At 40.7% G+C, this 72,089-nt stretch overlaps 2 protein-coding genes across 4 annotated transcripts; one reads left to right on the top strand and one right to left on the bottom strand.

The window, feature by feature from the left end:
* Positions 1-11,991: 11,991 nt before the first annotated feature.
* Positions 11,992-14,938, top strand: cfap300 (cilia and flagella associated protein 300). Of its 2 annotated transcripts, XM_022209674.2 has the most exons (7): positions 12,104-12,255; positions 12,332-12,413; positions 13,396-13,465; positions 13,571-13,728; positions 13,814-13,986; positions 14,105-14,171; positions 14,565-14,938. In XM_022209674.2, exons 1-7 carry the CDS (start codon positions 12,146-12,148, stop codon positions 14,691-14,693), a joined length of 789 nt encoding a protein of 262 aa, XP_022065366.1. In that variant the 5' UTR covers positions 12,104-12,145; the 3' UTR covers positions 14,694-14,938. The 2 variants fall into 2 exon arrangements, with proteins under 2 accessions (XP_051811613.1, XP_022065366.1); XM_051955653.1 differs by lacking the exon at positions 14,105-14,171 and having other exon boundaries at positions 11,992-12,255.
* Positions 14,939-15,641: 703 nt separating this feature from the next.
* Positions 15,642-70,109, bottom strand: LOC110961883 (potassium voltage-gated channel subfamily KQT member 4). 2 transcript variants are annotated; one of them, XM_051955813.1, is made up of 14 exons: positions 68,889-70,109; positions 37,257-37,347; positions 35,164-35,290; positions 34,868-35,043; positions 34,137-34,262; positions 32,835-32,945; positions 32,643-32,738; positions 32,466-32,554; positions 30,623-30,679; positions 28,651-28,880; positions 28,474-28,573; positions 21,042-21,173; positions 19,968-20,106; positions 15,642-19,080 (listed from the first exon to the last, which is right to left on the bottom strand). In XM_051955813.1, exons 1-14 carry the CDS (start codon positions 69,188-69,190, stop codon positions 18,877-18,879), a joined length of 1,980 nt encoding a protein of 659 aa, XP_051811773.1. In that variant the 5' UTR covers positions 69,191-70,109; the 3' UTR covers positions 15,642-18,876. The 2 variants fall into 2 exon arrangements, with proteins under 2 accessions (XP_051811773.1, XP_051811774.1); XM_051955814.1 differs by lacking the exon at positions 30,623-30,679 and having other exon boundaries at positions 68,889-70,108.
* Between the last annotated feature and the right edge of the window lie 1,980 nt (positions 70,110-72,089).

Here is a 72,089-nt window from a genome sequence, read left to right as displayed (position 1 = left end):
GAGCTTATGCTCTGTCTCAGCAGCTGCCCTTTCACAAAAGAGAAGTGATCTGCAGAGCTATGAGACAGGAATCAAAGGTACAAATACAGTACATCTTTTCAAAAAAACTGCACAAACTTGCTGTGAGCTGAAGTAATGAATACATCGAGAGTTTCTTTAATTAGTAGATTTTTAGTAAATTTCCATTTGTATCTTACGACACTCTAAAATATAAAGGATTTTTGTCAAATCGATTTATTGTTTCTTTTATAAATATATGAGTGTTGCTCACTTGTATTTTTTTACCTTAAAATGTGCAATTTTTTTTAGTTTTTTTGTAATTCAGTTCAATTCAAAGCACTTTATATGTGCTGATACAAAGAATAAAAAGCAAAATATTGCATTGCTTTAAACTCCAGAGACTTTATTCTGTTGTTGAAGAAAACAGATGTGATTGAAACTTGCTGTGTGTCTTTAATATGTGTTTAAATTACAATTTTTTTTTTTACAACATAACAGTTCTAACCATGACAAAGGCTCGTGTTGAATTCCCTCGCTACACCAGATTTAATTGATCTTTGTATCCAGGAGCTGAAAGAAGCTAAATGAAGAAGAAACATTTTAAACTTAGAAAATATTAAAGGAAAACAAATCTGTTTTTAATCATGGTCCAAGAGACTGTAGTTGATTCAACTTCATATCTTGCGTTCATTGACCTTGTTCGGTTAATTTAACTCATCTAATTCTACACTTTCACAGCTTTTACAACCAAAACAGCAGTATGTTAGCCTAGCCGCGCTAGACCCATGTTCTGAAGATGCAAGGGTCTAGGCACGCTTGACAGGGAGGGAGGCGGGCTAAAAGGTCGTTTATCAAATCACTCTGCAGCAATTGGGTAGGTATACAACCAATCAGCGCAACGAATAGGCTCCTAGAGCGCCGGAAATCAGAGGATGCGGGAGTTCGGTGAAGCCTTATTTATTCAGTCAATGGGTGAAGCTCAAGTATATTACAGACATGTTAACAGAAAGATTATTCAGAGTTGGTGCTAATGGAGCTCAACGACTGTTGTCGTTTTTGTTGTCGACCCTGGCAGAGAATTAAATTCATTGCCGTGGGTTGTCTAGCACCGCTAGGCTATCAGTATGTGTGAGTAAATAGTACAAAACAGAAAATTAGAAAATGCTATATTACGAGCTTTAATATATTTCTGGCTCACTTAGATCTTCCGTCCTACTTTAGCACATCAACCCAACATCACCAAATCTCTAGCAGCACCATGACAGATCAAAAATCAGTCAAAAATTCACCAAATGCCATCAAGAGTTCATGCATGTTGCTGAATCACTTTGTAAATACACAGTTTATTCTATAAATATTTGTCTAAGTCACTGCAGAATGACACGTGTACAGCTAGAATTCCTCACAACTATCTTTTCCACTAATAAAGTGGAGGTAGGTCGGCCCTGAGGAAGAGTTGTATTTTATTTGGAGCAGAGTGGAGATAAGAGGGCCTCGGAGCAGCAGCATCAGCTCTGTTGTGTTCATCTGTTTATCCAATCTCACTCCCACGAATGAAACACAAGCGATCCACTCATTTCCACAGGGACTTGAGACTGAAGAAACATCCCCTGGCTTGGAGCAAATTGGTTTCTGTATTTGTGCTGGTAAATTAAGATTCATAAATGGCCCTTTCGGGGTCATTCGGGGCCGATATTAGACATTCTCTGGTAATTTCATCTCTGCTTCTGCCTCCTCTGGTTTCTCCCACTCCTCTCTCAGAGTTTAACTGTTTGCATTGAAGCACAGAGGGACAGTTGTGGCTTTTAGGAAGCACATAAAAAAGCAGAGAGATAATAAGAGCATAAGCAGGGCAGAGAGGATTGTTGCTAACAGTCAGGGTCACAGGAGCAAGATTATGTCTGTCAGAGGCTCCGAAAAGCTGGCAAAGACGACACTGAATTCCTGGACGCCTGCGGAAACATCCAGCGTCGTGGTCCCTGTCAGGCGACTGTACATGGGCAGTAACCATGGCGACGGGGACAGAAACGGGCCAAACACTCGGAGGAAGAGAGTGTTTGGGTTGTCTGACTAATGTCAAGAGGCTGAGAGAGGAGCAAGTTCCCGATGAGCAAGTTTAGTCATCAACATGGAGCCCAGATGATAGAAATGGAAAATACTGTTAATATGAAATAGTTTAAAACACTCCTAAAATGGAATTTAATGACAGAATTATTAAACGAATGAGAGTAAAGTGATGTTCTCACTTGATCTGGGGTAAGGAACTTGACATTTCCGGCCAAAGTGACACAGATGCTCATGAGTAACTTTATTAGGTTCACTTGTGAGCTGTAATGTAACCAATACTGCAGCTCCACATATATTTTACTTTTACAGAGCTGCTACATTTTCAATTCTTGTTTATGTTGTGAGTAAGATAATAATTCTACTTTGAGGTCATAGTGCACAGTGGTGGCTGCATTTCAATGTTTTATAATATTTTATCCACTAACACTGGGCAAAATATTAGGAAATGCATCATTAAAGAGTCCTAAACAAATTAAATTACTTGTCATTCCTAAATATTTAATTACTTTTTCTTCTGTGTCAGCATCAGGTCTCTCCCTCTTTTAAAAAAAAAAGCTCTCCAGAGATGTTTGTTTTTTATTAATTTTGGCTGATTGACCGCTTCATTTAACATCAAGTATGGGAAACGAGCACAGATGAAAGCGACGGGAAGACAATCTAGTCATTTTTTAAAATAAAACACCCTGCAGACTCCGCCAGAAGTAAAATATTAAATAAACTATTTGAATTCTCTCTGTACCAGTCCACAGCCTGGTGGTTGGGGACCACTGGCCTAGAGGATCCAGTCATTTATCTACGATTAATGCCTGACCTTTGAACTTCAAATACACCCAAAAGTATGCGGACACCCACAAAAAGTACAGTTCTTAAGTTAAGAGACGTCTGCTGTCAAACCCTCTGTCGATAAGTCAAACCATCCATCCATCATCTATGCACCGCTTAATCCTCATTAGGGTCACAGGAGGGCTGGAATCTATCTCAGCTGACTTAGAGTGAAGGCAGAAGACACCCTGGACAGGTCACCAGTCTGCTGCAGGGCTACATACACAAACAATCACACTCTCAGTCACACCTAAGTGCAATTTAGAATAATCAAATAACCTCAGCATGTTTTTGGACTGTGGGAGGAAGTCAGAGAACCCGGAGAAAACCCAGCATGCACAAGGAGAACATGCAAACTCCATGCACAAAGATCCCAGGTCCAGGCCGGGATAGAAACTGGGAATCTTCTTGCTGTGAAGCAACAATGTTAACCGCCATGTCAAACCAGAAGCTATGATAAAGGTGTTGAAGTAGTTGAAATCCATCTAGTCCCGAATAGAAAACAGAAAAACATCCTCATGTGGAAGCTTTTTTTTGTCTTTTTCCTTTTGTGTTGATCTGAGGAGCTGACAGCAAATAATGCTTTGAGCAAGAAAGCATTCCAGGTGGGAGAAAAATGTTTCTTTTAACCAACATATGATGCATCAGACATGAAACATAATGACTCTGACTTCTGCCCCTTGTGGAGCTGAAACCTCTCTGTCTGTAAAACCACCACACTGATGCTGGGACCATCAACACGGCTCCACTATCAATAACTCTTACCTCAAACTTTAAGTCAGACAGTGGTGGTGTGGCGGCAGCCTGAGAGCATACCGACCCACAGATACTATCAGACTCATAAAAGGACAAACCACATCAGTGCAGGTCTTATCTGAGCAGGATTCTTCTGCCTGTGGCCCCTTATTCCCCCACCTCCGTCCCTCTCCTCCTCTTTGACGTGTCCCTACAAGGCTCCTCCGGGATTCCCAGAATATCTTAGATACACTATCACACAGCGCAGGGGGAAATTAATAAACAAGGGAAAATAAAAGAGGCGAGTGCGCTCAGAGGGACGAGGTAGCTCTGGAGTGAATAGACTGGCATTGTATGTTTTCAGAAGCAGAACAATAAAACATTAGAGTTGGAGCTGAGAATATGCTGGTATATTACAACAGCTTTTCATGTGCTACATGCTCCTCTGCATAAATGCACACTGATTGAAACACAGATTTTCAGGGCTTCGTTTGGGATCTGACAACAAATCTGTGGGATCAAACAATGAAAATAACACGACTGATATTCTAATTTTCTTTTCAAATTCTATCTCTATATTACTCTTTAAAATCCTCAAATAATATTATATGTGATGGGAAAATGGCTTTGCTTAAATACAAGGATGTGCCAAAACTGGACATTTTGCCATTCTGAAAGGACTGCAACCCAAACATGTAGTAAAAATCTCATTGAAACATCAAGCAGGTCAATTTACACTCTGATAATTTGGAATATGGATTTAAATCCTCTTCAAATTACTAAAAAGCTCTTTATTTAAACAAAAAAAAATCTCTATTTATAGTGCATTATAAGAGGTAAACCAGACTAAAATAAGAATTAGTAATAAGAAATTAAAAAGAAACCTTTAATCACTCCCATGGTTTCTCATACCATAGGCTGATGATACCCAGCTCTTTCTCTCATTATGCCTTGCAGATATCTCAACATGGATGAAAAAAAACACGTGACTTTCAACTCAATCGCTCCAAGACTGAGCTCTGTCATCCCAGTCAGTCCCTCTATTCAACAAGAAATCAACATCAAACTTGAATGAACCCAACTCAGACCCACAAAGTCTGCCCGAAACTTGGGCGTCATGATCAATGACCAGCGAACTTTCAAGGTTCATGTGGCCTCAGTTGCTCAGTCGTGTCAATTTGCCCTGGACAACATCAGGAAGATCAGACCGTTCCTGTCTGCACAAGCAGCTGAACTCCTGGCCCAGGCTCTCATTATATCATGGATCAACTACTGCAACTCCTTACTGACAGGCCTCTCCTCATGCATGGTCAAACCTCTGCAGATGATCCAGGATGCAGCAGCACCAGCCAAAACAGCACGTCACCCCGCTGTTCAGATCACTTCACTGGCTTCCAGTTGCTGCCCGCATAAAATTCAAAACTGACAAAACTACAATGAAAACAGCTGCCTTTTACCTGAACTCTCACATTCAGGTCTATACTCCCTCCTGCTTACTACACTTGGCCAACAAAAGCCGATTCATACAACCACCACAACAGAGCCGGTCCACAGCTGGACTCTTCTCTTCTGTGGATCCTCAGTGGTGGAACAAGTTGTCAGACCTATTTGATCTGCAGTTTCTCTCAGGCTTTAACCCTCCTGTTGTCCTCATTTATGGGCACCAAAAAATATCATTTCTTTGTTTGAATAAAATCCAAAAATTCAGCAAAACAATTCCCCAAATTTCTGAAAATTTGCAAAAGAAGAAAAATTCCAATAATTCCTTAAACATTTCCTTTTAAAGTTTTACTTCTTTGGATAAAAGTCTCTGCTAAATGAAATCGTAGAATTGTAAAATACAAAATTAAACCAAGCTATGAAACAGTAAAACTATATCAAATGTACACGACATGTTAAATAAGCATTATGTCATCCCTAAATTGACTAACTGTGTGAGTAATCTCAGTGTTTGAGTCCAGTCACTGCTGTCAGGGTTACCATGAACCACGCTGCTCCAAAGTATTCCAATATGTCATCCAAACACAGTAGCTGGTACAGAGTGACTGAGAATAACCAAAGCCCTGTTAGGACTCAAAGGCAGCTCTGACTGACCCTGAACAGAATAAAAGGAGCTCAGCAGCAAAGCATGACATCATTAGGAAACGCTTCAGATACTGATTCATTCATTATCAAAATAATCCAGCGAGATTTTTCCATCGTTCTCCAAGTCTGGGCACAACTCTTTTCTTCTGTTTCTCTGTCGCAATAGCAGAGACAAATTGTTTCATCAGTGCAGGCTTTTTTCCCCACCAAACTAACAACTGTTCAGTCCTTTTTCCATCAGTCTTTCCATCTCAATGAATCTTTAATTAGCCCTTTTATGTCAAGAGGTGTAAAATACTAAGACAATGTTTTAACTCTCTGAACGCTGAGGTGTTTTCTGCTCCTCTCACTTTTTTACTCTCTCATTTTTTACTGCACTATAAAATCCTGCACCTCTGTGGAAACGGCACAGCCATGACTCGTAGTGGAGAACTCAAAATTGGGTGTTCTTTGATTTATTTATTTTACATTACATTTTTTTCCCTAGTGTCCACAGGTGTTCACAATACCGGGGAAAAAAGCAGCAGCTCTACTTTCTATGGATGTTTTACCGCTTACATTTTTACAACATCTATAAAAACAACATTTTTCACGCCTGCACCTGAACTCTTAAAAGATGTTTCGCCATGCTTAACATATCTTCCGACTGTACACCATGCTCCTCTGTATACCGTTTTAGAGCCATGCTGCTTTTATTTTATTGATCAAGTTTGTTTTATTTCCTCTCAGTGTCTCCTGTCACATCCTCTCTGCTCAAACACAGCCGGCAGTTCACCTGAAAACTCTCAGTTTTTGTTGTTCTTTTTCTTTTCTCACACGCTGAGGCTGAGAGTTCTGCTGCTACTGCAGATGTTTGTCTCTCAGAGCACCTTATCGCTCTCTGGTTGTGTCTATCTTCCTCTGCATTATCTCGCCGATGTGCAAAACCGTCGCAGCCCAACAACACATTTGTCCTGCCCGGGCTCAGGTGAGTGCGGATACAATCTGGAGAATAAACAGCTGTGACCGTGGTCTGTTGTGCTGCTCTGAGTGCAGTGATGCAGACAAAGGAAAAGAGGTTTCAGTCTGGCCGCTTAGTCGTGCAGTTTTGCTGATGAGAAAAAAATACTAGAGAAGGAATTTGGAGCAAGTCGTTTAAAGTAAATTCAAAGTTTTGCCAGTTTGATTCTTCTTTTACTTTCTATTCTGTCCAAGAGGCCCCCCAAAGAACAGCAATTGTCTCCAGAAGGCCTCGAGGCATGAAAAGTAACTACACTGTGCATTATCTTCTTCCTTTACCAGGAATATTTGGAAAGAAACAAGTGAAAGCTTCTCCTGTCGTGCAATCATTATTATTTACCAAGTCTAACAGAGCCTTTGGCAAAAGTTTCTTATCTGCAACTGAATCTGTGAAGCGCTAATGGAAAGATATGATCACAGGCTGCACTCACCTCCCAACATTTCTCAGCTCTTACGTCTTCTCACCTGCCTGCCAGGTTTCACTTTTAGGTCCCGACGCATCAAATGAACAGGACTCGGATGTAATTACCACCAAGCAATCAGCACACAATGAGAAGAACTCTCATGTTTTAATGGCAGGACTCAGTCGTGTCGTGTTTTACTCCAGCTGCACGGTGTCAAAACATCAATTTGGTGTAATTTTCTTCTGCTATTCACTTTTATTTTGCGATGTAATAGCTGCATTTGGCTCCATTCTGGACCCATCATACATCCTCAGCTGTCACCGTCTAGACACAATGAATTATCTCCGGCTGTCTGTTTTCATTATGAGAGCATGATATTTAAATACGGGCCGATTTAACACTCCAATTATCATCAGAGCTGCAAGGATGGTCTAATAGTAGTCTGGAGGCTGATGAGGTTACACTGTTATCAGTCTTACATCATGACTAGTTTTTATTCATGTTGTCACAATGCTGTCGGCAAAAAACAGAAATAGATTTAACGTATCTGTCATACAGTATGCCCAGAAATGTATATTTTAGTTCTTTGTTGTTAGAGATGTGAAAGATGTGTAGATTAAAGCAGGTAAATAATTAACAGAAAATGCACAATAGTATCCTATTTTTCACAATAGACATTGTTCGATAATAGCAAATGTCTAGTTTTTATTAGAGATGTATCATTAAAAAGCAGAAAATAAAATAATGTATTTCCTGTTCTTCTTTTCCAATAAATATACCACATAAAATCAGAAACTGTCCTTGTTTTTAATATTTTTTCTAACAGATACACCATTAAAAGCAGGATTTTATAAATTTGTACCGCCAAAAATCAGAAAATGTCCTGTGTTGGTTGGCTGATTTCTTTCTTTCTTTCTTTCTTATACAATTTCTGGATTTTGAGACAAAGTCCTAAGCTGCCAGATGTTTTACAGATACATTTTTTAAAGCTTAGTATTATTTTCTCACTTCAAAATGATGCAACCCTCCAGTATGATATAAAACAACATGCTGTTACAGACAATCTGATCATATCATTTCACTTTATGTATTTTAATTACATTAGTCATCTGTGTTCCCTCACAGCCATAAATCTGACTTGTGTTGTCTGAAGTGCAGCTCGCTGCAGGATTCTTGACTTTTATGAGACCAAAGCCAATCATGGCTTCAGGGTGTCCCCATCCCGGATATTCTTGGCTCCCCTCTTGGGGAATATCAGGGTCTGGGTGTCCTAAAGTGGAATGTGGATCAAAAGGATCCCACATCCTCGTCCATCGTGGAATGTTGGGAATGAGAGGAATGAAATGAGTATTTGAGCCAGGATGAATAAAAATGTTTGAGGGGGACTGTAAGAACTTCGAAGAAAAATCCTGAGTAGGTTGTGCAACAGTGAACTCATGCACAAGAACAAGCACAGCAGCATGCGATGCAGAGAACTGTATGAATGTAAGGCTGATTGGAAAGGGGGCCTTTTACTTGTTGCGCCTCAGGTATTGATGCCGGATTGAAAAATTTACAAGAGAACATTTTGTCATTTCAGGTTTCACAGCTTCACTAAGACACAGAGACAACGGACACAATGATGTGCTGAAAGATTATTCATGGGGTTTGCCAGTTAGAAGTGAGAAGAGAAAAAAGGATGTGAGAAAACAAAGGTTAACAAGGAGAAAGGTGTATATTATATATGGGAGGGGGAAAAACAGGAAAAAGCTTAGAAAGTTACAGATTTAGGATGCTTTTCATAAAAATAATCTCTTCATACCTCAGTTTGGCATAGATGTGACTCTAAACCATTTTTTATAATCTAGAATGCACAGATCTATGCAATCTCTGCCTGTCCTCCTCTCTCACTGCAACTCAAGCACACCAGCTTACCTATAACTCATGTTCTCATTCTAGATAAAAGAGACGACATTCAAGATAGCGTCTGATTCAAAAGTTAAGGGAAAACTTAAGGGAAAGGTTAAGAGATATTTTAAGTGAAAAATTAAGAGAAAACTTAATAGAAACCTTAGGGGAAAATCTGAGGGTTCTGCCCTGAATAAAGTGGAGCAAATCTGCTAAACATTTGATTTCAAATGATGTGGTTAAGAACATTATCTGTCTGGTTAACACAGTAGTCTTCATTCTTCACCAGTGTACACATAAATTGCATACAAATTTCTGTCTTTTCATTGTTTTTATTGAATTACATCTTACTCTAAGCAGTGATTATGAGGTGCCAGATGATAAGTATCAAGATTAGATTGATTACGCATTGAATGTGGATGTCTGCACTCCTATTTTTAGGATGCGTAGTATGACAAAAATGACAGGAAAAGTACAGCAAAGCTTGGATAATTTTGCTCGCTTTGAGAAGCTTACGAACAAAATGCATGCTTTTTATTTTCATGCCTCGTTTCCTCTGTCTTGCCGTTTACTTTTACAGAGTGAGCACATTTTGTTACTGCAAATTAATCCAAACATTATGGAATACTGCCCTTAACAAGAGTGGAACAAATCTGCTGTCTGATAACTTTATCAATAAAACCATAAAATGCATTTTAAATGTTACTGGGCTATCTGTTACTTTAATGATCTGATATGACAAAGTTAAAGGGGGAAGTTGAGGGAAAAGATAAGGAAGCCACACTCCACAACCTCTACCTCCTCTTGTTGTAGCTCAAGCACACCAGCTCACCTTTAACTCTGCTCAAACACTGTAAAACTGCTCTACATTACACAATGGCAGGTTGTTTATTGGACTAATTCAGGCAAACAAGAAACTGATTTTGCTTGTGATGTGTTTTCTAGTAAATAAAAAACATCAGAACGAGGTTTTTAAACACCAGCTGCTGTCTTCAGGAATTAATAGGTTTTTTTCAAAAAAAAAAAAAAAAAAGGCATACCATGAATTTACATTTCGTTTTGGCAAAACACTGATAGTTTCATTTTTTTGTCCTTAAATTTAATCAAAACCAGTAAATTGGCCGCTGGTTCAAGTCTGGCATTAAGGTTGAGTTTTTCATATAGCGATTTAGATGTAGCTGATGGTCATATTAAACCACTGTAACATTTAGTGTTTGCAAATCAAAGATGTAAACACAACATCTACACATCAGGATTGCAGCCTTTGTTTGGCCTCATGAGTTTGTCATAAATGACCCACATTTTAAAGACATCCAGACTGATGCAGGCCGATGCTTGTCCAGTTCAAGTTCCTTTAATGTTCAGTCTTCTGCTGAGATATTTCATAAATGCAGAAACGGTTTTGTTTGTTTGTGACAATGTGGGTGAAAATTCTCTTTTCTCCTCACCATTTGTCCTGTTGTTTGTGTTCATATTGTGTTTATATCGACCATGTGGAGAACTGGGTGAAGACACGCAGCAGCTGATTAGTTTCATTTGTCCTTTAGTGAGTTGCAGGTCAGTCTGTTTTTGGTCGTTCATTCTTACCTTTCTTTCTTCCTTTGTTCATGCTCACCATGCAGGACTGGTGGTCAGGAGGGGGCTGGCCCAGCACTTCCTGTATTTAAAGTGTTGGTGATGTCACAGTGACATCACTGAGCCAGAACAAGTGGAGTTTTTTTTTTTTTTTTACTTTTGAGAATTTTTATTTATTTATTTATTTTTTTAATATTAAAAGGCACCAGTCAGAATTGATTTCACATGTTTAGCTTTGAGGGAGACATTCAGAAATGCCAATGAGAGTCTGGTGTGTACAATGAAAATGTTTACAGAGTTATTGGTGTCTGGGTTGTAAAACAGATCACCTTGCTGTATGATGGTAGAGCTGAAGTGAGCAGGTGTGAATTGAGCACCATATATAAGGGTAGAGAGTTGGTTCCCTGCTGAGAAAGATGGAGCTGTGCTGCCACAGTCTGACTTTTTAAAAAAAAAAAAAAAATTTATTTTTAGGGTAGAGTAGCTATGTTAGCTAGTAGCTAGTTATTTTTCCTTGTAAATTATTTTTGTGTTGTTTTGTAACTTGTGTCTCATCAATATAGAAGCATTATAAAACACAACTTTCACCTCTTTTGCACACAAGAAGTCTGCCTGCCTATCACCTTACTTGACCTTTTAGTTTAGGAAAAGCCCAAAACAAATTTCTAAATTTCTTTCCTAAATTTTAGGTTTAGGGCTTTGTCATACTGCAAAAAGTTGTTTTTGAATTCTTCATAGAGGCGCAAGACTTTATGTTGCAGTGAAAAAACATGGCTTACAGTGATCAAAAACATGTTTGGGGTTCAGCGGGTTATCTTGGATGAGAATAAGTAGGACTAAAGTGATCTAAAAATCAGCTTCAGACAGCATTAAGGGTCTCTACAGAATGATTAACATAAAGTGTGGAAAAAATATCTCAATTCCCCTTGGAACATGCAAATCTAAAGCCAACTTCAACATGAAAAATGAGAGCAAGAACCTTGATAGGACTGTAATGCAGGAGCACTAAAGTTTGAAAGATGGATGAAGATTACAAACACAACAGAATATTAGTAAATTAAACAATTTCAGGCTGCATTCAGCTAAATTAATGTTTCTAAAGCAGGACAAAGTCTCCCTCTGGTGGCTGCTACGACAGTTTTCCAGCTAAACCGTCGTTCACTTTGCTTCTTGATAGACTTCAATAAATGAAAAAAATAGATAAAATAAAAAAAATCGTGAATGATATGTTAAAGACAAAAACATAAAGTTAAATGACAATAAAACTTTGAACAAGTCGCTATATTAGCATTAGCTTTTAGCAAAAGAAGGTTCTAGTCCCAAATCGGGACGTCCGTTGCCACAGCAACAGGTACACTAAATACGTCAGAGATGGATATAAAGATAAGACGTATCACTTCGTTTTTATTTCATGAAACCGGAACAAAAAGCCAAAATTCGACGCTGATTGGCTGTTAATGAGCGCACATGTCGCTGATTGGTCCTTTAAACACCACGAACCTGCTTCTTATTTACGGACAGAAGTGAGTCTTCCTCTTTCTGTTTCTGCTAACACGGATAAAACTGTAAACATGGCGGCAGAGAGATGTCCATTTGAGCAGACTTATTCTTTTAGTCCTCTTCCTACTAAGAAGTTTTCTTTCCTGCAGGACAAAGACACGTTGGCTCTGTTAATGAAATGGTGAGAGGTTCATCTGAGCTGAGTTATTTTTTGGCTGTTAGTTGTGTACCTCCTAACTGATGTGTGTTAAACTCAGGTCCATGCTGGGGAGGATTTCCACTCAGTGCTACAGTTTTGACCACAGCTTCTCCTCCTACAACAGTGACAAGTTTGCACTGGTAAGACACACCAGGAGATGATAGATTACTATTAACCACCAGCTAGTATTATTTATGTGTCATTCCAGCTAAAAACATCACGTTTTTTAGAAAAACTTCTGATTTGCCTGAATTTTTCATAGCATAAAATATGGATATATTTTTTTTAAATTGTTAAATTTTTTGCTAGATCTCACTTTCTGACACAAATACATATATAAATTAAAAAAATAAAATTGCCCTTCATATCTTTCTATGGTACATTAAATTTTGAGGCTATGTTTTCATGACAGTATAATAGCAATTATATAATATTGGCTCAATGAATTTACATTTGGAGAACAATTTTGAAACGCCAAAACTTTGCTCTAGTTGGGTTGCTTTAAAGGTTTAGTTTTATATTATTGTGACATTTTTATATATATATATATATATATATATATATATATATATATATATATATATTGATAATATGTGCTCATGTACTCAGACTTTTCATGACGACTTAAATTATTATTTTTTGTTTGTTTCATATTTCAACTCACCCACAATCAGAGACTATTTGATCTACTTGTCCAATCTTGCAGATTCTGAATCAGTCACAAAATGAGAAATAACTGTGAAAATTTCAGGCTTTTATCTTAATAGTTGTAGAGATATTATAATCCAAAGATAGCTTCAGATTTTAAGGTGGAAAAAAAATATACAAAAAAGATGAAAATGGCTCAACAGGCAATTTTAAAAATAAAACATCTTAGAAAGTATTTGATATATCCATGAAAAACAAATAACATATTTAATATCTATAATAATAGCAAAAATTAGTTTAAAGCACATTGAGATTCTTGTTTAATTTTGTTTCTTACACTTGAAAAGCAGACTTTGTTCATCTTTTATGTAAGTGATTTTGAAATGGGCTGCTGAGAAAACATGTACTGGCTGTTTGTTTTGATAAAGTGTCGTCTTATGTTCAACCATGTTTGAGTGTTCTTGGTGTCACTAGAGTTTCTTCAGAGATCCTGACGTCGTCTCCAGTCTGAGGAAGATGAAAGTCGGAGGCCAGGTGCCTCTTGGTATGTCGACTCCCCCAGAAAGCGGCTTTTCATCACTGATAGTCGGAAATTGATCTCATCTGCTGTAGCCGGATCATGTGTGGAATGTTTTCCTGTGTGTTGCAGAGAAGCCGGTGGTGTCGGTCAGCGTGGAGTCTGTTCCCTGCACTCAGGTCTCCATGGAGCTGTTTGATCCAATCTACTCCTGCGGCGTCGTGAGGCCCTCTGGACAAGTAGTTAAATGCTTTCATGATGTTCACCCCGACTATGACGAACTCAGACAGGTAACTCTCTGTTCCGTCTGTCTACCTGTCTGCTTCCATCTTTTCTGACGTGGAGTCTGCTCACGGCTTCTTCGGCCTCCTCCAGATGTTACAGGAGGAGGACTCGGAGCACTACTACGTGTTCGGGAGAGAGCAGCGAGCAGAGTTTCTGTTCAGGGTCTTCAAGCACCTGTGTGTTGGTGGAGAACTCTGTCAGCATGAAGACACCATCGATCCGTACATCAGCACCACCAAGCAGATGTACAAAGATCTGATCAGGTGAGCAGAATTCAGCGGGACAGAAGTGATACATGCTTTAAAAATCATCTCACATCTCAGTTATATGCAGGAATCAGTCATCATTAAGTAATAAAATTGAAATCAATTCAATTTGTAGCGTGCAGAAGGATCCAGAGACCAAGAAGATCAGTGTTGTCTCCACAGTGCTCAAAGTCTGTGCCTATGTAAGTGTCTGTAATAAGAATGAATGAATGCCATTTGTGGAAATCCTGTCTTTTGAGCAACCTACAGTCACTACTTGCATTGACCTGTAATGACTTCAACATATACAATAATCCACAAACACTAAAAAAGTTAGTTACTTCCAGATGTTTTAACATCATGCAGATCAAAAAACAAACCCTCTTAAGTTATTTTTTTGTTTCTGTGACTTTTAAAGAGCCAAAAACTACTTTCCTAACTAACCTCAGTCTCTCCTATAATTCTCTGGGACTGTTTTTCTTTGTAGACTCCTTTTAGGACAAGACTGTACATTTTTCAGTTTAATTATTAGACTCTTCCTCCAGTTTAACAGTTTCACATTGCTGAGAATCATGTCTGTTATTTATCCACTGCAGGATGAATCTGGGCCTTGTTACCCGACACGAGAGGAGGATCAGACATTCGCCTATTTGATTGTGGACCCTTTCAGGCGACACGTGACTTTGTTCTCCCACTTCTACGGCGTCGGGAACTTTGCATTTTGAACTTTGCCTCATAAGAACAGGCCAGCTGGACAGAAGAGGATCCTGAACTTAATGAATGAGCTCATACTACAGCGAGTTGTTCTCCATCGTCAGATTTTGTTTCACGAGTGGAGACCAGTCAGCTGTAGTGAACACGAGAACACAGTGCAGCTCACATCCCAGATTTGGTTCACAAAGTAGAAGAAATGTGAATTTTGTCTTGTCGAAGTATGTCAGTAAAATGTTTTGAAGCTGTCTGAAAAATATTGACGACGAGCATCTTATTGACACCTTACTGACTCTAGCTCAGAGTTGGGAATAAAAATAAGAAGACATTAGACTGTTAAATATTAAAGTTAGGATTTTAGTCCAACAAGCACTTTTTTGATTGATCTAGATCGTCTTTTGCATATTATTTTATTCATAATAAACTGTTACCGAGTGCTTCCTCAAAGGGAATCACCGGGTTTCTCTTTAAACTTTCTAAGTTAACGCTTCTGCTGCTTGTATTTCCAAAAAATGAGCAAAAATATTTTTTTAAAAATCCTAAAGATATCTAAAGTGATTACATATAACTTCTGATATTTTCTTTAAGAACATTCACATAAAATCAACCAAAATCCAGCGAAATTCGCTGGATTTTGGTTGATTTTTATGTGAATGTTCTTAAGAAACATTTTCAACATTTCTTTTTTTCGACCAAAAATGTTCAAAGATTCCCCTAAAATGTTGAAAATGAGGACATCAGAAGTTTCACTGTGAAAATATTTTTTTTTCCCCACATTTTCAAACGGGTCAATTTTGACCCGCAGGACGACACGAGGGCTAAGCACCTTTAGATATATTATGTTGTAAATTGGTGCAAATTGTGTGTTTACAGTTGTTGACTTCAGCAATCGAAATCTGTTAATCTGTAAACTGGAAACATTATTGCGTGAGACAGTATAAAACAGGAGACAGAAAGCAGCATACAGTCCAAATAGCTTTATTGAAACAAATAAATTAATAAGTTAGTCAAGTGATCTAATTTTATCCTCAGCAGATACACATTTTTTTTTGTACCTCTTTAAAATATCAAAGAGAGGTGTGCATTAGATTAGAAAATAAATCAGCGCCATGTTTTATTCAACCAGTAGCGACATCAATTAGAATCGGAAGACTTTGATAGGTTAGCTTGCGCCTTATTGCTTGATTGTTTCATTTTTAACAACAGTTCCGACACCTAAGAGAGCAGTTAAAGAGCAATGAGCTGGAATGTCAAATGGCAGCAAGTCAGTGAACGATGGATGGATGGATGGATGGTAGGACGTCATGAAGAACAAGAAGAAGAAGAAGAAGAAGAAGTGAAAAAGAGAACGTGCAGATTGAGTCATGCATAGCATTCAGTCAGTTAGACAATCAGTTACCATTTCTCATACTTGGTTTTCCTAAACTAGCGCCCCCTAGTGGCCTCAGAGGTAGTTGTGTGGAAGCCATTTGGATCTATGTGACATGCTTATGAAAGGACACATGCCTGCAGACTTTCCTGTGACGACAAAACGCCCATGCCTCCCGCCTCCAGATCTGACAGGTGTTATAATAGAGTGAGGGCGTCGATGCGAGGAGGTCCAGGCAGAGGTACGTCGATGTGCTGAACATACAGTAGTAATACTCTCAGAAAGTATCAAAGTTTGCAGCAGTCGTAAAAGACTAAATCTTTTCGATAGTACGTCTTTAGTTAGTTCGAGGTTTTGCACAAAAAAAAAGATAAAAGAAGCAAGGCTATCTTCACGTGATATTCCTACGAAATACTTGAAAGCAGGTTTAATATTTACGTTTAAAATAGAAAGCTGTACCATATCAGTTACAGAAGGAGGGCATAGAAGGCACAGGTCATTTCCTTTCATGTCTTGACTCAAGATTTGACAGGAGACATCCTTAAGTTGTTTTTTTTTCTCTTCTAATACTGGGGCCACCACGAAACAACAACATGCAATACAGTGGTCTCACGTACATTTTCATGAAGCTCAACATTCCACGTGACGAAGTGACAGCACTGCCGACGCCTCTAATAAACAGGCGTCTCTGCTAGAATCTAGATCAAAGAATTAAGCTATCTTACATTTCTCCATGAAATGAATGCAAAGGTCTAACAGCGAGCTCTTGTCGCTGTCCTGGCAGCAAGAAAAACAGACCAGAAATAGATCTAAAAACACCGAGCAATTAAGTACATTCACTGTTTAAAAGTCGGGGCTTGGCTTAGATGGAAAAGTGGAGCACCTGAGTCAACTGGCTTGACTGGACCAAATAAATGAGGGGACAGAAGAAATGTTTACACTGGCTTAATGCAGTATGACGAATGTTTCTTACTCGAAGCTGGCAGCAATTATTGGAAGACGTTTCTTACAAAAGAAAAGAAACTCGAGCTCTGCAAGTCGTGTGCGTGAACCTGATCAGCTGTGTGTGGTTACAGTCCATAATTTAACTTGAGAAAAAAAATGCTACATTTATTTAAAGATCATTTCTAGCTGAATTAAACATATTAAATTAAACCCTACTTTCACTTTCAACAACCAAAATCATTTTTAAAAAACACATTTTTCTGCTCTACATTGCATAAAATCAACTGTATGAACACAATTACAGTAAAGGAATCAAAAACAAATGAAAGATACAGTTAGACATGATAAAAACACGTGTTATATTTGTCAAGTGCCAAGTTGTTGTTTTTTTTAAGTAAAGGAATTGCTTTCATCGTCTGTTTGCAGGTGTGCACTCTCCAGTTTTGTCCATCAGCACAGAGCGTTTAGAGAGCAGAAACGAGAAAGAAACGACAGAAGAGAGTAAAGTGCACTGGCAAAGACAGTCAGTAACACCTTTGGGCACCCTGCACACTGTCTTTGTGTTGAAGCTGTAAGGCTGGAACCGTTTTCTAAGACACGTGCATTCATGAGGATTAAGGTCTGGAATTCATGCAGTAGACCTGACAGAGTTGGGGTTTTTTAAACTACGTCAAACTGGCCAAAAAGTTCCTGCACCAAGTGCAAGTGACATCTGATGATTTACCCTCGTGTAGGAAGAAGAATTACTGACTGTCTGAACCGGCTGAAATGGTAAAAAACCTAACCTGAGGCTACATGTGAGCAATGAGAAGCGAGTGCAGGAAGTGAGGTTTTATCTACAGGACGTCATGCAGGTCGGGAGTGTGGGCTGCAAGACAGAGAGGTTTAAAGGGCACGTTAAGTTTACGATGCTGAAATAGTCGAGTCTGAACCCGTGGAAGAACATTTTGGCTTGATTAAATCCTAAAGAAGTAGGAACATTCCTCATTTGAATGCCAGCCAAACGGACTATTGCGTTGTTTTTTTTTTGCATGTGGGCTTGTTAAAGATCGAACTTCGAAGAAAGGGAATGGAGGTCAAAACAAACAAACATCAATCACTCCAACGCGTTCTTGTAGCTCTGTTGGTTCTACTAAAGCAGGATTTAAAACTCCCTCATCTGGGTGAGACAGTGTACCGTGGGTGCTTTGGCGAGGTCAGCTGAGTCTGCCCATCCCGGCACAAGCAAGCACTTCATGACCGGCTCCTTCAGTGCTCGTCGGTTCGTCTGGTGAGAATGCAAAACCGCAGGTGGGACCCATTGCATTCATCACGGTATGAAGAAATGCGATGCCCTCCAAAGTACTGGACAAATGACCGGCATGGCACTTGCAGAGCTGTCTGTGTCAGTAGAGTCAGAAAACTCTCAGGAAGTTGCAGCCAAGAAAAAAAAAAGAAGAAATGATGATGGGGAGAAAAGATAAGATTCCTCCAAAGATTTATAGAACTTCAGCACACAGTCTGATTATCTGCAGCCGAAGCTTTAAAGTAGGCATAGATAGACAGCATGAGGTGAGCGGGTGAGAGTGGTTCAGTAGTCAAGTAATAGTTCATGTATCAGTTCCTCGTCTCCGTCCTCATCTAGTGGGTTGAGAGGCGTGCGCGGTGAGCAGCTTTGGCTGAGGCTCCTTGTCAGGTGGAGCCATCTGGTGGCCTCTGTCTGGTATCGGGTCTGGAAACATTCACTAAGGTGGAGGATGCAGGTTTGAGACGGGGCGAGACGAATCGCTGCAGAGTGTGGATGAAATGAAGTGAAGACAAGACGTTTAGGCAGAGGGAGGGCTCGGCCTGAGGAAGACGTACTGTAAAGGGTTTGTGTCTGTGCTCGGACAGTCAGCTCACTGTCATTCCAAGTTGCCGCTATCAGACTGGGAGATGTTGAGCGTGTTAGCGGAGGGGAAGAGGTCTCTTTGGTCCGTGGGGCTCTGGTAGTCAGAAGTCAGGTCGGGCTCCAGGAAGGAGGACAGGGTGAAGTGGGACGAGCCTTTCTTTAAGCACTGGGAGTAGAAGTTGAGCAGGAGGTCCAGCTTGTTCTCTATGGATTGAACCTGAACAAAAGCACACAGAGAGTGAAATGTGTTGTGCTTCTCTGGCATCTTTCACCCCTTAACAAGACAGCTTATTGTCGGCAGTTCAACTAGATCGGACTAAGTAACATTTCCATATCACTTTATGGATTAACACGCACAGGATTATGATGTACTTTGAGTTGTGTGAGGTGATTTAAGGAGCCTTTATCCACATTTCAGAAGCATCAAAGAGAGGGCCAAAGACACAGCTTGTGGCCAAAATTACAAGACACTTTTGTCATTCATTTTGCTCTACAATTTCACATCCATCACAAACTGAAACATCTATAACAAAAATAAAAAATTCACTAGGATGAAAACAGAGACTTACAGATTGGATTAATGGTATTCACCAGTAACTAATGTAATCAGTTGTTTTTTTTGGACAAAACATTAACAGAAGCTGTAGTTTAGTTTGTTGCCTCCAGCTGTTTGCTGGAGTCGTTCCTCTGAGCTTCAGCAGCTTCAAACAGCAGCAGGGTTTTTACGAGCATCTCCAAAATAAGAGAGTTGCTGCATTTATGCAATCACTACTGCTATAATACTAATCATAAATGATCAGAGACTACAAAGAGTCACAGATTATAAACTGTGCCATTTTTACTTTACTGTTGGTTTTACTGTGATAAAGAAGCAGTCAGAATATGATCACAGATGGATAAAAGTTTCAGTCCAATCTTAAACAAATGTAGATCAACAAAACTAGAGAACAGAAAGACTGATGAAAGAAAACTCACAGAGTAAGTGGAACTTTTGTAGTCTATTACACTTGCTTCATTTTTTTGTTTTAGCAGCAACTTGTTTTTACAGAGGCCAGAAAACACAGTTCCACAAATACTTGATACGACAAACTATTTGTCTGTTACCTGTTTCTCCACTTTAACTACACGTCCCATCATGCTTAGCTCATCCAGTGGGTCCAGTTCTGGCGGTGTCTTCTCTCCCTTTTCGGGTCGCGCCTTCTTATCTGGCTGAACAGTTCCTCGCCCAATTATCTGGTCCACCCTTTAAACAAAAAGAACAGATGAAAATATTTTTTCGGTAAGCTCTGTTGATTTAGGAGGAGCCTAAATTTCTGTGAAACATCTTTATTTAATTTGTTAGTGAAAGATGAGATAACTGCTACTTATCTCATATGCTTTTCTTTAATATGAGGCTGCAGCCAGCAGCCAGTTAGGTTAGTTTACATAAACGGCAACAGAATCTGTTCTACCAACACTTCTGAAGATTGGCTGTCCGAGACCAGACTATTTCCTGGTCAGCAGCAGAGTCTGTACCAGCTGTTACAAAGCCTGGCCATCACATTGTATAAAAACGGACATAGCGTCTGGATCTGAGAAATCAAACCAATGCAGAAGTGATGCAATGATACAGAAATCTTTAACAAATCTGTGGATCCAGACTATATCATACATCACTGCCAAAGTCTAACCAGTTTGTCTTTGCGTCATTTCTGACCTTCCCTGAAAATTTCATCCAAATCCGTTAGTCTGTTTTTGACTAATGTTGCTAACAGACTGACAAATGTACCCCGATCGTCACACAACTCTGTTGCTCCTTGGCGGAGTACAAATCTCATATTTATTACCTCCACCAGGATCACCGTCTGGATCCAGGATTTTTTTTGACGGTCAAAGGACAATTCAGAGATGGCTGCCAATTGTACAGAGACCTTCAAAAAAATCCTGGATCCAGACGGTGATCCGGATCACCTCCAAAATCTAATCGATTGTTACTTTTGCTCTTCCGGACATCCTGTAAAAATTTGGTGAAGATCCGTCCATGACTTTTTGAGTTATGCTGTTAACAGACAAACAAACAGACAGACAAACAGATGGCATGGCGGAGGTCTGCGCTCTCCGAGTGCTTCTCTAGTTTTATTCTGTTGTCCTCTTTACCATGCAGATTTCAGGTGTTCACAATATCTGCAGGGAACTTACCTCATCTGCAGGCTCTTGATGCGGCCCAGCATGTCCAGGTGTCCAGCTGAATACTGCTCTATGACATCTTTCACATCATACGGACGCAGCGTCTCCTTAAACTTCCTCTTGGCCACAAGGAACTTCAAGATCCTGCACAGAAACACATCGCTGTTTTCAGCCCCTCTAGGCACCTTCAAAGAACTTCACATATGAATGTACAGTAATCCGTTATAAAAGCGCTGGGGCAGGAGGCTGTCAAATGATACGGCCCACCCTGAGAATAGCAAGATTAATTAAATTCAGCGTGACCTTATCATTCACAAACAGCCCCATAAAGAAAGCAGTCACAAACCCACTAAATCGTGTCTCCCGGAGACATTTATTATCAGCATTTGCTGTTTCAGCAATTAGCACATTTTCACAGATAAAAGCGGCTAACACACACGCCTCTATCCCCCTTGTTTCTGCTCTTTTGTCGCTGGACCACAGCTGCTCGAGCTCCCAGTGCATACATCATCACCACCCACATCCCAGTGTGGGGGAGTCACACTGAGGAATGTTGACCCAGCACTACTGTACCCGGAGAACACATCACTGACAACATCCTCTGCTGGTCTGGACATCATGCTGGAGGGAGTTGAGGGTGAGCAGGAGATAATGGGGAGGGAGTGGAGGAAAGTTTAAGGATGTGTGCGTGCCTGGCTTGGGTCGATGACCGTGGGTCATTCAATTCCCTCCTCATCACTTACTCTCAGAGATGCTGGCTGCACAAAAAGACCGGAAACACCACGTGGAAGCAAGACCGAATACATACACAATCAAGCCGTCATCTCATGCTGTGATAGATTGGTTGTAGATTGTCCTACAAATCATGCCGGGAGAGACGGAGGTGTGAGAGAATGAGAGAGGAATGCAACGTAGAAGAGGAAGGAAGGAAGTAACATAAGGGGTATTTTTTCTTTATTTTATTTTATCTCTCACACCCAGATGACTAAGTCCACTATAATAAGCCGTAGATCAGAAACGCTCAGCTGTTTGGAGGAAAGTGTGACCCAAGCACACATCTGTGTACACAACAACGCACACACGAAAATATACAGCCACAGACGCATACACGAGACCTACAGACTCAGACGTACACACCAACACACACATGCATGAGCAGTGAAATCTGAACTTGCGAGAGGGGTCATTTTGTCAAATAACCACCGTAACCTTTGTTGAGGCTGTCTGCAGCGCTTGCATTTACAGCAGCCACATGCGTCACAGTGTTATGTTGTTCCCGGCGCTCCAACAAAGAAGAGGAAGAAGGTGCAAGCGAAGGAGAAGAGCAGCGAGAGGAGGAGGAGGAGGAGGAGGAGTGGTGGTCTACAGCTGGTCCTGTAGCAGCCGTCAGCGAACTCCTCCCCCCTCACGCAGCACTCTGTTTCTTGATGACTTCTGCGTTTGGGGCATTTTTTGCAGGCGGTCTTTTCTTATTTTGCAGGTAGATGCAGATTTTTTTGCCAGGGTGGGTCTCAGGTGTGGGTAAAAGAAAAGATTGAAACGGGGAGGGGAGGAGGGGCTTTAGATTTGGATCCTCTGAGGGTTTCTTCAGAATGCTGACTCTCCTTACTGGTCATTGAAATGGCTTTTATAGCACACAGTCAGGTCTAAGTGGGGCCCCCTCTCCTCCCAGAAAACTTCGACTCACAGTGCAACAGTCACTGGCAGTGGTACAGTACAGCTGGCATGGCTGAGTGAAAGATATTATCCCTTCCCAGTGCTAGGAGGTAGCAACACATCGACGTTTGGTGTGACGGGAAATGTCAGCTGAGCCCCGAAATGCTTGCAAAGCCAGTGCGAGTATTTTTGAAAATTCAGCAAAGGTGGATTCCTGATAGTCTCCAATGGCAAGGGTTTTATCTGGGAATTAAAAATGACTGTTCTGCTGACACGAATCCTAGGTGGGCTGAAACACTGCAGGGGCCGGTCTGATTCTCTACCGACCAGCCAAGTGAACAAAACGTAACCCACAAGCTACAGAGCGCGTTTGCACTTACGCTCACAGATAAATATAGAGTGTAAACGAGTTTAAAAATATTACAGCTGAAATGCGACAAAACCTGATGACTCAAGATCAAACGGTTATAAATAGCGAGCATGTCCAAACTATATATTTAACAAAGTGGCCGCTTCATTCGAGACTGCAAAGGTGCAGAAATTTTGTGTTTTGTGCAGTATTGGATTTGTGCACTAGGAGAGTTATGGTAGAGAGAGCACACAAAGATATCAGACCCTGTTCTCTCGCCCTCCTCCTCTTGCTTTCCCGTACCAATCCCTCCACACATAAACAGAACGCCATACGCATTTATTCAGCTCGCCGGGCACTGATAAACCACATGCATCTAAAGTGAAGTCTCAGCACTAAGGCCTGCTGCAAAATTCCGCGCTTCACCGACATCAATCATGAGCCTCGCAAAGACGCTGTACACCAACGTGTGTGAAGCACCTGCTGTTTACACACCTGCACTATCTACAGGAAGTCCCTCTCTCCTATTGTATGCAGCACAGAGCAGCTGAGGTCAGAGCTATCTGCTGAGTCAAGTAGAAACCTGAGGAGAGATCATATAATGTCCTATCAGTGGATTACACCATCAAACAATAATATATCATCCCTGGAATGGTAAGCATCTGCTGTACATCTACCAGGAAGAAGCCTCCAGTGTGAGTGTTAACTCAGCACCGCGTTCAGACATGTGAGCCCCATAATAAATGAGAAACAGATTTACAAATTATATTCAAACCCTGTGTTCAGGTTAGTCTGACTGACCAAACATAGACTGCGGGTGTAAGTATGCCATTGGCCGATCATTTCAATGTATCAGTGTGTTAGCATTTTTTTTTGCAACCTCTGAAAATTTCAAGTTTTGCGGACAATTTTGAACATGCAGGAAAGTGGCCATGTTTTATTTTTCACTGTGAATTGTCCATTTTTAAACCCTTTTTCATCTCTCTGCATGCAAATGTTCCACCAAAACACTTCCGCCCGTCACTATTTTGAGTCAACACCAAAGTTGCGTCATTTGTTTAGCCCCGCCCACAGCAACTGTGATTCGTTTACAGAAGTATAAACAAACCAGAGAGTTTTTCCTTCTTTAGAGGAACCATACTGTGTTACAGTATGCCAGTTTTAAATCTGTGGATCTTCTCATGTCTCCTGCCTGTGACCCCAAGTTTAATCTCAACGCGCCATCTTGAAGGATGTTTTAATTCCATTTTTATCAGCAGCAATGACGAATAAAAGAGGTAAGACAGAGCTGGGATATACACACCAAAGCATGACTCTAAAATGTAAGTGTTTCTTATGTATTCATGAGGTTTGAGTGTGTGTATGTGTGCTAAAAATAGTATATCATCTGTGCATTGAATAGAATAAAAAGTAAACATATAAGTTATTATGAACTTTTTTATGCCCGTCTGCAGTGGACTGGAACAAGGCAATGGACAGATGGTGTAGGTGTGCCACACATCATATTTAATTGACATCGCTTTAAAAGTATAGCTTTAAAGCAAAGATATTTCATTTTGTTAAATGTCTCTTGCCTCGTTTCCTCTCTCCTTGTGTCTCTTTTTTTGCCTCCTCTCATTGCATCTCAGGTGGGAGGGATGAGAAGAGGAGTCAAGGAGAGGAATCGAAGATGTACAAACTAAGAGATGAGAATTATTTCAAGAAGAGCGGCATCGTAACACACAAGAAGCGATGTATTCTACATCAGCCAGCGCTGATTGGAGCTAAAGAGGGAAGCAACTGTCTCAACAGAGAGACAGTGGGCTACAACAACTAGGGGTTGGTGGAGCCTACGGTGGAAATACCTACGAAGTGTCCATTAAGAGTTTCTGATGAATCTGGATAAAAAAGCGAAGGATTGCAGTCCAAAAAAATAAAGTGATCGACAGCAATGACCAACACTCACTACCAGAGGTCACACTGCAGGTTTAAGTCTCACTGAATTACTTAAGTGAGGGCAATTCAGCTCCAAAATCAAGTGGCTTCTTCTGAGAGATCAGATCTTTCTGAAATATTTTATTGACAGACTGAATTTCAGAGTCCCTAATGTTGCACAGACAGACACAATTTCTTATGCACATACTTCCTTCAGGCGCATCACAGAGCGCGTATGGAACCACATGCAGAGCTAGCATAAGAAATGCTGTGAGGGCACAGTGCTGGCATCAGGGACCAGAAACAGAGTCATTATAATTGGCTTTCATGAAACCCCCCCTCTGGAGACCAGGCTGGCCCCAGCACCAGATGTTTGCTAGCAATTGTAGTTTTTCTGCCACCATCAGTGAAAAACTGATTCTGCGTATGTTTGTGCAGTATGGGAATAGCGCACAGATGTCCACATGTGTCTCCATAGGGCTGTTGGGGACATCTGCACAGTTAAACACAGGAGGTTGTGTTTTTTTTTTTTTTGCATTTTACATTAAGATTAATTACTAATTGTTATAACTCTGGTATGGTTTTGGCAGCAGAGCATTTCAACTCCCTGTGGATTATGACTGCATTGAGTACATGTGAGGCTACACATGTAAATAAGGCGCATATTGTCTAAGTACAGCTGCCAGTGGAGTAATACTTAACCCTCGTGTCGTCCTGCGGGTCAAATTTACTTATTTTAAAGTTTGAAAATGTGGAAAGAAAAAAATGTTTTCCCAGTGAAATTTCTGATGTTCACATTTTTAACATTTTGGGAAATTTTTAAACATTTTTTGGTAGAAAAAAGAAAAATGTTTATTAACATTCACAAAAAAAATCAACCAATTAGTTGATTAGTTGATAAAAATCAACTAATTGGTTGATTTTTTTGTGAATGTTCTTAAAGAAAATTTTAGAAGTTTTACTGATATATATGCAATCACTTTAGATATTTTTAGATTTAGATTTTTACTCATTTTTTGAAAATATTTACAAGAATTTTCTTTTGATTTTTTTAAAATAAAATTTTGAAGGGAAACTTTCAAGGAATTATTGAAATTTTCATCCTGAAGGTTTTGCAAATGTTCAGAAAGTTTGGGAATTTTTTTGCAGAATTGTTGGATTTTTTTCAGACAAGGAAACTGAAATGAGGAGAGCAGGAGGGTTAAACATTACATGAAAGCTTGTAATACTTCAGTAACAGGAAGAGATGATACAGTGCCAGGAATCAACATCAGTACCAGCGACGCTCTTAGAGTTGTCCTTGTCGAAACTGTACAATATCGTTTGTCTCTGTGTAGTCGCCCTGTACTGTGATCCTCCATCTGGATTCTGTTTGTACCTGTGTGTGTGTGTGTGTGTGTGTGTGTGTGTGTGTGTGTGTGTGTGTGTGTGTGTGTGTGTGTGTGTGTGGACCTCATTTCGGTCCCCACAAGTTTAAACAGTGTTTTCTTGGCCATGTTGTTACTGAAAAAAGTAAAAGTGCAAAAACGTTTCCTTAGGGTTAGGCATTGTTTTGGTCTGGGTTAAGGTTAGGGTTAGGGGTTAGATATGAATGGGAGTCAATGGTAAGTCCCCACAATGATAGAAAAACACAGTATGTGTGTGTGTGTGTGTGTGTGTGTGTGTGTGTGTGTGTGTGTGTGTGTGTGTGTGTGTGTGTGTGTGTGTGTGTGTGTGTGTGTGTGTGTGTGTGTGTGTGTTCTTGTACTTGCTACATTGTGAGAACCATTTTCTGCATTTAACTATCAAAGTGAGGACATTTTGGCCGGTCCTCACTTTGAAACAGCCATGTTTGAGGGTGAAGACTTGTTTTTAGAGAACAGGTATGAATTGAGGTTTGGTTAGGGTTAGGGTAAGGATTAAGTTTAGGCAATCAGTTGTGATGGTTAAGGTTAGGGTAAGGCTCTAGGAAATGCATTAAGCCTATGGATGTCCTCACTAAGATAGAAGTACAAACATGTGTGTGTGCGTGTGTGTGTGTACGTACACTCTCTAATAGGCCACCCTATCACGCCACCTCACACATGACCGGTCTGAATGAGCTGGGCGCACTGAGCGACAAGGTCACACGAGGGGAACTAACCCTGTCTGCAGCAGGGCTCAGTTACCTCTCCTAAAGGCATTTGGGTTCTGTAAAGCGTCTTGAGACGAGTTGACTGTAATTGACGCTATATAAATAAAATTGAATTGAATTGAATTGAATTAAGTGGACATTTCCACTCTGTCAGCTGAATCTGCGCACGCCAGCACCTAAATGGAGGAGTAGCATGTTTGCTTGTTAATGTTGGCTGCCCACTATGAGAAGCACCGCTGGTCTGAATATGCGTATGTACGTTGTTCATCTGACCAAAGTCACTTCATTGTATCGATGAACAGAAGGTCCAGTTGTGTGGTGATGTGTGACAAGAAAGACAGTTTTGCCGTAAAATTGGGAGAGCAGGTTTTTAAGATTTTAAGATTAAGCCATCCCTCTGACCTGGCTACAGTATGATAGGTCCAAAGGAATAACTGTAACTACCAGAACCAGATGTTTTCATGAGGGTCTTTTCAGAGAGGAATGGAGGGATTACATTGGCCTCAGTGTTTAGTGAGGAACTTTAATATTTTTTTTCATTTTTCTGTGTTGTTTTCAAGGCTAATAAAGATTTTGATAACTAGTAATTAAGGAGACTGATAAGAAGCATTTCGAATGTAAGGTTTTATGTCAAATTCTCAACGAGTGCTTTCTAGCGTCCTGAGATTTGGATACAGACCAAAACAAATAGTGATCGCCAAGTAATGTGGAGGTTTTCGTTCACTTCTCATCTCTCGTATGTTGTGGGACACTCGTTGAGACTATCCGAGCCGGTCAGTGTGGGGAAAAAAGCACGTTAGGGCGGACTTTGACGCGGGGGGGCAAGTTGCCCCATACTTTTCGCTAGCCGAGCTGCTAGCTGAGCTGCGAAGCTGCCTGCCTGGCTAAATACTGGAGCTACGTCGAAAATTCATTTCTCCATCACTCACATGTATGAAATGACATATGAAAACAGACCCCAGGTTGAAAAAAAACGAAGTTCCCCTTTAAATGAATTTATTTTAGTGGAAATTGTTTTTAAAAAAATCGGAACTATGCTGCTAATTGAACTAGAATGTTAAATATCACATGTAATAATTAGCCAAGTTAATAATCGGTCAAGTCCTTGTTGAGAATATTACCTCAGGATCATTTTAGATGTTTTCAGTTCAATTAAGTCACTAATTACTAGACTGCTAGAATAGGGGATGAATGAAGAATCAACGGGAAAAACTCGGTTTCTTGGTTTGTGTCAGTCAACAGTCTCCTTTACCCCAAAAATGTTGTATTATTTAAATTTTGTAACCTGTAACCTTTTGTAAATCCTTTCTTTTACTGTGAGGGACCACGACAAGACTAAAGAAAGACCTCCAAACGTGCACACATTCTTTACCTCTGCAGGTGTCACTAGTATACTGCTGATGACGACTCACCTGACAGCTCGTATGAGTGTCTTCACTGCTGGGATCACTTCCTCCATGGCAACATCACAATATGGTTTGTCTTCTACACTGTCCTCCCCAACTCCTTCCACTGAGGACAAGCAGAAAGAAGGTTAAAAACGTCATTATCAACAGTGAGCGCCCGCTAAAGTTGTGTGTGCTGCTCACTGTCAACAGGTGGACGTGGCTTGAGGCGAAGGGAGGTGCGGAAGCGTGTGCGGTCATTAAAGCTCCAGCTCTTTTGGACCTTTCCTGGACTGGTGGCTTCAGGAACGTTCTCCTGGCTGGGAGAGCGACGGACACCAGAGCCGGGGGGCAGCGGTGACGCCTTGTTCCGAATGGTTTGGGATGAACGGGAATTGTTCATCCTGATCCGATCCCGGAAGCCCATTTTACTGCTGACAGTGGAGGCGGAAGAGTTCAGTACAAGTAGGCAAAGAATTCTTTTTGGACAATCACAGGCACTGAGTTTTTCTCATTGATCGCAATGTCCATGCCTTCAGCCGTAATGGAAACTACACCGTGTTATCTTGGGAGCTTGGAAAAGCAGCAGCAGGGCAGCCTGAGCTTGTTAGAAAGGAGTTAGTTAGTAGATGTGAAATAACACAAAGAATATGGCCTTTGACTTTTAAAACAATCCCCACATAAACATACAGACAAAACAGGGACACAAACAAACATTTACATTTTGTCTCAGTGAAGGACAGACGAGCTGACCAAATGCACAACTCAATATTGCTAAAAATTGTGCCCTGAGGATTTGCTTATTTAATGTGCCTGTCGGAGCACCTGAATCAGCAATATCAGAGTGAAACCTGATTCAACACTTCCAGTATTGCAGGGAAGGTAGAAAAGGCTCCACCTACCATCAGAAAAGCTTCCTTAATCCCTTCAACAGAGTGTATAAGCATCAAAATATTGGCTTCAAAGTGCAGCCGTCCAAAAAGGTCTCTTATTAAGTACTCTATACCACTCACCATACCCAAACTCAGGTCATCTATTCACAGGGGGAAAAGCTATTTGGCAGCCACTCTCAACAAAAGACTGACTGCTAACGCTGCAGTTATAGCATGCTCTAGTGGACCGGTCCCACTCTGCAGCCACTCACATGTTACATACTGTCACGGATCCATAAGGCAACGCAAACGCAAACGTCATGCACCACAGAGCAATTCCAGCCAAGTCGTTCACTCCGACATTTTTTACGATGATATACTCCTTGTCTTGCGTGTGTTGCACAGTGGCCGGCCATTTAAATTAAAATTTAAATAGTTAAGGAATGTTAGTGGAAACAGCATTTCATACGAGCAATCTGAAATGCATCAGGCAGACTGGAGGAAATGGAGGAGGCAGAGTGAAAGACCTTCGCATGCCGTTGGGGAAGGAAGAAAATGGTTTGGATGCATTCAGGACCGTAAACTTCACTGAATATTTCCAAACTGTTCAAAGAATACTGCATGCAAACATCAGTATTTAATCACGTAAAAACCTTGCAAAAATGCAGCATAAACATACTGATTTGGTACAAAGGTTTGTGAAATAAGAAAGCATGATCAATCATTTAAAGAATGAGCCACACAGCTGAACTGAAAACGTGAAATTTCTCCGACTTTTCGTAAAAAGTTGTTGCTTTTTTTTTTGGGAAGGAATACTTCATTCGATCATTTCCTCAGAGACTTTTGATGAAAGAAAATCCACATGGGACTTCTGTCATGGTTTATCATGACTGTCAAGCCAGAGCAACCAAAATCAGCCCAAGTTTCTCCAGCAGTCACAATAAAGATGAACCTGGAGAAACTTTCTCATAAAACAGAGCACATGTCTTCACAGTAAAGGATTCATACATGTATTTGTGGACCAGAATGCAGTGCTTGTTTGAAGTTTGTAATTGGTAGCTACAGTCCTTTGTGGAATATGAGATAAGTATCTTTGCATCTTCTACTGAGTGCCAATTTAATTTAACAATTATTGGATGCTTTAACGTGAAATAAAACATTCAGCAAACTACTGAACCGGGCCACAAATATTTGAGTGTTTCAGGCAAGGTTAGCAGGATGTATCGATAGAGGAGTGGGGGTGGTGTTATTGATCGGTGACATTTTAGCGTGCCCCGTGCACAGGCTTTTGTTGCCGTGGATACCTCTGCTTGCGGCCAGCATGAATCCGGAAGAGACCCCGCTTTTTAGAAAGGAGTTGACTGGGGAGACACACAAGGCAGAGGGAAAGAAGGTGAGGGGAAGAGAGGAGTGGAAGAAGTGGGGGGTGAAGGAGGACAAGAAGTTCTGGGACACAACCTGGGTACGTGGTGAACCCATGAGGACAGCAAAGGAAAAAAACAGGGAGAGAGCTGGAGGGGTGAAGTGTGGCATCTCAATAGTCCAAACAGCCCTTTCCTGTGTTGCTCTTATTACCTCGAAGAAGGCTGGAAAATATACTCAAGAGAGGCAATTTTGGATTATGGAGGCACACTTTCTATTATGGAGAAGTGTGGAGGTGGGTTTGATCAGTCGGTGGGGGAGGGTCATGCCGAGGTAGTAGGTAATGTTTCACCTGAGTATATTCATCAAGAAAGCCCATTTAACATCATGGTGTGACAGCAGCTCCTCAAAAACAAGACAATTCTGCCAGTGAAACTTAAATTATTCAAATTCCTCATCTAGTGCATGCTGCATAACTCCGATATTTACCAATTGCACAATCAACCCCCGGTTTAAGTTTTATGCTAATGAATCTAGCAGAGCACATCCGTTCTAACTAATCAACAAGCACAGCTCATGACGTGAAGAACAAACCTGCATGGAACCTCTGCCTTCCTGAGAACAGATGGAGGATGAATGGCGTGGAAAAGATACAATGGAAATAAAGAGAGGAAGAGGAAGACAGGAAGAGGAAACCGGTGAGTGAACAGCAGGAGGTGGTGGAGATGGCAAGAGCATGAGCTAAGCAGACAAAGATGCAGAGAAACAGGAGGGCCTGCAACACAGTGGTCTCAGATCACATAAGTACTGTTAGAGAAACGACACATCCATGCAGAAAGCTCTGGAAGCAGGTTTTTGGTGTGTGTCTGTGTACACCTGTTGAATGTGTTGCTGTGTGAGTCCCTGCGGTTGCTGCTTTGATTGTGTTGGGTGTCAGTGTGGCTGAGGGTAGACTTTTGGCCACCTGCCTGGATGTACTGTGAGACTGTAGAGGTGGCGGGGTGCGTACCTGTCCCCCGACAGGTAGGGGGAGCTGTAGGGCCGCAGCCCAGACAGCACCGTGTGGTAGGAGTTGTGGAGAACCTTCTTGGTGTTACGCTGTCGCTGGAGGTGACTGAACAGTAGCGTCAGTTCTCTGACACCCACGTGCATAAATGAACAAAAAACACATGGCAAATGAGCAAAAAAAACAACAAATGATGAAAAACCCACAAAAAGGCCAAACCAATGGTCCAAACACTCAAAAGAAGAGGGATACGTGAGAGAAATAACATGGACATGATATGTGAAAACTCAAATTTATGAAGCAAAAGTTTGATGTGATGTTACTGTACAACATACATGTTTCTATTGATGATTCTCATGTTCCCCTCCTTTTAAGCAAATAAAATTAGTGAAATTAATGCATAAATGCAAAATGTAAGAAACCACTGCGTAGAAAATTAAGGAAAATGTAACATAGTAGCGGTGGCAAAAATGTATAACAATGATTTAAAAATTGAATGAAAAGTAAATTACTCCAACCCCTACTTTAACCAATAAAGGGGTTGTTCAAAGATAATATTATTTTGTCAATGATATGAATGTACGAGCAGAGGCAAACCAAACTATTACCAACTAGTTTTCACAATTCAGTATTTGCCTTTGGAGAGATTTTGTGACGCAACTCTCAAATCTCTGTCTGCATTTATTACAACACTCCAAACGAACGAGAAAAGGCGGCCACAGATTTCTGATGGTTGACTCCACTCAGAGCTGAACACGAAGCCGGAGGTGAGCACCTACCTGAACGAAGGCAACATGCTGTCATAGAAGTACCATGTAGCTGTTAGATAGGAATGTTGGGCATCTGTAGAGTAGAGGCGCCATGCAGCCTGAGGAAGAACACAAACAGAACAAAGTGAGTTGAGCGTGGATGTATTTAATAGCACATCTAAACAGCCTACATCACTCTCATTTTACCTGTATCAGGTTTGCAGCAGGCATCCTCCTCTTCTCAAAGTGCTTCTGCCGGTGTTGCTCTTGAACCTTCAAGGCAAAGCCTGATCCCAAAATTCCCTAAAGATCATATCAAAGTCAGGATCGCTATGAATGACTTTTGGGCTATGCTGGAAGAGTCACCAAATGGGATGTGCATAAATATAGGAGACTTACAGCAGGCAGGGCAAAGAAGGAAACTCCCAGAAGAGCGAAACTGGCTGCTAGCAGCCGCCCTTGCCACGTATGAGGGGTTTTGTCACCATAGCCAATAGTGGTCAAAGTTATCTGCATAGAGAAGCAACAGAGATCTCTCACACACACATAATGAAGGTCAAACAAAAAGCAAACTGTGTAGAGCAGACACACTGCTTCAAACACAGAAAACTGTGAGTCAGGGATTATTTCTCTTGGCTCTTTTGAAAGCTGCTGCAGGTTCGATGGTTGATCAGTAAAACATCTGAAAATATCCGGATTATTCGTGATATCATTCTTGTCATCAAATCAATGGAAACACAGTTATAGCAGTAATCAGGTGGTAAAGAATGGACCACAATACCACTAATCAGTCTTTCTGAAATGAAGCTATAGGCAGTACACTTCTTTCACAATCTAACTTTGAAAAAAAGACAGATAGGTGCTTCAGATTGAACACAAGGGTTATCAATGGAAATCAGAGTTTCTATGACAACTTAGACCCTGTCAAGAACTTTGATATCCAAGAAAAAAACCTTTGTTTGCTTAATCTTTGCAAAGGAACATCAAAACATAAATACGACTGACAAGATGCCTCCCAGTCTGCAGAAGAGTATTCCAGCATGATAATACCTGTTTGTTAAATTAGTTAACAGTTTTTGTTAACCCTCCTGTTGTCCTCATTTACGGGCCCCAAAAAATATTGTTTCCTTGTCTGAAAAAATCCAAAAAAATTGAGCAAAAAATTCCTCAAATTTCTGAATATTTGCAAAACCTTCAGGAAGAAAATTTTAATAATCCCATAAAAGTTTCCCTTAAAAGTTTTATTTAAAAAAATCTCCCAAATTTGGTAAGAAAAATCTTGTAAACATTTTCAAAAATTGAGTAAAAGTCTTCCAAAAAAATCCTAAAAATATATAAAGTGATTACATATATATCTGTAAAACTTCTAATATTTTCTTTAAGAACATTCACATAAAAATCGACCAAAATCCTGCGAATTTCGCTGGATTTTGGTCGATTTTTATGTGAATGTTCTTAAGAAACATTTTTAACATTTCTTTTGTTCCCACCAACAAATGTTCAAAGATTTCCCAAAAATGTTGAAAATGTGGACATCAGAAGTTTCACTGTGAGAGTATATTTTTTCCACATTTTTTAAACTTTAAAACGGGTCAATTCCGCCCCACAGGACGACACGAGGGTTAGTAATATGCTGAGTGGTGATAAGATGTTGTTCCACAGCTACAGAGGCTGCATGGAGCTGCTTTCTGCAGTACTCACAGTTCCCCACCAGAGGGAGTCTGCATAGGTGTTGAAGTCGGTGTTGACATCTTTCTCTGCCAGGTAGACAAGGAAGGAGGCAAAGATGAGGACCAGGAAACCTATGTACCAGGCTGTAATCAGCTCCTGTGAGACAGAGAGGAGGTATCAATCACAGCTGTCACCCGCAGCAACAGCATCTTTACCATCATAATCCCTGCTGTCATTACCGTATCACTATCATCATTATTGGCTGAACTCTCAGCACAATCACATTTGGCTTCCCCTTCGACTTGGCTCCACAGTTCTGCTTAGACAGCTGATGCATCAATTCATCATCATCATCACAGCTGTCTATATGTGTTCTGCAGCCGACCGGTGGGTGTCATGCGTTTAAGTCAGCACAAAAACTCACAATTAATTGCCAAAATAAACAGCTAAAAGTGAGTTTGATGTCTGAGGGGCAGTGAATACAATCAACTTCCAGCTGGGCATCCATTAGACTCAACCCATATTGCTTCGTACTGAAAGTTATTAAGTTACTTATCCCATTAGTAACCATCATGACCATCAGTGTGAGCCTTTTAATGGCAGCCCTCCGTCTTCCTCATGCCAACAATGATCCATAATGCTGCATATGCGTACCATGTCATTTTCAAAGCACAACTTAAATAAATTGCTCAAATGTAAACCAGTCAGCATGTGTTTTCACAGCAGAACGTGAGCTTTATTTAACAGTCTCTCATTCCCACCTTGCTGTGAGCATAAACCACTGAACCCAGAAGTTTCCAGGTGCCTCCTCGTCGGTCCATACGAACCATACGCAGGATCTGCAGGAAGCGCATGCTGCGCAGGGCTGACGTGGCGAAGATGTTGCCCTGTGTTCCTGCAGCGATCACTGCCAGCGATGCCACAAACACTATGAAGTCTATGAAGCAGAGGTTCACACATAATGAGGTGATGAGATCTCACACTTAGTCACAAGAGCACACTGCACTTTGGTGTGGCTTTCTGTTCAGTTCACACACACACACACACTTACACTAACCTAAGACACAGAAGGGCTTCCTGGCAAACCTGAGCCGTCCCTGCCATCCACGGTATCTGCAGCAACAGCCAGCTGCCCAGATCCTGATGAAGTACTCCATCCCAAACACCACAATCATGACGAACTCCTGCGAATCAAACAGAACCAGGAAGAGAGAGAGATATGAGTTCAGCACAATGTCTGGCCAACAGTTATTTCAACCAGAGTAACGAATGCTTAGCAGTTTCTCCAAAGAGTGTCTCAGGGAACAAAAAGTCTAATTAATGTATTTTATTTAACCCTCATGTTGTCCTGTGGGTCAAAATTGACCCGTTTTAAAGTTTGAAAATGTGGAAAAATATATTTTCACAGTGAAACTTCTGATGTCCACATTTTCAACATTTTTGGGAAATCTTTGAACATTTTTTGGTGGAAAAAAGAAATGTCAAAAATGTTTCTTTAAGAACATTCACATAAAAATCAACCAAAATCCAGCGAAATTCGCTGGATTTTGGTTGATTTTTTTGTGAATGTTCTTAAACAAAATATTCAAAGTTTTACTGATATATATGTAATCACTTTAGATATTTTTAGGATTTTTTTTGGAAGATTTTTACTCATTTTTTGAAAATATTTCTGTCATACTGGACGTGATGAACATTTCGTTGGAAAGTAAATTTTCAATTTTCTACAACAGAATATGAACACAAGACCAAGGCTCAGAGTACAACTCATTATGATCTCAATCAGTGGGAAACAGCAATTAATAAGTACCTTTGAAAACAAGTATTTTATTGATTGTTGTGTTTATTGTTTTATCTATTTAAGCTAATATTTGCACTGATAATGTGCTTTAGTGTGATTTTTTTTTTTTTTAAATTGTTGCTAAATTTCTTTTTGACTCAGAGTCACGTACAAGAATTCCAATTTATGTATGTATTCTATTCTATTCTATTCTTTTCTATTCTATTCTATTCTATTCTGTTCTATTGACGTAGATGCTCTTCATATCATTTACATTCCCAGTGCTCTGATAAATAAACCTTTCCAAGCTGGAGTTATTTTGTTCTAAAAACATTCTGAGAAAGTTCCACAAAGTTCTAGTAAAATTCTTAGCAGTAAGTCTTATCATAGTTCCCAGAAAGTTCTTTCTAAAAGCATTGTTCTTAAAACATTTTCCGAATATTGCACTAAGAACATCCTTCTTTCCCTATAAGGTAACACGGTGAGAACATTTTATACAATTGTTTAACGCACTCAGCAGCAACATCCCCAAAATTTTCTCAGAATGTTCAAAGTAAACGTTCTACCTTTGGTAATATATCACATCACTGCATACATCCTCTGAATGGTCCCACAGGAACATTATTTGACATGACAAATATCTTTAAAACATTTTCTAAACATTAGAATAAATTTAAAAAAAAAATACAGTTAGAACTTGTAGGTAATGTTTATACATGTCGTGGAACACTCCCTGCTTGTTGGGTTGCCATGACGTTAGTTCACTTGACCACTGAACTAGTTTGCTTCTTGTTCCTCGATTTCAAATGATAAAACTCTCCACGTCGTTGTCCGTTTCTGGGCTGTACACACAGTTTGAGGTGCTTTGAACCAATCTGTCATTAGAGCAAATGTTCGTGTAAGTAAACTCCACTAATGGCTGATTGCTCGCTAATGGCAGGGTGATTGATCGAAAGAGCGAACTGAGGGAATGTGAAAGTCAAGAGTGCTGCCATTAAATAACACGTAAAGGCGAGCAAGGTGGGAAGAGAGGGGAGCTGAGAGAGGACGAGTCGGGTGAAGAAGGAGAAAGCAAGTGTCCATTACCTTTCACTAAAGCAGCTGAAGCACAGAGGAAGAGGGGAGATTAGAGGGATAGCTATTAGGATTAGTGCTTCATGTCTGCGATTTCCTGCACAGTCAACAACACCTGAATCCTCCCACCTGCTTACATTGCTGTCTGTGCCTCCGCCGGCAAACAAAACGACATGAACGCAACGCAACACTGCAGTAAGTGAGACGGCCCGTACAGATATGTGTGCTGAATGTGTCATATATGCATGCGCCTGTGTAACTGAGATAGCAACAGAGAGAACAGGGAGGCATCTCACCAGGATGAAGAGGGCTTGGTTGGCGGCCTTTTGATACTCGAGGATGGTGGAGAACACGGACAGCACCAAGCAGCTGAACACCAGCAGAAAACTGAAACACATTTCAAAATACACACATTAGATATAAGAACATTTCTGGGTTTGTATTAATCCCTTCAGAGACTAAATGCATGGACTAAATAAAACCCATTAAAATATGCTTTGATTACTCACTGCTTGATTAACCAACAGAGAAAAACTAAACTGCAAATAAGCAGGAGTAGATTTGCTGATCCATGACATAATAGAAACACAGCATGTCTCGACATCTTGGGTCAGTGGCACAGGAATCTGAATAATGGATGCAAGTTTACTTTGTTTTTGTGGCACATTTTAGCAATCGCTACTTATTGAGAGCAGTTGTTATTTAAAAAAAAATGAAATCAGAGAGAGTATTTTTAATCACGAATTCTCTTTTTTCGTACATCACTAAGGACTCTCATTCTAAAGCCAGGGATGAATTGATCTTGGTTGTTGCTAGAGGTACGGACTCGTACCCGTAGCCTGTGGACTACGGCTACGGCACTTGCCATTTGCCAATCAGATACGCGAGATCTGGTCACGTGACTCCCGGTAGACGCTAGCGGTACGGACCTGTAGCATCGGTACTACAGGTACGGACCCTAAACCTGACCCTAACACTAACACTAACCTTAACCTTTGCTTACCTTTCAACAGTTTGCAGTGGTTAGCAGCTTCTTGACTCACGAGACTCGCGTACGGGTCCGTATCTGTCTGGCAAATGGAAAGTGCCGTATCCGTAGGCCACAGGCTACGGGTACGGGTCCGTATCTGTAGACACTACCATTGATCTTACAAGTGTTGTCTGTGTATCAAGATATAGTTTATTTTGTGATAAAAACACATTAAAGAATCGCAGTGCTGTGGTGGATGAAATGTTTCTTCATTCATTTCCATGAACATAGTTTATTTTGAGTCATTTCCACATAGACACAGTTAAAACAGACCTTAAAAAGCGCACTATTCACTTATGTTTCAGTAATGTTGGATGAAGACCAGTTAATAAATTACATATTTCATTTATATAACTATTTTCACTGGTTATTCACTTCAGGTAGGGTGTTACATACAAGGTAGGAGAGTCAAAAAGTTGAGTATAACATGGTCAGTCTTAGTCTTGTAGATGCATGTTAAAATTACCAGTTAAAAGAAATGTGTTCAGTACAATCACTAGTGTTAAACCATTCCTTTTGAAGGACAAATGTGGACCTACAGCCCAGTTCAGACAGGAATTACTGTCCCATATACGTAATGGCCACTTCAGCTTGAGAACTACTCCGAAATAAAACACAACATAAATTCTGATAATTGTGTCTCATGTTCAAGTTGCTCTCATGTCAGTATAAACACTTCACTTTTTCCATCTCACTGGAGACTTGGAAAGTCGCTATGAGACAATCGTCATCATTCAGTGTTAGATATATATGTGACTCTCTATTTCAGATGGAAATTAAAGGTACATTCCCCAATGTCAAGCCTCTTTGGGGACATGTTACAAAGAGATATATTGTGTGCTGTTCAGAAAGAAATTATGTTTGGTATGATGTGGTGCTGAGAAAGTCATTTATTGACACTAACACTGTCCCACTTAAGAAGTGGAAAAAGTTATTGTGTCACGATGTCATTTCAGTGGAACAGCAACATTATAAAGGAGCTGCAGTACAGAGGTTTCTGTGTTCTGTATTATTTAGTGTTTTCTTTGTCATTTGTTCTTTATTTCATAGTTTGTTTTTATTGCTTTAAGGCATTACGAATCACAAAAGTTGATGGCGCTGTAGGTCAAAAGTGACACTGACTGCGGAAAAGAGAAAAAAAATGGTCTTAATGAGTTTAAGATTATATGGTAAATGGTCTCTGCTTCTATGGTGGTCTACAGTGTTTCTCATTCACACACACACACGATGCTCAACCACTACCAAGAGCAATTTTGTATCTTGCACACTCACAATTTTGGAGATAGTATGGATCAAACAACCAAACCTGTGATTATGACACCCAATTCTACCACTGGAGCCACAGCTGGAGGTTAACCAGTTAGTTACTGCAGCACAACAAATGCCCAAGTGACAAAATCAATTTTCAAAAAAACTATGAAAGTCATTAAATGTTCAGATCGTAAAGTGTTAGCTCATTTTATTTCCTATTGTTAATGAAACTGCAGTCAGAAAGCTTTGCTTTCCTGACAAAAATTGGGATTTGTTTATTCTCAAATGCTTCTTTATTAACTTTACAGTGAAAATATGTCTTTGTTATGAGTCATATTGATTAAAATAGGTATTAACAACACTGATATTGCCTCAGTCACGATGACATTATCATGAATCATCAGCTGCCAGAGCCAGATGGAGCCAGGTCGTCCCTTAAGCGTTGCATTGACATTGCATGAGAACATGCAAGGTAAAAAATAAAATAAGAGCTGAGTGAGATAAACAGTGCTGCACACAAACACACAACAACTGCCTGGCCTCTGTGCCACCACGTGAATCCAGGCAAGATTAGCCAGGTGGCAGCTGCTGGTCCAGCTGGTCTGGATGTCAGTGCCCAAAGTTAGAGAACACTTGCTGCACGCTAGAGTCGTTCTCATGGCTTCACACAATGGTGCCCTTTCTCTTCGATTAGTAACTCGATCAACAAGCTTTTAACCAGGCTAATGTGTGTGACATGAAATGCAGTTTAAGCGTTCACATTAAAAGGCCGCCTTTAAAAACGGGTGCAAGTCAAGACCACAAAGCAGAGGTGGACAGCTGCTGTAACGAGAGACATGGAAGTACTGGACTTCATGTACAGTGACTGATCCCCAAGACGAATTTTCAGGGAAAAGGAGAAAAATAACTTAAGAAGAGAAACTTGCAAATGACAGAATACGAGAATCAGAATACATTCAGTAGGAGGGAAAACGATAAGAAAGATCCAGCTCCCCTCAGAGTGACACGGTCACCACCTGATTGGCTGAAATAGAGTAAGAATGAGAACAAGATAAAAGATAAGAGGCCAAGATTGTGTCAGTTTAGTCCTACAAACTCTGCGCTAATCAATGTATAAGAACCAACAAATTTAAAAGACTGTTTCAGACCAGTTACTAGTTGAAAAACAGATTTCCAGAGACGTAAGGTAAGTGTAGGCTGCACAGGGTAATTGTGGCAGTTAGTAGGTGGTTTATGGAAAGATGAGGTTTATGGAAACAGCTAGCAACTACAACAGACTGACTGCAGTATACAATAACAATAAACTATGTGTTGAACCTAAGAGTGCATGGAAAGATGTGTCAAACCAGCAGAGAAGTCAAAATAATTAGCTAAAGGTAATGAATAAAAGATTAACAATAATGGATAAATGTCTGAAATGTAAAGTATATCAACTATAACAGTATCCATGTTTTATCACGTTGCTTAACATCCTCTTTAAAATCAAATGAAAGGTTGAAACATGATGGTGATGAATCTTTATTTGAACTCAGTGAGATTTGAGGATACAACAGATACAAAGTCTTGAGGAAACAGTGTTTCAGTGTAATTAGTAAAGGTTAATAACTGCACAGGACTAACCAGTCAACATATCAAATATGTAAAAATAGAATTTGATGCATGTTAAATATCTGATCAGAATCTCTCAGTAGTGATGAATACGGTCAGTCTGCAAAGCCCGACTTCTGTTTTAGATCTTTCACTGCGTACAAAAACAGTGTTCTGTCATCACATGTGACAGAAGTCAGTGAGCAACTTCTCAGACCGTTTTTGTTTCGTCTGTCTGCTCGGCCGCAGTTTCCCGATGGTGACACCCCACAAACGGAAAGACAAAGCTGATCTTACGCAGTTAGAAAGCTGCCGGACAGTGAGCTTGAATAAACACCCCCCCCCTCCCCAATTACCGCTGTATATTTCTCAGCCTACTGATGCGTGCACTGAGGAGAGTTTGTGCTTCAGCCACGGAAGAGTTAGTTTGAAAAACCCACTCAGATGACTCCCTGCAAACAATGCGCTCTGGCCGTTCATCAGCTGAGCAATGTGCTGACTAAACCGTCTGTCTTTTTTCCCCTCAATTAACTCAAAACGCTGTGTGTATTTCCATGAGGAGCAGATTAGTTGGGGCAGCATCTCAGGTGGTTTTTCATTGACTTGCGCTTTATGACAGGAGACAAGTCACAGAGCAGATAGCCGGATCGACAGCTTGGCTTTTACAAAGAGCAGACGCTATGTTCCCGTAGAAACAGTGTATAAATGCAACTCTGCATTTACCTGAATATGACACTGTCACTTACGTACAGCAAGTTCAGAGAACAATGAGTTACTGCCGGCACACTCACTGTATCGGTTTATTTACGCAGCCAGTAATTATACAGGAAAAGTCTGCTGGGTGCGATGCAACAAACCACTCATACCTCATCTGACTCAGTATGGAAACCACAGACACACCATGTTATAAAATCGAACATGGCTGCAAAAGCATGTGGGCCACGTGAATACCAGTGCACTAAAAGCATCATATTTCCAGTGCTCAAAGAGTAAGGCTGGTAAAATTCTATATTTGTTACGTTAATAGATTCCACAGAAACACCAAAAAGTCCAAAGAGCTGGTCCTATTCTGCGTGCTCTTGAACTTCTTAAGCCCACTGACTCTTGCTTAACCCTCATCAGTACACCTGGGGTCTATGCGAACTCCAGAGGTATGTAATTTGTCATATTTTTTTATTTGTAAGTTGGATTTTTTAGTCCCTTTATGTAGTTGTCACCCACATAGTTCAAACTTCAAACTTGATTTATTTGTATAGCACTTTTCATGCAGAACAACACAAAGTGCTTCACAAGAATTAAAAACAAAGAAGACAATAAATACAAACCCCCCCCAAAAAATAACACACACCCACACAACATGACATCATCAGGACATGGCGAGGCACCGAGGCTAGAAGGAAGACACTACCTTGAAGTTGCCATCACAAACACCAAATTTTATTTGATTCCAGCCAGGTTTGTGGTGTATATATAAAAAAAACATTTGGGGTACATGCGGACCCCAGCCAGACCCCAGCCGCACTGTGCATCTTTTATTTATGTATGTTTGTGTTATGTTGCTCTTGTGACGGCTGCTTCAGTTGCATTGTGTCTCATTTCAATTCAGGAGTTCTTACACTAATATTGCAAGCAATACACATCAGTAATCAGCAACAGTAATTTCACAGTTTCTTTCATATTTGTCTCTATAGACGACACAGGTTTTAGGAAAATGTATATTGAAAGGATACGAACAGGTACAAAAATGTGAAACAGATTGAATACTACTGTGTACGGATTAATAGGTTTTGCCACATGTACTGATGAGGGTTAACACACTTACACTGTATATAAATATATTGTTTCATTTTCATTCGTCCTGCAAGAAAGATGTGTTTCTTAATTATTATTATTTTAATTTTAAACTGCATTTGTAGTTTTTGATGCTTTTTGTCTTACTGTACCAGCACCAGAGGTTTTTTGCACCTTAATTCTTCTATCAGCATGACTTGCACCTTAATTTTCTGAGATGTAATATGTGTGTGTGTCTGTCTGTCTAAGAATACAGTGTCAGTCAGCGCTGGTTTCAGAAAAATCTACTACCTCACAGTGTTCAAAAAGTGACTGAAAATCAAAATTTTTAAATGTTTCTAACCACACGACCTACGCAAAGTTATGTGATCCTCCTTGTATGGATTTAAGTAATCTGGGATGACCCGCCAGGACGACGCCTCTTATTGTATCTGCTTTGATATTCTTGCTGAATAGGTACATATATAAAAAGATACATTAATAAATAAATACATAGTTAGACATAACAGATGAGGAGACATTTAGGCCATGCGTGATGCATGTGGAGAGGGAGTCACATTTCTGCTGAGGACACACTTTCTCACCCACCGCCCTCCATCCATCCCAGTAGCACCATCCAACATCCCTCACTTTCAGAGAAATGTCAATTAAGAGCAAAGCATCAGTTGAAATCCACCAAATCAGCAGGGCTGGTCTCATGGGATGCTGAAAGAAAAATCTGGAGTGTATCCTGCCCCGACAGGAAATCACCGTATCGAAACACTTTAATGATGATATTTGAGAAGGCTCATAATTTCAGATATAGAGAGGAGAGAAAGCAAATATCAGAATAAATACTGCTGAGACAGTGAAAGAAATCATTGAGCATCTGTTTAGAAAGTAAAGACCTCAGTGCTCCACATTGAGCAGGATACTGTCTGCTACAACTAGCCTGGACGTACGACCTCAAGTAAGGTAAAGGGAGGATAAAGTGAAGTAAAAGCCTGACTCATTAAGCGCATTATAAATGAGCATGTAGAGACGGATCACGTGCTCGTTAGTGAAACAAAAAGATCATCATGATATAATGGACAAAATAATTTATGAAAGTGAACCATTCAGGAGGTTTACTGTAAGGCTGTCTGCATTAACAATTGCCCCAGAACTTTTTAGAAAGAATAATGCATGCTCTGCTATAAACAGAGAATATCTGACTTTTCTCCAAAATCCAGCCGAGTGCAATTTGTCTCATGGACACTGTGGAGAATCGCGGAAAGTGCAAGCACAGTAGGATGGAGGAAAGAAAGAGAGAAAGAAAGAGAGAGAGCGAGAGAGATAGAGAGAGAGAAAGAAAGAAAGAAAGAAAGAAAGAAAGAAAGAAAGAGAGGGAGAGAAAGAGAGAGAGAGAAAGAGAAAGAAAGAAAGAAAGAAAAAGAGAAAGAGAAAGAGAAAGAGAGAGAGAGAAAGAGAGAGAGAAAGAAAGAAAGAAAGAAAGAAAGAAAGAAAGAAAGAAAGAAAGAAAGAAAGAAAGAAAGAAAGAAAGAAAGAAAGAAAGAAAGAATCACGGCTATTAAACGGTATCTCTGTGCTGAAACACCAACAGATTCCTGTTACACACTACAAACCTCTATGTATGAAGTGTATAGAGTTTGGCTCCACACCAGCAAAGCTCCACAGGACCACTGGACCGCTGGTGAGGCTGACAACAAAGAGATGTTCAGCAGCCAACGTGGCAACCAGACTGCTTCTAATGGAAGTTAGGCGAGGTGCTTTTACTGCTGCTTTCCTGTAAGCGTACATAAGTGAAAAAGGACATTTCACATTACTTTAACTGGTCTGTGAGAATAGTGAAGCGAGATAAAAAGGTATTACCAGTTCTAATAAACACACAGGACATCGTGCACCGCTGCATTACACCGCTGTGTGTGTGTATGTTAGCATTATGTCTCTGCTTCACGCCAGCCGGTGGACCTGGCAGAGAGAAGGGAAGATGAGTTGTGGGAAAATGCAGTTATGATTCAATGAGTGCTGGATGATGAAGCAGCTATCGGTCACACACAACAGAGGAGGCGGAGGGGAAGAGGAGAAGGCAGGAAAGGAGGAGGATGTGGAGAAACAGATGAAAGTGAGATGGAAAGATGTCGTTAACAAATCAGAAATGAAACAAAGAACAAAGTGGGACGATAAAGGAATAAAAAGAGAAGCTGGGAAGCAGCTGAGGAATGAAGTTGGACATAAACTTCATTGAGGCGCATTGAGGCCATGTCACTGCACCTGTACACAAACATGTACATTTATACATGTGTGTGCAGTGCCCACCTGGATCCCTGACAGGTCTCAGGCATTGACCCACACATGCTGCAGGTTTGCCAGCACAAACAACAACCAATTATTGACCACACACTTGCAGTGACACCTTCTGCAAGGACACGCGCCGGTAAACACATAGACCCGCTTAAGCAAATGCACCAAAAAAGCTCAATTAGAACGAGAGATGTATTTATAGCAGCCGACTCTGACAGACATATGAGAGCCTATGTCAGGTGTCACCTTGGAAAAGTAGCTGTTTGCTTCATTTCTATGTGTGCACAAAAGGGAAACTACAACACACACACACACAGTGCTACACAATACTAACGGCAGATAACAAGGAGGCAATAACGAGAGGAACTACTGAGCCTTGTCCAAAGAGGAGGAAAAAGGTGAAGTAGTGGGGAGTGAGAAGGAGGGGGAGGGCGAGTGTCGTCAGCGGTGGAAGAGAAAGGTGGAAACATTAGAAAGATATTAATAGCATTTCGCTCTCCTTAAATAGCGACTGCAGGCAAAATGTGCGCAGGTAGGCTGCAGAGCACAAGTGCAGCACAGCTCGGAACAGGCCAGCCTTCAGGCTCACTAGCTTCCCCCCTCCTCCTCCTCTTCTTCTTCTTCTGGGGCGGCAAACTTTTCTAGGCGGGAGCAGGAAAAACACACACAAACAAATAAGAGGTGAAATGTGCTTTTTCATGAGGAAAGAAGCTGACTGAGCGATTCATGGGCTCCAGTACTGCACCAGGAGGAGTGGAGGGAGGGAGGGAGGGAGTCGAGTGGTGGTGGTGGGTGGTGTGGGCCTGACATGACAGCATGAGTGCAAAAACAAGAGGAATGTGTTTGTTTTCCTCTGAATGCCACAACCTTCAGGAATATTACGTGACCAGATCAATTATTCACATCTTGAGAGGTCATGAGAGAAACAGCGCTGTGCAGCCTTGACAGTTTGCATCACGAGCGGCGCTGCCGGACACTTCCTGAACACATAATTTGCTTTTACAAACACAGGCTCTTCACGCTCACAAAGTGCTTACAGGCTCTCCAGACAGTCACACGCTCTCTGAACAGCCACCGACATCCACGCTATTCCAGCGTCTGGCCACGGATGATGCATTTCAAACAGAGTGCCAATTAGACTGATACATTTTCCCCATTGGAGAACGTCACTCCTCGTCACAGCAGCCTTTAAAGCAGGGATGTCAAACTCATCGTAGTTCAGGTTCCACATTCACTTCAATTTCATCTCAAGTGGGTCAGACTAGTAAAATCACAGCACAACTCCAAATATTTCCTTTGTTTTAGTGCAAAAAAGTTCATATTTAATAAATTATCCTCTTACAAAACATTATAAACAACCTGAAATTTCTGAAGAAAATAAATTTAATTTCAGCAACATGTTTATCATTTACACATTACAACTTACAGATCACAGTGTGTCTACAAAGGAAAACAACATTTAGTCGCAGGTATCTGGAAATGAATGATAGAGTATCTTACTTAAAGATCAAAACAACAAAAGTCAGACAAAAAAACCAACAAAAACAAGGCAAAATATTAGAAATTGAGATGCAAAATGAAAACACAGAGAAACAAAATAGCAACAAATGAGACAAATGGCACAAAGCAAGACAAAAAAGAGACAAAAAATTAGACAAAAAGTTAAAATGCGGCAAAAAATGGGCAAAAATGGTACACAAAACAACGAATGAAGCAAAATACGAAATGACAAAAACATGACACAAATGTCAAAAGTCAGACAAAAAGGAAACACAAAACAACAAAAATAAGAAAAAAACAACAAAAACATGAGAGAAATGATAAAAGTCAGAAAAAAGGAAACACAAAACAACAAAAACATGAGACAAATGGCAAAAGTCAGACAAAAAAAGAGAAAAAACAAGACAAAATATTACAAAAATGAAACAAAATGAAAAAGAAATGATCAATTTAATATTTTACTTTATGATCAAAAAAATTGTTATGTTCTAGAAACTACTTTAAATTTAAATTTATAGTTATACAAATGTAAAATCTGCAGTTAACGTCTTCTCTATAATTTTTACACTTTTAAGTCATCCCGTGGGCTGGATCAGACCCTCTGGAGGGCAGGTTTTGGCCTGCGGGCCACATGTTTGGCACCACTGCTTTAAAGAATGTGCAATCAACGCACACACAGCGTCTGAACCCTGCCAGTTTTACATCACACCATCACTGAGTCCTTTGTTCCTCGCTTTTGATTCATTGAAACTTTTCCTTGAAGTGACCTTGTCGAGTGAACTTCTGGACGTTTCTTCTTGGTACTTGCTGGTGCATAAATAATCTGACACCGCACTTAGGAATTTAAGCTATAAACCTAATTCTGAATAAGGGTGCAACACTGAAATTCCTTTACTGTTTGACTTTCTCTAATTTATCAGTGCATTCAGCCGATGAAAAGAAACCTTTCAGTGACTATCCTCCAGAGCATGAAGCTTAATTGTGCGAAAAAGTCCACAAACTCCAAGTGACATTTCAGATATTTTAATGGTTTGTTTTTAAATTGTTTCCATTAATTTATAGTTCCAATTAAGGCACATTTCCAAATGCTGTCATTGTGGATAAACACTTGAACTCAAACTCCCTTGTTAAATTTCATGCTTGTGGTTTCACTGCAAATATCCAAATTAACAAGTACTGAGTCTCGAAAGCACGCTTTTCCACACAAAAAAAGTAAAAAATATTTTCCTGTCAAGTGAGATAAATTCGCTTTTTCCCCCACAGCAGCCAAGATCTTAGCCAGGAGTTACAAAAGCACATGACGAAAGACCTCCTAAAACCACACCACCAACTAACCAGGCAGAACATTTCAAAACAATCTACTAAAAATATCTTAAAAAGTGGTGGGAAAACATATTCTAGGCAACTTCAGTTCATAAGTTTGACTTGTTGTGAAGTTGTGCTAAATGTTTAGATTACCACAGGGTTAAATAAGTACAAAGTACATGTTGCATTTCATACTTCAAGGTAAGTGTTTTCAGCTTGTTTTCCTGCCTCCAAATGGGCAGATTTAAATAACATATCAATGAGAAACTCCATGTATCAATTTTTCTAAGCATTTGTGAGGGTCAAGACCTATACCAGCATATATATGATAAAATGGAGCGTATAGCTTTATACTCAGCATTTATACGCCACTGTTTTTCCCCCGATTACTTTAAGCAATGGTCAGTGAGCAACACTGCATTTATGTTACTACTCCGCCAAGGAATGCGACCGAGTAATGTGACGATTGGCGTACTTTGTCTGCCTGTCAATCTGTCGTTCCTTATGCAACATTACTCAGAAACGGACCAACGGATTTGTCTGAAATTTTCAGAGGTCAGAAATGACACAAGGACCACCTCATTAGATTTTTAGCAGTGATACAGCTTGTAGTCTGGATCCACAGATTTGTCAAAGATTTCTGTGTCATTGCAAGATAGCTGCACGGCGTCACCATAACTCTGACAACAAGCGAACACTCTGTCAGCTGACGATCACATAATGGTGGTCCTACTACAAATCGACCTCGGCAGACTTATCTGTTAGAAATCATACAACGAACAATTGATTAACCCTTTAAGCTGCAGTCAATTCCAGCCATTTTCAGTACAAAAAAATCGCTAATATTCTATTTGTAAATAAAAATATGACGAGAAATACAGGGAATAGTGGACGCACATCGCGAGGTGCATTTCCTCGAAAACGACCGATTCGTGGATTATATACAGACTTCAAGACATGTTTTGGACAAAATATTTTACTGGCTTGTTTCGTCTGGATGTCCAAGGTTGGATTATGGCCGTTTTTTGTGAAATATTTTCATCTGTGTGTAATAATGAACCCGGAAATGTGAGTCGTGCTGTGTACGTTGAAGCCGTGTACAGAGAACGGATGGATGGATATTCGTTGTTTGTCGGACAAATGTGTTTATATTACCCGCTGTGGTAATCACATCTGAAAGTGGTTTATACCGGCGGATTCGTGAGAATCTAAGCTTTCCGTCGGCGTATAGTGTTTGTATAATGTCTGCAGTTTCAGACATTTAGCAAATTGCTTATGCAGATCTCAAAGTGTACCGCGGGCGGGACACTGAAGCGGAACGGGTTAAAATGCGGGGGTGTTTCAGAGCCCCATCAGTTTCCACCACATATTTAGATAATGCTATTCGGTATCCCTACATAACGTACATATGAGTAACACACACTTGCTCAGCAGAAGGTCATTTTTTAATTCAAGATTTCATCTGTTGGAAATGATACAATGTCTAAGCAGCCTTGGCGGAGCACTGCGCTCTCTGAGTGCTTTTCTTGTCTGATAATTTAAACTTTTGCAACCCCTAAAGGTTTGACGGGCATGTTGTCTTTTAAAAATCTCTACCATCCCATGATTTTTCGGAGATAAAAACTATGAAAACAAAATAAATTGTGAGATTTTCAACTTTCAGATGGTCCTTGAATTACTCAACTATGACAAGAAATTCTGTTTTATTCATTGTATGATTATTATTTAATTATGATATCATATGATAAGTGCTTGCAATCACCAGATTCTGTTAAAAAAAAAACTACAAAATTCTGCACTCGTGCACAACCATGAAGCCATAAATGACCCAGCTGTGGCTAATAGTGGCATGACAAAAATTGAAGGACTTTTAGCTGAACTTGGCTGAACTGCAGGCTGTGTTTACACAGAGCAGACAGGAGACAAATATGAAGGCAAATTTAAAATGTAGGTAGTAAAAAACCTATACTACATAAAGTCACCTTATTTTGTAGTGTTAGTAACACGTGGCCACTTGCAAAAATGCTGAGCATGTTGAATCCATTTAGTTTTGCTAAAACAAATAATAAACTAAATTCATTCTTTTCCTAATTGATTTATGGCATTATAACTTTGTTGTATTGCAGAAAGCTCTCTTTACTTCTAGTCAAGGTTTTGCTGTTGCCATCGAGGTGCAGGACTTTTGTATTGCAGTAAAAAAGGAATCCACAGAGAGTGAAAATGCAGATAATGTGATAATGTGACATTATTATTAAAAAAAAACACTCAAAAATGGCTTGTGGTTCTGTGGTTTAACAGACATTTGATTTAAAAAAATCTAACAAGATTGTACATCATGTGGAACTTCCCCAAAGAAACATAGAGAGCATGACCTTGGCGTTATCAGTGGCAGTTCTGGCCTTGAAAACACTTTTATTAGTGATAATCTAATTGAAACACGTAACAGCTATCTTGGAATGCAGCACATGAATTCAAAGGAAACAAGAAAATGTTGCAAGAAAAGTTGATACACGTGCCAATGAGAAATAAAGTAACTCAATAAGAGAGGAGAAGTTTGCAGGATGGAGGATCCCAATTCACGTGCTAAACAATAACACCTACACAATACACTGCAATGTACAAGTACAACACTCAAACTACAGCCTCAAGTATTCCCAGGGTTGCTTTTTCCTGCTTACGTCAGTGTTGCTGTTACTATGTCTCCTCTTAATGTTTTATATCTGCTTCATGAGAAGCTCTTTTCTCGTCATCAGCAATGACTCATTAAGCAAAGCGATTTACGAATCATAATTAAGCAGCATCATGATGTATTTGATGCAGTGCACTTATACCCCTATTTTGTATCTGTGGAGATACATTAAATTCTAATACAACTCATCCTGTGAATTAGACAGATCCCCCCCGGTTGTGCACACACATACACACGGTTCAGTAAATGCATATTATAGTGTCAAGTAGCATATTCATTGTAAGGATAAGTGTACTTGACACCGGTGGTTTCTTGTGCCTCAGTGACATGATTGTGTGAAAATATGCAGCACGGATGGTTAGAGGCTGAAGAAATATGTGCAGTGTGGTCACACATCTAGCCAGTAAATGGGGTGAAATTAAAATATAACCACAGAGGGAGGATAAAGTCACGATGTGAAAATGGGTTCATGAGGGCTGCAAAAGCTTGTGTGTGTGAATGTGTGTGTGTGTGTTTGTCTGCGTTACCCAATGGGATCTGGTTTATTAGTAATTACACACAATTTATTGGTCATTGGTGGTGCTCTGATCTGGTGGGAAATCAGATGGGTGTTTTTTTTTTTAACAACATTAGGACAATTCAGTGTGAAATTGTTTGCATAAATTATAGATGATTTATGTGGCTTGGGGGAAAAAGGGCTGGGAAAATGAAACTGTGTGATTTATACTAACAATATTGACATCAGTTGCCCACTGAGCTGGAAAAAAATGGTGACTATCATCAAGACCTGAAGCTTATAATCAGGCATCTGCACACACACACACACACACACACACACACACACACACACACACACACACACACACACACACACACACACACACACCACACACACACGCACACACACACACATGTTTGTTTTTCTATACCGGTGGGGACTTACCATTGACTCCCATTCATATCTAACTCCTAACCCTTACCCTAACCCTAACCTTAACCATCACCAAATCAATGCCTAACCCTAAACAAACGTTTTTGCACTTTTACATTTTTTATTAACAACAATATGGCCAAGAAAACGATGTTGCCACCCATGGGGACCTCATTTTAGGTCCCCACCGTAAGACAAGTCCCCACCTTTATAGCAAATAGTCAGGTCAAAGTCCCCACCGGTATAGTAGAAACAAGTATACACACACACACACACACACACACACACACACACACACACACACACACACACACACACACACACACACACACACACACACACACACACATACGTAGGCTCCATTGTCTCTGATGTTATTTCTGATTCCTGCTCTTTAGTGCGGAAGGAGCAGTTGTCAGTGCAGAGTACGGCACAGAACTGGGAGATGTGACCAGAGTGGAGACAAAGTGCTGAGGGAGCTCTGACATTTAGCCGTGGTATTGTTACCAGGAGCTAGCCAATTAGCACAGAGCCTGCAAACCCTTCAGTAGGTGTACAGGCAGCCACTTCACACACCAGTGTGCTTGTATAACGCTGACATTTCACCAGCGCTAGCTCAACCTTCACACAGCATGCATCAGCGGGGCTGGAGGTTGGGGAAGAGCGCTAGTTGACACCAAATGGTACTCTTGATACTCTACGTTTTTACACTGAAAAACTTCCAAACTTCACCCAGCAGGAGTCCAAAAACAACCATGTGACTTCTCAGAGGTTTGTTGGAAGTGAACCCCCCATGACCAAAAACACATGCACACCCTACACACCATACACTCCTCCTTTCTTGACTAAAGGCTATGACTGAATTTCAGGCCAATCATCATTACTCTGTGACAGGTCTAATCGTGTTGTGATGGCAGCAGGGATCTCCAGTGATGGATTACAGGGGGTCAAGGGGAGCTCTCGAGGACTGAGAAACAACAAAAAGAAAGCGGTGACTGTAACATTTGAACTCGGGGTAATGAGATTGGCCCGGCAGCTTGAGGCAAGGGGTGTGAGAAAGTGAGCAGAGGTCACGCACAACCCTGGTGGTCAGCGGATCTCAAGGAGGAGCTGACAGGATTTATGTAGGACACAACAGTTGCACTAATGTTCAGGCCATCATTACTAACAGAAAGGTTTGAGTGCATTTGAAGCACTGCAATCCAGTGGAAATCTGAGCCATCATTACCATTTTAAAACAATACAGACCCTATAATACGCAAAAAAAAATCTGCCAAGTAGGTAATCAGCTCAGCTCTAGTCATGTATTGACCCAGACTTCCAATCTGATCTCTGTCTTTATGGAACAGCTTTAACTATTAATACCATAACACATTCTTCCCATTGTGCACAGTGAAAACAGAAACTGCATAACAACTGTTTGTATGCAAAGAGTGAGTAGATGTGAAGGTGGGACAATAAGGAGGACAATAAAAGGCCCCTAGTGAAACTGACACATGGTATATGTATTAAAAATACAAGCCACTGGGAAACCCCACAGTGTAGCTGTGTCCACCAGACAAATTGTCTACTTGGAAGCGGCCTCGAATGTTGGCTTTGTACTAACTCTGAATGGATTTAACAACTACAGTTGTAAGTTCTTCATGTCAAATGGAGAAATGGCCTTTTAAGCTGCGGAAATGTGAAAGGAAATCTGTCTGGAATGCACCGTTCCACCTGTCTGGACTGGAATACACTCAGATAGTTTCACATTTTGAAATCTGATACAATAATTAATTTTGGGTCAAATATTCAACCCAAACTTAGCTACATTTTAAGGCTGCAGGGCAATTTAAGTTTCCAAACTGAAAAAACTCCTAATGATTTACAGTGCAGTAAAGTCAACAAGTGCACCCTGTTAGAATGCAGATCCCTACTACTATGTTGACAGCTGGTCACCATGGCAGCAACTCCATGACCCCGAGGCTGGAGTTTCTTCTTTGATGGCGATTCCTCAGCTGGACAGATAAGCAGCAGCTTCGTGTGTGATGAGTTCTGTGATGAAGAACCAGAGCCTGCTTCTCTATCTGTCTTCTAACGTTATCTGTGCTGTTACTAAGGTTAAACACTGGTACCCGGGTCGCATCACACCGAGGGGCTGCACTGTGTTACGCCTCAGTCCGGCATGCTGTCAGACTGAATGCTTCTGCGTGTCTTTGTGTAACTGTCAGTGTCTTTATATTATGTGGAATTTTGAAGACAGAGTCCAGAGTCGTGTAAAGAAAAAGGGTTTACATCACCCCCCTCAGTGAAGTCACCTTCCACGTAAACACGGCGCACACTTGCTGTGACTTTGCAATTTTCCACAACCGCTTCCTGAGTTCCACCTCCAGCCACAAACATCATTGCCAATACTGAGATTTGAGCATCGAGCTGTTTTTTTTTTTAACTCCTTCTTGGTTGAGCAATAACACAGTCCGAGGCAGTGGGTAAAAGAGCACGCAGGATGTACTTTTTGTAGGATAAAGGCCACTGCTCCTCATGTACTGTTGTATGTATTCACAGAGAACAACATCTTACTCCCTGAAAACTGTTGGTCCTTGTTCGCTGAATAAATATCGCACAGGAAGCATGTTTTCAGTGACTAAAACCAGCCTTCTGTTTGCCTAAATTTTGGGTCATAAATATCTCATTCATGTACAGTGTAGTGTTATTTTTTTTCCCTCTGACACACATCCTCCTACAGGCTGGCAAAAACACAAGGCAGGATGGAGAGCACACCGTACGTTTACACTTTCTGTCCACAAACCGAGACCAGATACTCAAACAGTGGATTGATTGTGTCTTTCTCTGCTCTAAGTCATTAAATTTTGATCCTTTCCCTTCCTTACACCCTAACTCCACTTGATTCCTCTGCTTCTCTTTTTAGTCTAGCTGAAGCACAGCCAGAATCCAAGTGGGCCACTTTCGAACCTCTTAGCCACACCTGCTCCCCTCTTTAACTCATTACAACCAATTAGGTGATAGGTCAGGGAGCGGATGGGCAGCTGAGCGCAAGGAGATAACACTTTCCTGAATTATTCATCCCTATACTGAATCTCACCATACCTCTACTCTGCTCTCTGACTGTCCAGATGTCTCAGCTCTTCCGCTTGTTGCTATTCTCTCTTCGTTGTCTCTTCAGTATCTCTTAACACCCTCCACCCTGGAGGACCCTGTACCAGGACTGGGACGTATCTGTTATTAAAATGCAATCTAGTGCCATTTTTAGAAGTTTGCAGAGCTTGGCACATTCAATGAAGAGACTGCCTAGCATTAGTGTGACTAAAATGGATGTAGTATCAAATTAGGTAGAGTTGCAGTTGAGAAATTTTAGATCAGCTTCACAAACATCAGTGTTTACTGACCGATGGGGGTATTGTTTAGTCTCTAATTTACAGTTTAGATTACTCTGGTCAAGGAGACCAGTATCAATTTACCAGAATGTCTGTTATTTATAAAGTCAAAATGTTGTCCATTTTGGCCTTACAGTTGTGGAGCTGACTGAATTTAGAGATATTTATTTTTACATGCATTTCTAAAAAGCAAAACAAAACAAAAAAACAGCCATAGGTCTCTTTAGGAAATACATACTGGCACTGCATGATATGCATCAGATTAATCAGATTAAAAATAAATAAATAAGCAGAAACAAAAACTTGAACCTGGCTCAACTGTTGGCACAACTAAACATGTAATTCAGCAAGTAAATACGAGCAAGCTACTGGTGTACATTTATAGTAGAAAACACACACTACCGTTCAAAAGTTTGGGGTCACCCAGGCAATTTCACATTTTCCACTTTGATTCATGTGCTAACATAACTGCACAAGGGTTTTCTTGCCATCAAATAGCCTTTCAACACCATTAGCTAACACAATGTAGCATTAGAACACAGGAGTGATGGCTACTGGACATGTTCCTCTGTACCCCTATGGAGATATTCCATTAAAAATCAGCCGTTTCCAGCTAGAACAGCCATTTACCAAATTAACAACGTTTAGACTGTATTTCTGATTATTCTTATTATTTGTAAGTGACCTCAAACTTTTGAACGATAGTGTATATATCTGACAACATCAGCCTTGTATTTAAGTGAGGATTGAAAAAGGAGTTGTGCACCAGCGCAGATAAGATGCTAAATTTCTGCCACCTCAAACTCACATTGTTATCAAGAATTTTAAAGGAACAGTGTGTAGGATTTAGTGGCATCGAGATCACCTCTCCCTTTAAGCCTTTAGAACTTACTGTGGCCCTCCACTTAAGTGAATAAAGATGAAATCCCCTCTTGAGAGCCAGTATATGATATAAAGGAGCGCTACAGGGGAGGCAGGGAAACAAAGACAGGACGGGCTATTAAATAAATAAGCACAACTGTGATTTCTTGTGAGACAATTAGGACGATGCTCATACATCTTGAAGGTGTAAGTTATTTTGTAAACAGAAGAGAGCACGGCGGAGGAAGAACATCAGAGAGCAGACCAGCATCCAGAAAAAGGTCAAAGCAAATATAAATTGTTAAGTGGCAGGTCTTGTATCCAGGCACAGCTAATCATGCATTGCAGGCTAAAAGATCCTTATGTGATCTTTAGCCAACATCGCCCAGCTGTATTTTACTGTATAAAATAGAATATACATGATTATGAAGAGGAGTTGCACGACATATTTACATATCTTCTGAGTTGCTAGTGTGTATGTAGCGTTTCCTTTAGTTTATATTGAGATTTACTAGACAAGTTTATTTCATTTTTTCAATCATAAATTCATTAATGTTTGAATTCGGGCAGTCAGTAAAAATTGGTTAAAAGTGTTAGCAATTTAGACGTTAAAAATGTAAAGTTGATTTCAAATTTGGCTAAAAATAAATGCTCGAGTGTGACAGGTTGCGTGTTAAAAGTGAACCTGTTGCATTATGGATCAGGGACAAGACGGCTTTAAAGGAAAGAGTCCTTTAAAATCATACAGTTCCAAACCGAGCATATTCTGTACAATCCGAGAGGTACACACGATAATTTGCCATTTTATACTTTCATTTGTTTCATATTTGTGTATAGTATTAATTGAAGTGTCTTTATACAGATGTCTTAATGCACTTGCTATGGTAGTGTATTTGGACCTGTCTAATAACTGATACTAGCTTAAAAGAGGAAGGATGGAGGGAAAACAAATCTTCAAAAGACATCTGTGTGACGCCTTAATTTCATCAGACCTTCACAGTTACACAGTCTTATTGCACGGATCCAGCAAACACTATGCTTCTTACTATTGCCCTTAGTAATGTTCACCCCGAGACAGTTGTTGGACATCACAGGACACCACAAGGTCTGGCAGCCGAGGGGGGCAAAATGATTGATTGAGAAGGGGGGGGAGAGAAAAGAGAGAGAATAGATATAGTATGGTAATATATATTCAGATAGAAAGAGGAGGGGTGTGGGGTGAAGGTAAAAGTAGCGATGACCACAAGGAGTTAGTATCAGTCAGACAGAGAGAGATAATGAGAAAGAATAGTGGACAAGAGACAGAAAGAGGTGGCTGAATAATGGATTGGACGGACGAGAGACAGCGAGACAAGGAGAGCCAGAATGGAAAAGAGAGAGGTATCGTCTGTGAGGTCTCATCACACACTTGCTGACATTGCTTTAATCTCAGGGCCAAGAGAAGACCAGAGGGTCCACATGAACACACACACACACACACACACACACACACACACACACACACACACACACACACACACACACACACACGGTAACAGGGTGAAAATGGTCGGTACAGATTTACTGTGTGTTTGTGTGCAGCTGTTTTGTGCAAAGGGACTGAATTGCCATCAGATCTCCTGCATGACATCATAACAATCAAAAATGAGGACAGTTTGATGAGGCAGGTTAAGGTTTATGTTTGTATTTCAGCCTTGGCCAGAATACATTCCTGCACTTTCTACAAGAAAACATGTTTTGACATCAACTGAAACCATTTACTCATCAATAACCATTCATTATATTCAGTTGCTGTAGTTAAAAAGGGAGCGAATTTGTGAAACTGAGGCCAGAGAAGTAGATGTACTGTAGAAAGAGCCTCAAGGACATGACTTTTGGACAGAATTTCTCCCCCTCCTTCTCCTCATAGAGACACTTGTTGACACTAAGTTACTTCATGCAGGAGAGAGAGAATATAACAACAGAAAAAGAAATGAAGACACAGAGAGACAAAAATGAAAGCACAACGTTCTGATGGAAAGACTGATAAGAGAGCAGAGTAGCAGATTACAGCTGCAGGAACTGAAAAAGTAGCTGCCAAACAGGAAAAGAAGAAACGATACTGCGATCAGAAGAAGCAGTTGTAAATAAGACATTTTCAAGCAGGAGAGGAAGTAAGGCAGGAAATTGCAAGCTCAACAAGAGTGAGAGGCGGCGTGCGTAATTATGGCTTCCTCGTTAACATTTGACTATTGTTTATGCTCTGCCCACAATGCCACTTGCCAGGCATTTGCACACATAGTATATACACAAACACACACACACAATCTCCATAAACATGCATGAATGCACACACATTGCAAATGTGCACACGCCAATCAAAACCTTTTCTGACAGCATGCACATTCAGCCACAGTCGCAAAAACACACACACACACACACGCCGACAGACGCATGTGTACGCTTTGCAAAGTGCTTTCTGCAGGCAAGGCAGGCCTTATAAATACTGTCCTACACTGTGATTTTGTTTGAGCTCTGTCTCCATGGCGCTGCTTCCTCACATGTTTATAGTGACTGCCATTATAAATTAAAATGATCTTAACAACACTTAAGCTGCATGCGGGTGCAGCCAGGCAAGGACAGCAGCAGAAAGACACCAAGACGTGGGCTATCCCAAGATATAAAGAGACAAGACAGAGACAGAGCAGAGAGAGAAGGATGAAGAAGTCGAGAGAAAAAGAAAAGTACAGCGTTTGTCCTAAATGCCAACAGTAAAGCAGCTCTTGACAAAGATATACTGAAATGCACGAGTGGCTTGTGTGTGTGCGCCTTCACCGCCATGCGTACACACCAAGTGTGTCTGCACAGTCATGCAGCCTGCTCATCCTTAAAACTACAGTTTATCGACAGCACTCACGTGCCTGATGGGGTAAAGTTACGACCATGTGGACAGAGGATAAAATCTAATACCAACAGCCAGAGAGACACAGTCTGATACACAGAAGCTGTTTGGTGTTGGACTGAATTACATCAATGAGACTGGCCCACCTCTGCAGGAACGTACATCATGAACTATAATGAAATAGTCTTTTCTCACAGCAAATGAAATCCTATGTTCTTTCAATTGGATGTTCCTGCATTTATTATTATTTACACGAGAGCATATTATTTATTAATTTGCACTCATGTAAATACAGTTTACATATTCACATCTACTTTGAAAGCCCTCTTCACAGCCAAGAACATTAAACAACATAAGCAAATAAATAACTAACAAGAAAAGCACTCAGAGAGTGCAGTAGTCCGCCAAGGCTCCTCCGTCCATGTGTGATTTACGATTGTCCTGATAAGTCTGCAGCAGTCGGTTTGTAGTCGGATTGCACTCATGTGATCGTCAGCAGGCAGCTGACGTAGTGTTTACTTGTCATAGTTACAGTGATGCCGTGCCGCTATCTCACAATGATACAGAAATCTAATCCATGGTTCCAGACTATTAGCTGCATAACTGCCAAAATCTAATCACTTGGTCCTTGTGTCATTTGTGACCTTCCCTGAAAATTTCATCCAAATTCGTTAGGGTTAGTTAACCCTCTGTAGTCTGACAGACAGACTAACAGACGGACAAAAGTACACTGATTGTCACCTAATAATAATAATTTTATTACATTAATAGTAATAATTTTATTCATATATTTATTTATTTGGTAGGGACAGTTCACATTAATGAATGCCTATTTATACAGCAATGAATGTAAATATGCCGGATTACAGCAACAATGCTAATTTACATCCGCCAGTCCCTAGGAAAAAAGAAAAAAAAGACATAACAGAACACTAAGTCACAAAAAAGCCCACTGCAAAAAGTACACAAAGAAAACATAACAGTGAAACATACAATAAAACGTAGGACAATAGGTCGCAATAATCAGGGTTACAGAGTGACAACTTTAAAATGGAAGGAATCTCTCTACTGTTAAGGATTTTTGGACTGAACATTTGTGAGTAGCGTTCAAATTGACCAGGTCTGCTTAACTCCATTTTAGGATTTTTTTTAATCAATATAATAAATTACTGTGATCAGCCAAGTATTTAAGCTGCTGAACTGGACAAAGAAAGAGCGAAAACTACAGAAATATCAGATTTTATAATCAAATATTCAGATTTTATAAAAGCCTTTTGAATTATTTTTCTATTTAAAATATTAAAATGTCAAGCAAAATGCCTTTGTAAAACAATAAATATCATAATCAGTGATTTTGTCCATATGACCTTACTCCAGCAGACAGTAAATAATTGGAGCTACATAACAACATACTTCAAATGTTCTCATTTTCTGTTATACTTAGATTTCCATCCACCGGTAGCTAAACTCCTCACCTTCCAATTTGTCATTATCTATCCTTGAACGGCTCAGCGTCGTTGACATTTAAACCCGTGAATAAGATAACAAGAGGCGAGCTATACCGCATTTTGTCTAAACTAACATGTTAATTGCTCATCAGCGGTTAGCTACAGAGTTAGTTTCCACAATACCCAGCATCTGCTGACTATCGGTGGTGTGCTGGCGCAGCCACCCATTAGGGTCAGGCCTTAAGTGTGCTGCTGAGAGATAATGGCTGAAGTTATTGATTTATTTTCTACTTGCCTTATGGTGTTCGGAGCTGCTGGCGACACACAGACCATGCTTCCTAAGCACTCTGAACACTCACACTAAACACCTTGATGAACTTCTTCATCCTGCTCACCTCATTCATTGTAGTTGTGCATGCTCTCTGTCACTGAAAGAAGTCATCTGAACTTGTGTACACATTCAGATGCTGAGCGGTGAGGGTTTGTTACTGTACAGAGGGTGACAGTGTGCCCAAGCTGTTCTCTGCCATTGTATACAAACAAGATTTTACACAAGCATATTTAATGGTGCAGCATCAGTGCAACATTTTCCAGCAGGTGATGGTACAGAGCAGCTTTCATGTGGCTTCCAGCACATTTCCCGTCAGAATAGAATCAAATTTGCAGTGGTGTCTGTTGTCGACAATTGCTCTGTTTTGCCTACAGTGACTGCTGGAGTGCAGGGTTTTGACTATCCGGTGCAACATTAATTTAAAGCAGTGCAATGTGAGAACCAAAACAGAGACAGAACAGCAAAGAGCTCCAAGAGCAAGCTCTGAAAACAGGAGGGCAGAGAGGTGTTGGGGGAAAATTTGCAGTCAAACAGAAACAGGAACTGAATGATTACAGCGCAGTTTTTGACTCATGGTTTTATTTTTTTCCTTATGTTTTTCTGCATAAAAGTGTCATTTTGCAGACATGCAAAATGATCTTAAAGTTTTGAGTTTAGGCATTCTGAGGATTAATTTTTTTGTTTTTTTCAGAAATCAAGCTCTTAAACTGTGTTACTTTGATGCCTTGTAACATTTATATTATGGAATGTGATATCAAAGTGAAGTTATCCCACATCCTCACTATCAGCGAGTACACAGAACTCTGTCAGCAGCTGCAGAAAGAAGAACTTGCAGTTCAAACAATAAGGTCTCTCAGGAACACAAGAGATACATTGGCAAAAATTCCAGAAAATTAACAAAATCCCCAACGTACAGCATTTTGTTTTGAATAATGGCTACAATAAAATGACACAACCATTTGTCAGTATTTGCAGCCCCTGTAGTATGTCTACTTGAGCAGACTCGCCACCTCTGCAGAAATTACTGACTTTACACAGTATACTGCAGAGAGATGGGAAGGAGTGCAACTAAGACATAAAGTAGAGGAGAACTGGGAGACCGTCTCTTGATTTTCCCTGGCTGTGAAAGCAGAACTGGGGTGTTTAGAGGGTCTTGAATAATCAAAATAAACTCTTGGCATTTCCCTTCGACCCTCCCGGCCAAATGCCACAGTATTCCTGGCCTGCTTCAGCGACAACAGCATTACATAAACAGATTACCGCAGATTAAGGGGTGTCAGCACCCCCACTGATCACCCATCTGCAGGAGAATACAACAAAATCATTGTCTGTGGCTCAAGGTCTCTGCTGTTTGCCTATGTGTGTGTGTACAGAATTTCACCTTCAGTATTTTTACATGCTCTGCACTGTCAAGTAAATAAACAACAGTAGTTTGCTTTCCCCCTGATGATAATGGTATGTGTGTGTGTGGCTACGTGTGCGAGCGCTTGTCCTGTTCCTGGGTGAAAGTGAGCACCGGGAGCAGGGCTGGATATTGGGGGAAACCTGATTCCCGGTTGGCCATCCCAGGACAGACAGTCCCCTCCCTGGGGAGACACATTTTGCCCCGAAAGGAGAAATTAATACATCGACTAACCTCTCTGCTCTTTCCATCGCACTCCTATTCTCCTTTCCCTCCATATCCACACAAATTACTCACAATGTTAGAAGCCCTTTCTTCCTTTGAAGGACAGCCACACTACATACCTCGCCATCTCTCCAAAAACCTTTAGGATACATTAGGAACTGTGTTTTTTTCTAACCCAGCTGACTTTAAAGAGATCACCTTTCATATTCAAGTCATTATTAGCAAGCATCTACCCTTCTGATGTGTCCTTGAGTTGAGCATTGCATCTCTGCCGGCAGTGGCTGTCGTAGAAGGGGACAAGTGGAAAGAAAATTTTCCAACAGGGATCAATAGAGTATCACATTATCATTATTATCATTCATCCTTTGCAACCAAAATCAAGCTCTCTCCTTCCTCCTTCTTCGGCTTGTCCTTTGTCAAGCAGCGATGTTAGCGCTCTGTGGAAAAATAAAGCCACAGGGCGGCCAAGGAGGTTAAAGCAGTTGCTGCAGATTGTGACAGGACATTGAAAGAGACATCAGGACACATGATGGGAGGACTTCAAACAGACTGTGGCGTGCACCAGCCAGGTGGAAAGAGAGCTGACAGGAATTTAAGACTTAAAAGATGAAGTGACAACATCAGGATCACACAGAGGCATGTGCAGCTGGCGTCATGTGGGTAATTTAGAAAAATATTTCCGCTGTTATGAGAGAGGGAGACATTCATTTTGTATTTGAGCATTCCTTCTCCTTCCTTTTAGAAGTGCATACTTGTACAGCATTGAAGGTTTTAACACGTGAAAAAATGTAGTTTTAGCATTTTGTCTCCTAGCAAGCACAATCACAACGGGTCAAGACATCTTGACTCAAAGATCATCCCGTGTCTGTCTCCAAAACAGCCGTATAAATGTCAAGAACACAAATCAGCCAAAATCTTCTTCTCTGAGTTCCTGCCAAATGAAGTTACTCTGGCCTTAATGCCATCAGACTGGATTTTGATTCCTCCCTCACTCAGATCAAAGGAAATGCCAAAGATACTTTATTGCAGAAGCATTGCTAGAATTTTTTACCGTTGGACTGTCTCTACGTCTCTGAATACTTCATAAAAGAGGAAATAAAAGCAGAGCCATAGAAGCATTCACAAGCTGATCAGGTTTAGTTTATAAAAATCCAAATTATGCCTATTTTACTGATCAAGATCTTAAATTTTGATCTATAATTAGGAATGAATTAATTAAATATCAGAACATAGACAGGGTAAATCTCAAAGATAGTCCATTTACTATAATAGTACAAAAGAAAAACACTAAATTGCTGCATTTGACAAGCTGAGATAATAAGATGATGGGAATGTTTTGCTTTAATAATGACAAAAGTAAAAACATTCAGTCATTCATATGATTGCTTACTCTACTATCTGTTTTTCTTACTACCTAGCTACATATTAATGTATGTTCACAGTCTGCTTTTACAGAAAGAGGGGACCAGTCAACCAGGACTGAGGGAGTGAGGAGAGGGAAGGGAAGTCAATTAGACAGGGCAGTTCAGCATATGAGAGAAGATATTCCCACTCAGGAGGAGAAGGAAGGAAGGGATGATGGAGGACAGGGGGAGAGTGAAAGAAGAGAGAAGGCATTTGGGCCATAAAGTATTTTTAATGAAGCAGAATTTACACAACCTGCTGAGGGGAACAGATAAAAAAAAAAAAAAAAAAAAAACAGCAGCGGAAAATGAACAACACGCATCCAATCTGCAGTCCTACGCAGGTTAAAAACCCCACACAAAGTGCAGAGTAGTTTCCTCACTTGTTTTATGGTGGCACTTCCCTCTCTGCCCACCTTTCTTTCTCTGCTACTTAGTCATCAATAAAAGCACATTTGTGTGCTGACTAAAAAAACAGGAAACAAAACAAAAAGCTATTTTCTGACATTACTCAAACTATTAATAATTAAAAAGGGCCCAGCACCAAACGCGTCAGTGATTTTTGGAGGATGCCAGAGGTTGCCGATTTTAGTGGATTTTGTGTCGCGTGGTTGAAAACCGGGAAAAGCAGACCAGACTGTTTCCATGACCGAGGCGAGAAAGTAGATTAGCTGGCTCAAACTGGGTTCAGAAGGAGGGAAAACTGCACGAGTAGACAGATAGAGGGAACGCATTCAATCAACAAGCTGTCTGAGCCAAATGAGTTTAATAATGTCAGAAAGGCAATTCACCTTTAATAAAAGCTTTGCAAGATGAATTCTGTGTACAGCACTCATCACGGAGAAGATGAGTGAAGAATAAACGACAGCAATACAGCCTCTCTGGGGCAACCATCAGTGGAGAGGTTATGAAGAGCATTAGGCTGTGGGTTTTGTTGTCGGTATCTCCCTCAACATCTATAAATAATGTGGCTTTAGGCTCAAGCGTTCATAAACAGACACCATCACGGGTTCTTGTGCCATAAAAGGTTAAAGTGAAGGGATTCCCATACACCATAAGACTGAACGCTTCATCTAGCAAAGATTTATCTTTCGAAATTTGTGAAGATACTGTTTCAGACCTGCAACAGATTAACAATAATTTCTATAAGAGCGTAAACAATACATTATCAAACCCTGGAATAGATTTGCGAGCATTATGTGTGTTCAAGAAAGATGTCTTCGATTGCATGAAGATGGGGGTTCACAAGAGACAAACATTAAACTGAACGGCAAAGCAGCAGAAACCTTGACTTAGCTACCGGTATTGGTGCCACAGACACCACTCGCTCCTGTCCTTCATATATACTGTATAGCAACACAATAATGTCTTTCTGTTAGATGCTTCCTCCCTGGGAAACTGCACACCTTCAGCTTGTCACACACTTTTTTTTTTTTTTACTTTTGTGGAGATCAGCACTTTAAGCAAGTGTAAAATATGACAGACAACAAAGCAACAGTAATTAAGGCAAGAGCAAAGGAAGAAATGAAAATCTGTGTAGGGAGGAGGTTGGGGTGGAAGAAAGGGTCAATCAAGTCAGACTGTAAACTATGGCTTTTTTCCCATTTCTATGTCAATGTTGGTTCTTTTTCTCCATCACCCCAGTTGAACTTTGGTATTGTAATCACGGCATAAAGGTCCCTTAATTTTAGTAATTTTAACCACTCAAACCACAATCTTTCCCAAAACCTTCACAAACCAATTTTCTGCCAAAATCTACGTCTGAGATAATCATGATTACATTTCTTTGACATTAACAGACACACAAAGCTTCCCCAAAGCCACAGAAGTCTTTAGACAACTATTCAACACCATGCAGGACTCCTCGTAAGAAGTAAACTGATATCTTAAATTCCCTTTAATTTGAGCGGAGCCGCAGAGCAGACAGTGACATGATATTCAAGACAGAAAATCTGCCAAATTCTCAATTAGCCTGTCAGCAGCAGTAGCAGAGAGCTCGTCATAAAACAGCTACTTATAACGACATTTCTCTCTATTCCATTCATACTGATGATACAGCTCGAGCTCAGGTCTCAAACCTCCACGCTATGATTCTGCTCCTCATCTCTGCTCCTCCTCTACAAGTCATCAATAATACATGACCAGTGTATTTTCACCCTCCTATGAGCCAATCAATCACTGTGGCCGGCCAATGTTCGGTCTGGACTCTTTTTCCTGTCCATCCTCATGCACTCTTGCTGTATATTCAGGCTGGAGTCCAGCGGAATGCTGAAAGACTAAGATGGACTATGTAGCCAAAGCCAAGATCAAGACATGACATGTCTTCTTGGATTGCCACAGCGCTGATATTAGTTGGCACTGTGTAGTATGACCTGATCCTTGACTGGTCGCCTAATTTTACATTGCCGCTCCACGGCCCTAAAAGACCTCCTGCCGGGATGAATTAATATGGGCAAAACAGATGGGCTCATGTGATGGTCTATATGTGGCCCTGCCTACGGTGGAAATGGGTGAGAGGCCAAAGGTGAGGGGAAACACTGAAACTGATCCTTCTGAATGTTGCTGGTCATCTGTCAAGCTCATGGGGCAAGTTTACACAAATTCACGCTTGACATGAGTATATACGGTCACAGATGACAAAGCAGATGAATCAATATGCGACTGTATCAGTTCTGATCAGGTAAGGGATCGAATACGATTGTTGATTTTTCATTTATGTCCATTATCAAGCAAATATTCTCACTATTTTCTGGTTCCTTTCTCTGTTTTATATTACTGTAACCTCATACCTTTTGTTATAGGTTTCTGGTTTTAAATTGCTGTCCTCAAAAAGCACACAGGTAATGTTTCAACACAACTCAGGCAAAAACACAATGAGGTCTAGACCTTCTGGTGTTTGGACAAACTTTAACAGATTTAGCTGTCGGTTTACTGCAGATGAAACAAAAGAGACCGGATTTAAAGGTGTCTAAAAGGTCCTGCTCTTGTGAAAAACGGAAGGGACCATTACAAGACGAGCAGTACTTAACATTTCAAACGGTCCACGCACCATTTGAACCAGGGTCTCTGCCAACGAAAGAACCTGCTGTGTCGTCCGAGCAACCAACCAGGTTCATAGCTGAACAGTTTTTACAGAACTTTCCAAGAACAGTATTGTGTCTTTTAACAGATTTCTGCCTTCTCAAAGTGTCTTATTTTAGACGATAAGGCTTTTAAATGAGTGCAGTAAAAGGAGACAAAAAAGGAGAGGAGAGGAGAGGAGAGGAGAGGAGAGGAGAGGAGAGGAGAGGAGAGGAGAGGAGAGGAGAGGAACTTAGCGGTGGCTCTACATTAGCATACAGCTGTTACGCTTGCAGAAGAGAGCGCGTGAGAAATGTTTTATCCACAAGAGACAGTCAAGATACAGATGTTTACAATAATGTAACATGAACTGTTCAGCAGGGATGTTAAAGTCATCCACGGCTATTATCTCAGAGAGAAATCTTCCTCCATGAGGATGCATCGTATGCGCAGCTGTGACAGATGCGAGGGCTGAGAAGTCTGGTGGGACTTAAGTGGACATCCATGAGCAGACATTAGAGTGGAGAGCTACTTCACCCCTTCTCCACACACACTTCAACATACACCTGCAAAGAGAGGCTCTCCAGAAGCGATGCATCTGTTCCAGAGTCCCCCGTTACCATGCAGGACTAATTAAAGGATCAAGGGAAGTTAACACAGCACCGTACACAGCAGTGTGTGGCTCAATTTAATCACAATAGATCAACGCTGCCTTAATTGAGCTTCATCGTAGAATGAATTTTCCTCACACATGGTACATTTCTCAGCTTGGCGAGCAAACGCACATGTAATTAATCAAAACAAAAGCACAGTTGAGAGTGATACAGCATCACAGGAATGATGGCTCTCAAGGAGACACGTGTGCCTAACATATTTCGTATCACAGTGCAAGGATTTCTGAAAAGCCTCAGCGTATATTCTGCAGCCCGTTCAGATGGCTGCATAAAAACAGGCCGTCACAGGAGCGGCTCACTTCCGAGATCAGTCCAGCTCCGTCTATCTGAGGCCGTGGCATCTGAAACTTGATCTGGGCACCTCCAAGTGCCTGCCCTGCCTCCCGAACAGAGAAATAACAACAATGGCAGAGCTGCTACCCACTCCAACACCTAGTAATGTCAGGGAGAATGTCACCGGCAACCACCACCGTAAAGGCCATAGCTCATAATGAGAAGCACACCGGGTTGGAAGCGGTGTATGACATGTCGTCCTGTGGGTGCTGCAAAGACATGTTTGTAGGCCCGTGGGAAAACAAAAGGAAGAAATAACTAGAGAGAAGCGAAAAGGGGGTTAAGGACAAAGTGAGGCCAGCGTATACCGGCCTGCTCTCACTAATGTACCGATGGTATATGATCAGAACGCATATGAGCGTCGTGGCCCTGCAGTGGGATTTCCCTCTGTTATAAACACATGATAGCTTTGGCAGGGAGACAGCTGTACTTGTCTAAACAATGACACGGAAAGCACGACCCGGTCCAAGGAGCTCCCACAGATACAGTAATGCTCTGTCCACTATGTGCCAGGCGCACGCACAGCTGGAAGACAGCTGGAGCACAACTATAGTATCCTGGCCTTCACTTTAAAAGAGACTTAAAATATACTGACACACTTAAGAAAGGCTATATATGCATGGGGTGAACTTTGACTTTTAATGAGATATTTAAGCCAACAATTTGCACCACGATTTGTGTTCAGGTATGAAAGAGGTTACATTTAGATCTTAAATGGGCACATGTTCAACACAGTTTGATTTTATTTCACTAATTTTCTTTTCTAGTAGTAATCTGCCGGTGCTTGATGTCAGAGCGGAAAAGCCATCTCTACCAGTGAGCTCATGCTTTTCCAGTGTTTACATGTAGAATATATTCTGCAGCATATGGCTCTACGGGTAAACCGCTGACTGCAAACTTTCTAAAGAGGCGGAGTTGCTTTAACTTCAGATCTGTGTTTGAAGCATGTGTTTACTGGTGAGTTTTTTCTGTAATAGCTTATTAAATAAGTTTCATCTATCTGAAAAGTATTGCAACAATTTACGTGGTTAGAGTTTGTATCCTTTAACAACAGAGCATTCATTTGAGATGGAAATTCACATCTCTAATATTCAAAGTCATCAGTAAAACATGTCAACTTGTAGAACAGAAACTAGTTGCAAAGTAATTTGTTTAAAAATCTATGACAGTCAGCAGACATCAAAATGTTTACAAAACTAGTTTCATTCAAAAAGTTGTCCCCACGGATTTGGACAAATTCAATTTAATATCCAAAGTCCTCCTGATGATTTAATAAGACAGAGACAAGGGGAAATTGAACAGCAGACCCCATGTTGAGATGATGTATGGCATATGATGGAGCTAATTGCCGCATAAGCAACTGTGCTTGGTTAATTGGAAAATGAATCAAAGAGCTGCTGGCATACAGTCATCAAAAACACCCGATTGGCTGTAGTCTTTCTCATAGCATGTGGCTTCTTTCTGTAACTCTGTGAGGCTCTTCCAAAAGTTTCTACAAGTAAAGAAAATGTGAAGATTTCAATATGCTACATAATGAAAATAATTTTTAAAAAATGGTGATACACTTACATGAATGCATGGTAGATGAATGCCCATCCTCTGGGTCGCTCCAGCACGTTGTAGAGGCAATTTTGCAACTTTCTGAAACGCTTGCTGGAAGCAGACGCGTTGGCCCGGGGTCCTGGAGGTCCTGGCAGCGGGGTGCCCAGCAGACCGGTACGGTGAGACGGGTGTCCGCGCTCCGGGGTGGACGGCTCGCTTCTCTCCGTGTGGACGGCGGTGAGAGCCACAAACTCTACCCGCCTGTCGTCGTTCGGAGCCGGGGGCACCAGCATTCTGATGCCGCCGTTGTTTGATGGACTTCCTAACATCTCGACGAGTGAACTACATATGATTTAACGCGCTTCACTGGATCATCCACAGGAGCGCAGAGCAAAGTTTGGAGCGAGTCATAGTCCGGTTTGTCTTGACTTTAAGGTGGACTAATCAGTCTCTAACGCACGAGCTGGCTGAATGTCATCCCTGCTTTTCTGTTTCACGGTTTGTTCGGTCAAGATTTCAAAGTTATCTGTAAATTAAGTCGCAAAACACGAGATGCACAGCAGTTGGAGGAGTGCGTCGCGCTGAAACGTGACCTTCAGCGATCATTGTTAAGAGTCAGGTGTGAGAAGTAAACAAGTATGACACGTGCACAAACTCCGAGGAAACTGTGAAAGTAAGCTGACATTTCTCAGCAGCCTCAATCTAGCAACTCATCTATTCCTATAAACACACTTTACGCCCATAAATCACCGATCGAGGCAACAGAACGAGCGAGTACAATGATCATGCAGAGGATCCATGTCTTCTGAACTAACTTCAGTACCCACGGCTCTTTAATGAAGTTGATCTGGCTGTTTCTGTAGTTGCATTTATCAGACTGAGTTTCTCCACAGCCGCTAACATCAGCTCGCTCTCCCCTCCTGGTGCGTCTCTGTGGTCCAGCGCTCCTCCGCTCCAGCAGGCGGGGTGGAGCGCAGGAGTCAAGCACATCAGTGTGATGTCAAGAATCGCAAGCGAGCAACTCTAAAAAAACTCCACAGAAAGGCCGAATAAACGATGTCTGCATCTGGCTTTGTAAACAGGTGATAAAAAGCCTCTGTCTGGTGAGTTGACGCGCCTGAAACAGAAGCTCTGGCGAGAAGGAAGGACTCTGGATGAGTGTGAGATGCGCGCAGCGACGTGGAGAGAGAGACGGTACAGGAGTTATGCTGTTTATGAAGCTTTCCGGGTAGAATGAGTGATCTGTGTTGGAGCTGCTGAGTCTAAGAAGTGCTAACTGTGCACCTCAATGCTGCAAAATTATTCACAGAGTAGTTTAAATGTGTCACAAGGGGAGCTCTTTTATATAGGCTGAGAGTGAAAGTAGCAAAAGTTTCCTTTGCCTCTCCTTGAGATGAAAATGCCACTTGTGTTTACTGTGGAGGAGGCTTGAATCCATGGCTACAGGAGTTTGGGGACAGCAGAGACAGGTGTTTTGAGACACAGCGACACTGACAAACACAGCCTCCTCCTCAGTGGACACAGCTTTCTAAATCTATGACTGTGACACACGGAGAGGCTTGTGGTTATGACACAAATATAGGGTTATGGAGCACAGGGCCCTGTGGACAGATCACCTGTCAGAGGGCCTCTGAGGAATGCATGGTGAGGTGGTCCCCAAACTCCCGCCGGCCTCACTGTATCATCTGACCACCAAAAGCGACATCAGTATATGCTGAGATAATTCACCGTGATGTGTTTTGGTTAAACTAACAGCTCTGTTCTGCTAAAACAAGCACCAGGCCAAAATGTAAACCTGGAGCTACTGGAGGTTAAATTCACAAGAGAAACAGAAATGAGGTGTTTGGAGTTCTTATGACGTTTTTCAAAACAAAGTAGACTCTATCTGCTCTTTTTCTCCAGGACCTCATCACTTACATGTCTGACATAAGTGCTCTACTGTTAAATTGAAGTGAAATATATAATCGTTACTCTTGAATAAAATGTTTATTTTACTGCCTGCATCAAACTGAGAAACTGAGCAGCTACCGTGAACGTGTATTCAGCATTGTGTGAGTTTTACAGCAGACTATAACAATAGCAGAGTCGGGTTACTCTTGCTCTGTGCGTTCCTGTCAATTGTTGTGCTTCGTTTATGGAACATGCAGGTCTGTGGAATGACGTGTGGGAATGCAGCTGGAGTCTTTCACAGCCCACAAATCTAGACATTATTCCCAGGGCCCTGTCCCATTACATAACTTAACATCACTAATCCTTAACTCTTTACTTAGCATCAGCACTGATGAACTCACTGCTGGCGATAAAATCAAATCAATCGTTGACAGCTGTACTTTACAGCAATGTGTTAATGCAGACTGGTGACAAGCAATGTGACAAATCAGTCGGAAATCTTAGATGGAACATTCCAAAAGGATCCTGAGTTTGAACAGGGGCACAACTAATTGTTCATTTTAAAAACAGCAGCAAATATTAATTTTAAATTCAATATTAATTTGTTGATAATCTGACAAATCAAACTTTCATGAAATAGTGAAAATTACACATACAGACTAAAGTGACTGGTACTTTTGTTTGAAGTAATTATCTGAACACCAAAATTCATGATGATTACAGTATTTTAATGACAGCAGCAACAAATGAACTAATCAAGTAATCAGTTGAATTTGAATTTTGGAATTTCCCTTGGGATTAAAAAAAAGTATCTATCTATCTATCTATCTATCTATCTATCTATCTATCTATCTATCTATCTATCTATCTATCTATCTATCTATCTATCCAGTATTGAGTATGTTGAAGTTCTGACTGGTAAATAACCAATTTTAAATTCATAAGCAACAATATAAAGATTAACAAAAGTGTCACCCTAGTGAAGGTGCTTGATTTTAAATAGCAAATATCAATTTTGTCTGATTATTACTCTGCCAAGGAGGCAGAGCCTTGCTGGAGTTATGCGATGATCTGTGCTGGTTTGTCTGTTTGCAACATTAGTCAAAAACAGACGAACAGATTTGGATGAAATTTTCAGGGAAGGTCAGAAATGACACAAGGACCAACTGATTACATTTTTGCAGTGAAGCGGCTTATAGTCTGGATCATTCATTCCTCTGAAATAATTCATTGAGAAGATTGTAGTAGGTGTAAAAAGTTAAAGGTTGTGCATTTAAAAAAAAAAAAGAAGGTTGTACAACTGAGAATCACCTCTCATGGTTGTAGGTGTAGGTGTAT

Source organism: Acanthochromis polyacanthus, chromosome 11 (assembly GCF_021347895.1).
Source record: "Acanthochromis polyacanthus isolate Apoly-LR-REF ecotype Palm Island chromosome 11, KAUST_Apoly_ChrSc, whole genome shotgun sequence".
Classification (NCBI taxonomy): Eukaryota; Metazoa; Chordata; class Actinopteri; family Pomacentridae; genus Acanthochromis; species Acanthochromis polyacanthus.
Note: the sequence above shows the minus strand (reverse complement) of the source record. Positions and strands in the feature narration are given on the sequence as shown.

What these genes read in the sequence shown, in the direction of transcription:
- LOC110961883 (XM_051955813.1), bottom strand. Translation starts at nt 69,190, where the DNA reads ATGTTAGGAAGTCCATCAAACAACGGCGGCATCAGAATGCTGGTGCCC. An exon ending in GCCACGTCCACCTGTTGACA is followed by an intron (nt 28,574 to 28,650) that starts GTGAGCAGCACA and finishes GCTTGTCCTCAG; the next exon opens with TGGAAGGAGTTGGGGAGGAC. An exon ending in TAGTTAAAGTGGAGAAACAG is followed by an intron (nt 19,081 to 19,967) that starts GTAACAGACAAA and finishes GCTTTTGTTCAG; the next exon opens with GTTCAATCCATAGAGAACAA.
- cfap300 (XM_022209674.2), top strand. Translation starts at nt 12,146, where the DNA reads ATGGCGGCAGAGAGATGTCCATTTGAGCAGACTTATTCTTTTAGTCCT. An exon ending in CGGAGGCCAGGTGCCTCTTG is followed by an intron (nt 13,466 to 13,570) that starts GTATGTCGACTC and finishes TGTGTGTTGCAG; the next exon opens with AGAAGCCGGTGGTGTCGGTC. An exon ending in ATGTACAAAGATCTGATCAG is followed by an intron (nt 13,987 to 14,104) that starts GTGAGCAGAATT and finishes TTCAATTTGTAG; the next exon opens with CGTGCAGAAGGATCCAGAGA.